The 54,020-nt window shown below is 35.1% G+C and overlaps 7 protein-coding genes, 1 long non-coding RNA gene and 1 pseudogene across 11 annotated transcripts; 2 read left to right on the top strand and 7 right to left on the bottom strand.

The window, feature by feature from the left end:
• Positions 1-1,081: 1,081 nt before the first annotated feature.
• On the bottom strand, positions 1,082-3,192 carry LOC108814583 (transcription factor IIIA). The gene is made up of 6 exons (XM_018587184.2): positions 3,000-3,192; positions 2,773-2,919; positions 2,036-2,360; positions 1,710-1,948; positions 1,476-1,619; positions 1,082-1,384 (listed from the first exon to the last, which is right to left on the bottom strand). Exons 1-6 carry the CDS (start codon positions 3,171-3,173, stop codon positions 1,244-1,246), a joined length of 1,170 nt encoding a protein of 389 aa, XP_018442686.1. The 5' UTR covers positions 3,174-3,192; the 3' UTR covers positions 1,082-1,243.
• A 494-nt stretch (positions 3,193-3,686) lies between these two features.
• LOC108816126 (GCN5-related N-acetyltransferase 10, chloroplastic) lies at positions 3,687-5,149 on the bottom strand. The gene is made up of 4 exons (XM_018588698.2): positions 4,764-5,149; positions 4,410-4,462; positions 4,147-4,317; positions 3,687-4,056 (listed from the first exon to the last, which is right to left on the bottom strand). Exons 1-4 carry the CDS (start codon positions 5,070-5,072, stop codon positions 3,840-3,842), a joined length of 750 nt encoding a protein of 249 aa, XP_018444200.1. The 5' UTR covers positions 5,073-5,149; the 3' UTR covers positions 3,687-3,839.
• Positions 5,150-6,051: 902 nt separating this feature from the next.
• Positions 6,052-7,111, top strand: LOC108816203 (uncharacterized). The gene is made up of 2 exons (XM_018588772.2): positions 6,052-6,194; positions 6,717-7,111. Exons 1-2 carry the CDS (start codon positions 6,122-6,124, stop codon positions 6,938-6,940), a joined length of 297 nt encoding a protein of 98 aa, XP_018444274.1. The 5' UTR covers positions 6,052-6,121; the 3' UTR covers positions 6,941-7,111.
• Positions 7,112-14,221: 7,110 nt separating this feature from the next.
• Positions 14,222-15,091, bottom strand: LOC130497784 (uncharacterized). The gene is made up of 2 exons (XR_008936765.1): positions 14,953-15,091; positions 14,222-14,552 (listed from the first exon to the last, which is right to left on the bottom strand). It is a non-coding gene; the product is annotated as an uncharacterized LOC130497784 (long non-coding RNA).
• Positions 14,511-21,867, top strand: LOC108818299 (ABC transporter G family member 25). The gene is made up of 4 exons (XM_018591232.2): positions 14,511-14,696; positions 15,009-15,837; positions 20,606-20,940; positions 21,037-21,867. The coding sequence occupies exons 1-4, from the start codon at positions 14,589-14,591 to the stop codon at positions 21,715-21,717; spliced, it is 1,953 nt and encodes a 650-aa protein (XP_018446734.1). The 5' UTR covers positions 14,511-14,588; the 3' UTR covers positions 21,718-21,867.
• Positions 21,868-22,436: 569 nt separating this feature from the next.
• Positions 22,437-26,570, bottom strand: LOC108818298 (disease resistance protein TAO1-like; annotated as a pseudogene).
• A 583-nt stretch (positions 26,571-27,153) lies between these two features.
• Positions 27,154-29,360, bottom strand: LOC130494422 (uncharacterized membrane protein At4g09580-like). Its single transcript, XM_018586903.2, has 4 exons — positions 28,817-29,360; positions 27,853-28,123; positions 27,597-27,767; positions 27,154-27,518 (listed from the first exon to the last, which is right to left on the bottom strand). Exons 1-4 carry the CDS (start codon positions 29,080-29,082, stop codon positions 27,387-27,389), a joined length of 840 nt encoding a protein of 279 aa, XP_018442405.1. The 5' UTR covers positions 29,083-29,360; the 3' UTR covers positions 27,154-27,386.
• A 639-nt stretch (positions 29,361-29,999) lies between these two features.
• LOC108833109 (uncharacterized) lies at positions 30,000-30,889 on the bottom strand. Its single transcript, XM_018606549.2, has one exon. It carries the CDS (start codon positions 30,642-30,644, stop codon positions 30,147-30,149), a length of 498 nt encoding a protein of 165 aa, XP_018462051.1. The 5' UTR covers positions 30,645-30,889; the 3' UTR covers positions 30,000-30,146.
• A 1,962-nt stretch (positions 30,890-32,851) lies between these two features.
• LOC108833111 (sucrose transport protein SUC1) lies at positions 32,852-41,792 on the bottom strand. Of its 4 annotated transcripts, none has more exons than XM_056990809.1 (6): positions 41,057-41,792; positions 40,309-40,967; positions 40,161-40,224; positions 39,217-39,417; positions 33,241-33,343; positions 32,852-33,120 (listed from the first exon to the last, which is right to left on the bottom strand). In XM_056990809.1, the coding sequence occupies exons 1-5, from the start codon at positions 41,655-41,657 to the stop codon at positions 33,246-33,248; spliced, it is 1,623 nt and encodes a 540-aa protein (XP_056846789.1). In that variant the 5' UTR covers positions 41,658-41,792; the 3' UTR covers positions 32,852-33,120; positions 33,241-33,245. The 4 variants fall into 4 exon arrangements, 3 of the variants coding, with proteins under 3 accessions (XP_056846789.1, XP_056846790.1, XP_018462053.1); XR_008936737.1 differs by lacking the exon at positions 32,852-33,120 and adding an exon at positions 39,904-39,952 and having other exon boundaries at positions 33,268-33,343; XM_056990810.1 differs by lacking the exons at positions 32,852-33,120; positions 33,241-33,343 and adding an exon at positions 34,157-34,349 and having other exon boundaries at positions 39,195-39,417.
• Between the last annotated feature and the right edge of the window lie 12,228 nt (positions 41,793-54,020).

Genomic DNA, 54,020 nt, shown 5'->3' with positions numbered 1-54,020 from the left:
ATAGTTAAACCTATATGATGAGAAAGACTATCCACAATTCATCTTGTCCATTTTAGATTTTGCTCTTCTTAGTTGTCTATAATATTATTTCATAAGTATTGTCATGTTTTTGTCACCATTGTTGTTATATGTATGAGTTATTCTTTTTAATATTTCTGTAGAAGTGAACAAATAAAAGAAATTATAAATTTAATAAAGACAATGATATAAATTGGTTATAATCAGATGTTAACTAAAGTAATAAGCTTGTTGAAGTGATTTGATGAAGTTATCTTTACAAACTTCTTATATAATAAAATTATTTTATAAAATTTCAGTGTAATTTTATATTTACTATATATGATATTTAAATAATTGTTATATAAAATTTTAATGTGATTTTTGTATTATACTTGATATAAAATAAAAACATATAAATTGGTTTACTGCATATATTAAAATACAAGTAGGGCGTTTAAACATTTTGAACCGAATATAAATAGATTGTGTATTTGTGTATGAAACTAACAATTTACAAAGTTCCGACTACCTTCTTTTTTTTTTAGTTCCGACTACCTTTAGAAATATGTACCCATAAATATTTGTACGAATGTGAGTTGTATTGAACAATATATCAATCGACTTCAATTCTCAACTCTATAACATTGACGATGTCGTTAGAACTTAAAATTTAAGGACCTCACTACGAAACTTTGTATATATACATAGGCAAATAACCAAGAAACCTCAATCGCTATCTAGTCTGTGACTGAAAACGTTGGCTGCTTTAAGTGCTGGGACAATCTACATAAGGAGAATCTAGAAGCTAGTGGTGTTGCGCTTCTTTAAAAAGCTTGTATACGTATGGAAGTATCATTTCCTCAGACTATTATTATCACCAAGTGATACTCTCAATGTCACTGAAACTATGGAGAACTACATGCATATGGTAAAACCTCTCTATACTCCTGTAAGCTGTAACTTGTTTTACACACTGGATTTTCATCTCTAAGAAATAGAGAGGAATGCGTGTGCTGTTAAGAGCACTACCTATTATAATGAGAGACATTCTTGTATTTAGTAGTAGCCTTGCCTTCCAAAGTGAAATTTAAACAAGCTCTCCAAGTTGGGTTCATAAAATATTACATTCTTACTATCACTACTGCCGTTATATATTCTCTTCTGCACTAACAAAAACAAACAAACAGACTTTACACATAACACATGGAAGACCATCTGCCTAATGCCTCGGTACTTGTAAAAACTAGCAAGTCTCGTGTTCTTCTGAATCAAACTGAGGAGGCATGACCCTCTTCCTTACAAGCATTTCCGCTGTAACTTGCTTTCTCTTTAGTCCACCTCTAGGTCTCGAGGTGAAATCTTCATCCGCTTCAACAAAATCACCCTGAAACCACCATTCAACTCTTCCATGTGAGATACTATAGTCTCATTAGAGTTTGTAACCAACCAAAACAAGTTGGGGGGATCGAACTTACGCAGGTATATATGTGGCTGCCAGAATTCTCATGGTTGTTTCTGACGTGTTTGTATGCAAATCTCATGCCACAACCTGGAAAGCCACATACAAAGGGTCGGATATCCTCGTGCACTGCTTTCAAGTGTTTCTGAAGATTAGAAGGCTGCAAAATAATAGTAATTATATCATTAGGGGGTGCTTTTATATGTTTGTGGGATAAAAGCTTTGACTAGATCTGGATGTTTCTTTTTACCTTTGAGAATGTGGAAGAGCAACCCTCCACTTCACACTTGAACTCTCCTGGTGATGATGAATCTTCGTCATGAGTCCGTAGATGTCTCTTGATGTTTTTCTTTAAATGCTTAGAACCACATATCTCACAGTTGACGTGCTGATGGCAGGATCTTATGTGTGCCTTGAGACACTCCTCGTTCGTAAAGTACTTCATACAACCAATCTCGGAACAAAAAGCCTCCACAGAGTCCAGTTTCTCTGCCAATGTAAAATCCATAAGTAACTTTTTAGAGACTTGAAAAAATTTGGCAGATATATAATTCAGTAGAGAATGGTGCTACATACCATGAGAATCCTCATGCTTCTGGAGCTGTGAAGGATACTTGAAGGCTTTTCCACAACCAACTTCTTTGCAGACAAGCTTCTTCTGACCAGAAGAAGATTCAGAGGGTTGAGAATCTCCAACAACAGCGTCATCCTTGTTACTATCGGTGTCAGTATGGAACTTCTTGACATGCTTACTGATATTGCCATGTACTGAGAACTCACTCTTGCAAATCTCAACTGGACACTTGAACAGCTTCCCTTTATGGGTCAAAAGATGTCTATTGAGATGATCTTTTCTCCTATAACTCGCAGTACAATCATCCACATAGCAAGCAAAAGGTCTCTGCACAGCGAGAAAACAATTAATTATCAGCAACAATTAATTATCAGCACCATAAGATTCAAAAGCATCGAGCTATATAAAAAAGCTAGTGAACATCATCATAAATCAGACCTTACGCGTGATGGAGGCTTACTTGCAGGAGCTTCTCAGGAGGTCTCCCTGCCTGATACTAGTCCATAACATGTAGCCTCGCATTTTGGAGTTCTCTCTTTATGGGATCCAATGCCTCACGCAAATAACATTAAGTTAAAAGACTCTTTTGTTATTAAAAACAAATAAAGTCCATTCATTTCCTGCAAAGGCATACACTTTTTAGTTCGGAACAAGACCAACAATCAAAACTTAGCAAAACCCACAAAAGCGTCTCTATCTCCCATTAGATAACGAAAGCTACCACAAAAACACACACTACCTCAAGGGAGTGGCTTTGCATATGCTGCTTCAAATGAGCAGGTTTCTTAAACTCAGCACCACACTCTTGGCAAGTGTGTTTTTTACCAGAGATCTCATCTTCATCCTCCTCACAAGCTTCTTCATTTCTTTCCTCTTCGACTTCCATCTAAAACCAAACACGTTTAAGTCTACTACACACCATCATTGGTTTTAGGTAAGAGTCTCAGAGAGAGATTCGGACCAAACCTTATGATGAGATTCGATGTGTGAAGTGATGAGGTACTTTTTCGATCTGCTGATTCCGCAGTACTGGCAGAGGTAGTTTCGTATGTCCTTTGTCTTCGTTTGATTGACGTCAACGTTAGCTGCTTCTGCTCCCGACATCTCTCTTTGCGTGTCTACACAAGGACTAGGGTTCATCACACGCCGCAACGATAGAAGCTCAAATGGTGAGATTGGATAGAAGCAATAGTGGCTATTTATACTTCTAACCTAGAAAAATATGGGTTTGGATTATTAATTTGGATTACAGGCCCATTGGGCCTTCTGGTTAAGAATACAACAATAACATTATGCAACTGTCAAGGCCTTGGAGTTTGTAACATGTTATTCGAACTGATCCGAAAAACCTGAACTCGATCCAAACGGTTAAGTTAGTTGATCGATCCAAACGGTTAAGTTAGTTGAATACTTGACTGCTCGCTCTTACAGACTCTATTAGTTTAGTTATAACCCTTCTGTGTAAAGAAGATTGATGTCTGCATAGTTTTATCAAGGGGAAATTTCAATTCTATCAGTTTTATTTATCAAGTGTTTTTGTTTCTTGCAAATCACTTGGATGGTCGTAAGTTTCAGTTTTCAGTTACTGTCTCTGTATTGATAGTTTTAGTTATAATAACCCTTTTGTGTGTAGAGAAGATTGGTGTCTGGGGATAGTTGTATCAAGTGTTTTCGTTTCTTGCAAATCACTTCGATGGTGTGGAGTTTCAGTTACTGTCTCTGTATTGATCGGTCCAAGTTATTTTGATAAACCCTATAATGCTAAAGCAAATGTACATGAAGAAGTAGATATAAACCAAAAACGCCCTAAGAAATGCGTTTGGTCATAAGAACGCGACGTTTTCTTCCTATCCAAGTAGAGGTCCAAGGTGGATCAGACTCGACCACGGTGTAACCAGCGTTTGAGTAGAGGTTTCTAGCGGCTGCATCGTCTTCGTAAGCTCTAAGAGCAAGAAGCTTGAAACCCCACAAGTAGCATATAACATCACATGCCTTTAACAATGTACTTGCCATCTTCTTCCTTCTGTTCATGTACCAAAACCAAATTCCATGTTAACAACATTAACCAAGAAGATGAAAGAGAAGATATATATATATAGAGAGAGAGAGAGACCTTTGGGCTTTGGAGACGGCTAAGCCTGAGACGTAAAGATATTCTTCAACGCCGGGAAAGTGGCGGAGTACTGCGTTTTCTGTCTGAACTGTGATGTCAACTACTCCAACGACACTTGAGCTTGAACTAGTGTCAGTTTCGCTTGTTTGCTCCGCCACAAGACATGCATATCTGCCGCATTTTAACGTTGCATATATAGTTTTAAGTAAGGACTTAGCAACTAATCTTCTTCTTGAAACAAAGTTTTGGTTCTTTGGTTTTACCTATCAGGAGGTGAATTCTTTAGTTTGTAGAGAAGCCCTGACAAAACTTCTGCCTGCAAAATGTGTATTCATGACATATGTGAATAGGATGGTCCAAACTTTACATTAAAGGTATTGTTATATATATATAAACAAAGAAGCTTAAGATCCAAGAATCCAAATTAATCATAAAGCAAACAGGTGAATTAGTAATAACCTGATCAAATCATGTCTACTCTAGTCAACCGTTCTTCTAAGATTACTGAACTATTTATATGCATTTAACACATGCAAATGGAAAAATATACTGAATATTTCCCAAAGGTTTGAGAGTTTTGCAGTAAATTTTCAAGAATGGTAAAAGAGTAACCAAACCTGGAAAAACAAGAAGAAAAAATCATTGAAAAGAGCGAGAGGGATGTGGAAAGCTTCGGCCTGAACCAGAGACACTCTCCTTATCTCTTCTTCGTCGTCTCTTCTCAACCTCCTCACGCCCCACCCGTGTTGACTCACCATATACTTCAACTCTATCTCCGCCGCATTCTGAGTCAAACTCGTTAAGGACTCGGTCGATGCGCACCGCAGGGTCCCTGGGAAGCGACTCCACTTCGGCTGGGCGGACTTTCCGGCATATGGAAACTTTGGCCTAGCAGCGGAGTAGAGACTATGTGGCAAGTGAGCCATCTTTTATTTTTCTAGCATTTTTCAGAAAATATGAAACGTTCATATTTCTTTCATTTTTATCGAAAATGAAGAGACGAGATAAGCTTACTTCCATCATTCGTTTTTTTGTGTGGTTAAAATTCATTTGAGATTTTTTTTTGTTTTCTTTGATAAGAAAAGATAAATAATTCAGGTCGTTTTATTAGCCACGTTGACAGTTTCTCACGTTGGGATTTGGACGTTGAAGCAGCATCAGAGCATCAGTGACAAATGGTAAGTAATAATTTTTCCAAAAGCTTTACTTAAGTCTCCCGGTTGAGAGGATTCTCTCATTTCTCAACACTTTAATTATTTAATTTTTAAGAGATTCAGATAAGAGTGTCTTGCTAATGTTCTAAGAACTTATCAAAAGACAACAGCAAAAATATTTTGTACATTTGGTCAATCTACTAGCCATTTAAGATAACAAGGAGAAAGCATTAGATCAACCTAAAATTAAATAAATTGTAAAGGATTTATAATTCTTTTGAATTAGAAAAACTTGTACTTGGTTTAGAAACATGAAACCAGAAAATTTATTTGGCAAGTTAACTTCCATACCTTTAGCACCTTATATGCTCTAGTTAACAAAAAAAAAACATTTTGTATCTTATCTGAGGGTGACGACTTTTCAAGGTCTCCACTGGGATTGATGTGAAAACGGGTGGTTTATAATTGGTGAATTGTAATTATGAGAATGCTTTATCAACGTGTATGTGAAGCTACTTGATACAACAGAAGTAACTTCCAGAAACCAATCAACATGAACTGAGAAAAGAAAGAGAAAAACAATATGGATGAGTGCCAATGGTTAGATGTGAATTGTGTGTTCCACTCATGCGTACCACAAAAGTCGCAAGAGTTAATAGCTTAAAACTACTCAAAAAAAAAACTGCTAAAAAAAGCGCAAATATGGGCCGGGCCCAAAATGAAATGTCACCTGCACGTGTGATACTATTTCAGTCTCAGCTTTCCTCCGAAACAAATTCGCCGTAGTCTTATTCTTACCGTTTCTCGATTGATTTCTGATCATGGCGATGAACACAGGAATCCGATATATCTCAAAGATAATAGCTTCATCCGAATCATCAGTCTCCAGATCTGGTTCGTAGCTTTACATTTCTCTGCTTGCTTGGTAGTGTTGTGTTTTTTTTTTGTCTATTTGTATGGGTTTGAGATTTTTATTTTTCTGATTATCCGCGACGCGATTCTTCGTCGGTTGGCTTTACGCGTTGAAGTATACAACATAGTCTCCCTACTTGAATACCTTCAAACATAGTATCTGAACTACCGTACAGACTCGGGTTCGATTTCCGGATGGTGCATTATTTTAAATTCATTCAAAAAAGGAAGAAAAATATTGTATCAGATTTTAAATTTTTAAGAGTTTGATTACTCGATAAAAAAAGATTCACATTACTCTACATGTGTCTTGCAGCAAGGATTCGGGTACTATGATCAGCTTGTTTCGATATGTTTCTTCAAAATCAAAATCTTTAAGATGATCTTTATTTATCAGTTATTTAGCTTCTCGAGCTAGTGCATTGTTTTTTTTTACTTCTTTTTATCATGATTCGTGGATTTCAAAATTTACTAAAAGCTTTCTTTGTTTGTCGTAATCAACAGTGAGCAGAAGCTTCCACTCAACTGGAGCTAAGAAGATGAGCGGAGGAGGAGGGCATGGTCATGACGAGCCATACTACCTCCACGCAAAGCACATGTACAATTTGGACCGCATGAAGTACCAAGGTCTCAAGATGTCTCTCGGTGTCTTTACTGCTTTCAGCATTGGCGTTGGAGTTCCCATCTTTGCTGTTGTCTTCCAGCAGAGGAAGACTGCCTCTGGTTGACTTCACTCTCTCTCTCTCTCTCTTCTTCTCTGCTTCAATAATTTTGTTTTTAATTCGTAGCCACATGTCTGATCGTTATGGTAAAAGTACATTATTCATCCTCCTTTTACTGGCTGTTTGACGCTGGAATAATGTAACTTTGATTGGAATCCCAAGTTAATTGTTTGAATATTTTTCATTTTGAGCAAGCAATTTGTTTTATTCACCATGTAAATGTGTTCTATCAGGGATACATGAGCGGAGGACATCATGGTTCATATCTTTATTTGTCTTCCGGTAGAGTCAGACCGTATTTGGCTGAGTCTGTCATAGCCCTATTGTTCTCAAACTGAGTTTCTAGATTCCTTTGTGTTTGCTCAGCGTTATTGTAATCCATAGAAAGATCTCCCAGTAGCCAAGAAAGACCAACTTACAATTCATCAAAGGCTAACATGAAATCAACGAAACACACAAACCCCACAGATGATATGAATGACAAATCTGTTCAAGAGCTTAAACCCCTCAAGGATGGCATCATTCAACCGCCAAAAGTATATTAAGTCCTCGTGGCTTATTTAGAAAACAAACAAAACAGTCTCACTTTTTCTTAATTGACCGTCAAATTCGAGATCCATGAACCCAGGGATGGTTGAGAATCTTACTTTTGGTTTTCTCATATTTTGTTCCACATGTGCTAGGAATACAATGACTTATGTACGTAGTTTGTTTTCGGTCAGATGAGATGTAATCATTTGGATCACATTGCTGTGAATTCGTGTCTGGTGGCTCTGGTACAGTGGTACCCTTTTATGCTCATTTTCTTCACAACGTACATTTTTGCGTGTCTCATACGAATCGATTGATATTGTATCTGCTCGTTAGTCTATGACAGCTCCAATTAGGGATGTTAAATGGGTCTCTGTCTATGGGTAGACTTGGTAACTCCTTGTTACACCCATGGAACTAAAACAACACTATGAGATTTAATGTTCATGCTTCTCATTTATACCAATCGTTAGCCCAATACATAAAAGATTTAATGAGATGTCAAAAAGTTGTGATGGTTTTACCTCCTAGCAGGTTTCATAGGTATCTAAGGAGATCTTATTGCCCATAATCAGAGCTGGCTAAACGGGACTGAACGCCACAAATAAAACTTTAAGGCCTTGATGTTTGTAATTTCTTTGTAAAGCCAGTATTACCAAACTGAAGAGAGATGCAAAAGGCGTGCTTGCTGAAATGCTCTGGTCGATTTTACAATTATCTAGAAGCAAAATGAAGGACCATCCGGCGGTACGTATATTAGGATAGAGAGAAATACACCTTGATTATTAAACTTGATGTTTGGGAACAAGATCACATCAAATAAAAGCCTGGTAGCTGAGGTTATCAAACATTTTTTCTTTAAATTCATATTTTTGAATTTTATGTCCAGACAGTTTTGGATACCCTCCTTCATGTAAAATATCCGGAACTTCCAAAAAGCCAACTTACTTAAAAGTGGATCATAGGTTTCCAGCGGTTGACCGAACTAGGGAGGTGACCAAAGTTTTGGCTTTCGGCCCTCCTACAACCACTGCACCACCATTGCTAAGTTCTTGTCAAATATATATATATATATTGGTTATCCTGTCAAATATATATTTGTAACAAATTTCTTTATTTTAGGATTTTTTTTCCAATACAATTATGATGTTGAATCTTTACTTTATGGTTGGTGCTATGTGACTGCTGGATTCTCACAGATGCAACACACTGACGTTCAGGATAACATGTTTAGACTACTCACATCCTACGTTTAAGCTGGTGAAAATGAGATGTAAGTTTAACATGCTAATTATTAAGTTATGTGATTGTAAAGTAAGCTGGAACAGAATCTATATTTGTCAATCCTAATTACGATTTAAAATGGGTCATCTGTATGAGGAAATGGGCGAGGGTGCACGAGGTTTAATCACAGGACTTCAGCTAAATTAAATTTCACAAAGTATACTCTAATTTAAAATCTTAATTGTCAACTTTTAAACATAACAAGCCCTTTTTCAAAAAAAAAAAAAACTTTTAAACATAACTTTAGTTTATGGAAAAAAAAATTAGTTTATGAGAAAATGGAGGTGGTGTATACGTCGAGGCTTCTTTTTCAAAGAATATTACATTCAGAAATATGGTCTGTATTTAGGAAAGAAAGTAACCATAAGTTAAAAAAAGAAGAATCGAGATTAATTGATACTTCCATGACATAATTGTCATATGACAAAGTCTAAAATGTGGGAAGGGGGATGTTCGTTCGTCCGTCATGACTCTTGGCCATAAGTGGATCATGTGGTCCATATTCTCTTTACGCTACTAAAACAAATAGTTTTTTTTCTATCAACACTAAAACAAATAAATAAATCATCAATTTACCTAGACACGGAGAGTTTCACGGCCCACGCGCCGTCGTGGAAGGTGAACAAGAACAAACCCATCTTCGAAGAAAGGAAAGTCGTATAGGACACACACATACAGTGATGAATGACACAGAAATGGATCTGAGTTGAGAAGGCAATGCTGAGTGCGTCATCACGTGCGAGCAATACACGTCGCCGTCATCAGTTTCACCAGTGGGACCCACCGTTTTAAGTTGGAAATGCGAAGTTCTTACAAACTGATCTAAGCCATTCGTTGTAGTTAGTGTTCATGTGATTGTCTGTGCCCAAGTACTATTATGATCCCGAGAAATCTTATCCTTTTTCTTCTTATGGTGACGTTTGACTTTTGAGACAGTTTTGTTATTACGTACAATTACTTTCCTGGTCAACGCTTGTAAGCCAAACTCAGGATATTTCAATAGCGAAGAATATTGAGAACGGTCTTGAGAAACGGTGTCGTGACGGCTCTGAAACGCACCACCGTACATCCCAGTAAACGCACGTCTTCTTCATGAGATACATGCAAAGAGAGATACATCATGGTCACACGAATAGATAGAACTTACAATTTAGTTTGTGTTACAAAAACAAAGTAATTAGTACTCCTTCTGTTTCATTATAAGTGTCATTTTAGACTTTTGCACACAGATTAATACTCCCTCCGTTTCATATTATTTGTCGTTCTAAGTCTTTCCACACAGATTAAGAAAACATTTAATTTTACATATTTCCAAAATAAAAATATTATTACCAATACACATCAACCAATATAAAAATAGAATAGAGAATATTTTCAATAAATTTTACATTGAAAACCGAAAACGATACTTATTTTGAAACAAAAATTTTGCTCTAGAACGACATATAATTTAAAACGAAGGGAGTAAATCATTTAATTTTGCATATTTTCAATAAAAATCATCATTACCCATATAACTCAACCAATAGAAAAATAAAATAAAGAATAAAACTAATAAATCAACCAATAGAAAAATAAAATAAAGAATAAAATTAATAAATTCTGCATTGAAATGCTAAAACGACACTTATTTTGCAATGAAAAAATTTCTCTACAACGACACTTATTGAGAAACGGAGGGAGTATCAAATTTAGCCACAGCAGAATATTAAGAAAGATTCGGCTATCTCTAAGCTATGGATAAATTTTTTGACTTTTGATTTTTTCGATGTCATTTAAGTTTAACGTGTAATTTCGTGATTCGTTCATATTTGAATATTGTTTCACGTTTAACACATTTTACAAGATATGTTTATATGGTCAAGTGCTATGTTTTTAATCGATCTATAATCTTTGGATTACAGATAGCAAATGAACTTCATTAGGAACATATACATGCTTTGGAGACAAACTTATAACATTTCTTCTTTTTTTTTGAACAACAAACTTATAACATTTCATAACAGACGGCTGATTGATAGCATCTTTCAGACGGCTGATTGATATTTTTCAGACGGCTGATTGATATTTTTCTTTAGACGGCTGATTGATATTTTTCTTGATGAGCCGAAAACGCTCTTTAGTAGATCTTCCTTCAACTGGACTGAGCCAATTCCAGGGGAACGTAAGTCCCATCCCCAACAGTGTTGTCAAAATGACCATGCTGATTTTCTTACTGGTACTGTACATTATCTCCCTTCAATTTTATTTCATCACTAGGGAATTTGTCTTATTTAATTGTTGTTTTTTAAAAGATTTAATTAGATGTTATGAACTGTTGTATTGTATTTTAAGGTGCTAAATCTTGTTTAAAAGGTGTTTCATTTGTTATGTTAGTCATTTGTTTGATGGATGTTTATGTATTAAATAATCGGAATTAGTGACAACATGTGAAGTTCCACTTAGAGCATTTCCAAAAAACTTTCTATTTTAGAGTTTCCAAAACTCTATATTTGAAGTTTCAAGGTGTTTTTCTCCAAAAGCAAAACTTCAAAACTATTTGTATTTTACTCTATAGTCCTTGTATTTATCATAATTAGCATAAATCCATAAAAAATTATAAATAACTAACACATATATAAAGATATTACGGAAATATTAATTAATTAAATTTTACACTAAAAGATAAATTTATAAATAGAGATTTATAATAAAAAAATTAAACTACAAACAAAATATCACATAATTATTATACAATATGGTATTTTGTTTGTAATTTAATATTTGATTATGTGTAATAATTATTTCTTCATGTACCCTATTAAAAAGTTTTTTATTAAGTTTCTTTTGTAATATTATTATTGTCTAATTACAGTTTTAAAATAATATACATTTTATTTTAATTTTTTATTTAATTTATATATAAAATTTGAATTTATAAAAATAAATCTGAAACAATTATGAGATATAAAAAATTTAAGGATAAAAATGATAGAAAAAATAATAATTAAAAATCATAAATGTGATATGTAATTAATTATAAGGATCAAATTGCAAATAAAAAGATGAAACTTCAAATTTGAAGTTTTGAGTAGTGAAACTTCATATTTGAAGTTTCACCTCACAAAACTCTAAATTTGAAATTTTGAAATTTCTTTTTTGGAAAGCCAAAAACTCTATATTTGAAGTTATAAATTTTCTTTTTGAGATGCTCTTATAGAATTAGAATTTTTTTTTTGTTAGTCAGCCGTTAATCGAAGAGATAGTGGAACTTGTCTTTGGTATTTTTGAGTTATTGTCAACTTTTTAAAAAAATTGTTTTTACATATTCGTGTATATGTATGTGTTTGTGTAAGAATAACATATCAACTATATGAGTATGAATTAGGGTTGTATGTTTTTTATTACTTATGAGTTTAGATTTATTTTAATTGGTAATGGAAAAATTGTTGTTATGTTTAATGTAATATTAGGTTATATAATTTTTTTTTAATAAAATTGATATCTAAATATCTATTTAGAACATTAAACCCCTTTTAGTGAAGTTAAATGGATCTGAAGTAGGTCTATTTTATTTATGCAAGAAGTTGTTGGGGTCGTATTCTGTGATAAGTTATTATACCAATTTTAGATTAGATGTTCAGGGTTTTGTATTTCTGTGTTTGCTATCTCATATTTTTAATGAGTTTTAGATTCATATTTTAGTTTATTATGAATGTATATATTGCACTTGTGTGTTCATTTACATTTATCAGGGGCTAGAGTGCACACATGAGAAATTTGAGGCGAAATCGCAAGGTTCTACTTGTAATTTGAAGAGTTTATGGCCGAATTGAGAACTATCAAGAGGCGGGGGACCATTCTACAAATACAGGAGGGCCAGATTTCAACATTTAAAAGTATTGGGTTGATTAGGGAGGATGTTTCTGAAGAATTGAAGGTTCAGGGGTCAAAATGAAAACAATCGAAACTTGGAGGACCATAAGTGAAATAACTGAAGATATCTCCATTGATGGAGAGCACGAGCTCGATTCCGGCGGCTAACATGGCAGATTCCGAGCACGACACGGAGAAGGGATGACTCCGACACGGTATTCTGGTGGCCTAGCCTTGGGATTGGTTGAAGATTGCTCCACCGCGAGGCTTGGTTCGACGATAACGACTCTGGATGACCATGGCGGTGTGGATGAGCACGACGGCGGAGGTGGTCCCGTGTTAGATTCGGGTTAATTATAGGCTTCACACTTAAAACCAATTGGCAATTAGTGGATTGTCCCTAACCTTTTATATAGTAGTAGATTATTTCTTATATTTCCGATGTGGGATATTTTTCATCAATACCCTCCCTCACGCTCAGACATCTAGGTCTGAAACGTGGACAATGTGGGAAACATCGGTGTAGTAGTAGTTGTAGTAAATTAGGTCAAAGGATCTTATCGCTCTGATACCATGTTAGATTCGGGTTAATTATGGGCTTCCAACTTAAAACCAATTGGCGATTAGTGGATTGGCCCTAACCCTTTATATAGTAGTAGAATAATTCTTATATTTCCGATGTGGGATGTTTCTCATCAATACCCTCCCTCACGCTCAGACATCTAGGTCTGAAGCGTGGACAATTGTGGGAATAACATCCACAGAGGGTCCAACACCGGTGTAGTAGTAGTTGTAGTAAATTAGGTCAGAGGATCTTATTGCTCTGATACCATGTTAGATTCGGGTTAATTATAGGCTTCACACTTAAAACCAATTGGCAATTAGTGGATTGTCCCTAACCTTTTATATAGTAGTAGATTATTTCTTATATTTCCGATGTGGGATATTTTTCATCAATATCCCGTGTCTAGGAGAACAAATGAATACGGCGCAAAGCTCCGCAATGGTGAAGACAAAGACGACCGTTGCAGGTTACAGATGAAGAAGACTCAAGGCGAGGAAGGAGGCGTCAAAGCTCAAGTTAGAGGAAGAACGCGGGCTGTAACCGCTGACCACCGGCGGAATAACAACAGAGACTCGAGATTTCAAGGAGAGTACCACGGGTTCACGATGTAGCTTGGACAAGGTTGCGGAAACACGCGCAAGCAAAAAAAAAAGAGCAACGCGTTTTTCGCGTGACATCCACCAACCCAGTCAAGTTGCGACAGGTGTCGTTATTTGCCCATCTCACCAAGATGTCGTGGATAGCCTAAGGAGGCAGATTTCCCAACTTTATTGTATTAGATATATAGATATATATTTAATTGTAATCACAACGTTTATGATTTGATTTTAATATATATTAATTTAGCATTTTCATAATACAATATATTAAATTTAATTTAGTTTACAATTTACTAACGAAAACAACAAGCCAGCCGAGACAAGCATTAACTTGAAAAAAGAAACTAAACATATCCTGATACATGATGAATCGATCGTCATTCAAATGTATCTTTTGCTTTAACTTTTAGAACAGAAAAACATCATGTGATTCTCAAATTTGACAATTAGGAGTGGAAAACACTTGATTAAATTCTGTATTCTGTAAAGTGATAGGTATCATTCGAAATGAAAAGAAATAAACACAATAACAATCCGAAAAAGAAAGGCATGAAAATAAAGAGATTTTAAAGTGTCAATTTAAGGAAAAATAAAACAACTTTTTCCAACGACCTGATTCCTTTCAGCAGTCGCCAGCTGGCATTTATTTTATGCCACGTGTTATTTTCTCAATAACCATCACTTTGCTGACGTCGCTTCCACTAGCCCTTCTCCTCTCCATAAATTGAGCTCAGCATCTCACCCCGAGCTTCAGCCTTCTCGATACACCTCTTTCACATCTCCGCTTAAGTTTGCCATCAGAAAGTAGTAAATAAAAATAATGTCAGGTTTTGACGGCGTTGAAAATCAAATCAACGGTCCAGATTTAGCAGCTGGTCTCCCTCAAGATTCTCGTGAGCCTCGCTCATTATTACCAATCACACTCAAGGTATATATTATTCATTCCGTTTCATATTAAGTGTCGTTCTAGGGAATTTTTTCGTTGCAAAATAAGTGTCGTTTTAAGTTTTCAATGCAAAATTTATTAATTTTATTATGTATTTTATTTTTCTATTGGTTGAGATGTATGGGTAATGATATTTTTGTATAGAAAATATGTAAAATTTAATGATTTCTTAATCCGTGTGTCTAATTCTAAAATGACACTTATTAAGAAACAGATGGAGTATAACACAAACACTTACTGAGTTCATGTCGTTGACTCGCTTTGACTCTGGTCTTAACTCGTACTTTTGTTTAGTTCGTTGATGTATATTACCGAGTGAAACTCCATGGCGACTCAAGTAAGATCAAGAAGTTCTTGGGACTAGAACACAAACCGTCCGACGAGACTAGAACGACAGAGAGGACGATACTTAGCGGAGTCACCGGAATGGTGTCACCCGGAGAGTTTATGGCCGTTCTTGGACCATCGGGAAGCGGTAAATCTACGTTGCTTAACGCGGTCGCAGGGAGACTCCATGGAACAGGCCTCACCGGAAAAATACTCGTGAACGACGCGAAACCAACCAAACACACGTTAAAACGTACCGGATTCGTGGCCCAGGACGATCTACTCTACCCTCACTTAACCGTACGTGAAACCCTAATTTTCGTGGCCTTGCTCCGTCTCCCTCGGAGTCTAACCAGAGACGATAAAATAAAAGCCGCTGACTCGGTGATATCGGAGCTAGGGCTTGAGAAATGTGAGAACACGGTCGTTGGGAACGCTTTCATTAGAGGGGTCTCAGGTGGTGAGAGGAAACGTGTGAGCATCGCTCACGAACTTCTCATCAACCCAAGCCTTTTGGTTCTCGACGAGCCGACGTCAGGGCTTGACGCGACGGCGGCTCTTCGGCTGGTACAGACGCTAGCCGGGATGGCTCATGGGAAAGGGAAGACGGTGGTGACGTCGATTCACCAGCCGTCGAGCCGTGTGTTTCAAATGTTTGATACGGTGCTTCTTCTGAGTGAAGGGAGGTGTTTGTTCTTCGGTAAAGGAAGTGACGCCATGGCTTACTTCGACTCCGTCGGATTCTCGCCGGCGTTTCCGATGAATCCGGCTGACTTCCTTCTTGATCTTGCTAACGGTACGTTTTCATTTAAAGTTCCGTTTTTAATTCAGCTTTTAATTATTTAACATCATGACTTTCACGTATATAGTGTAACACTAACACGCATTATTACTTAATCAACATATATCAATGAATGTTATGATTAGAGATATAGGTATGTATATTTTAGTTTTTGTATATAATCTTACATGAATTGACTGATGATGAAAAGGCAAAAAGAACTTTTAAATACGAAATCGTCCTTTGGAGTTTTTGGGTGGTCTTATACGTGTATGTAATACGTATATGGATCCTTGATTCTTCGTAACCATGCATTGATATTCATGTGAGGTCAGTGAGGAGGTTAGATATTTGTATAGAAAAAAATTATACATATTTGAGGAGGTTAGATATGTGAGGAGGTCATGCATTGATTTGATACTCATGTGATAATAAATGCCATATTTACTGGTCGTTATCGCCGACGTACGATGAGAAATATACTACAAGTCTAAGCTACATTATTTCTCTCGTTGACTCTTACGTGATAGCTTTATATGAATTACTTGGTAATAGTAATACTAATAGCTTTGTTATTTGAAGCTTAAACAAAACGCTAATCTACTAGTATTACATTAGTCTAAACATACCCTGTTCTTAGGATTTATCTAGCAATTTTTCTAATAATTTTTTATTCTAAAGTTTTACCAATTTTTAAAGTAAAGTTGATAATTGAAGGGTAGCTTTTTGATGCTATGGGCAATTGGGACACGTGTCTTTCTTTTCTCTTTTCGTGTATGCCACAGATTTTTGGTTTCAACTTTGGCATATTATAACATCTGAATAAATGTTATTCCTTACTTTTATAGAAAAACCTTATCGCATTGCACATTTACATTACAAAAACGGTGCTTTTTCTTTATTTTTTCGGGAACATGCTTTATTTAAAAAACGGGTTAGTACAAAGATATTTCAAACCCTTGCTATTGCGTTTTACGTTTCCACTTTATCCAACTTTTCAAAACATTATTTATTTCTTTTGTACAGAGATAAAATTTTCATTTGTTTTTATATATATATATAATAAAAAGTACAGTGAGGGGATGAACCCGGATATGTGGGTTCTTACAAACTCTTTTAAACCAAATGTGCCACTTTCAACAATGATGTACTGCTAACAATTACTTTCTATAGCGTATTTGTGGTGTCAAGTGACACCATAATCAGCAATATGGGTCTGCCCCTATTATATATATATATATATATATAATATTATATATATTAAAACATATTCTTTTCATTTCAAAATAGTCCATGTTTAACTTTTCTTTTTGTTTCAAATAATTTTTATATATTTTCAGTGCATTTGTTTTTAGGTAATAATGAAAAATTGATTTTTTTTTAAAAAAAAAATCTTCATTAAAGTATGATTGTATAGAAGTTATGTGAAATAGTTAAATACCAAATATTGTCTTTATATCAAAATTTAAAAATATTTTCTAATATATGTGAAAATTTTAATAATACATTTTTCAAACAGATGGAATATTAAACTTATACAATAAATACAATATTTTGCGTTGTCTTTTTTTTGAACAAAGGCTTTCAAATATATTTTGCGTTGTCATATTTTAATAAAAATAAATTAACACTAATTTAATAAACTTAGTTAATTTTGAAATATCTAAATTTTCAAAATTATTAAAAATAAAATTATCTTTGGAACTTAAAAGAAAGTGTTTTGTAGTCACTAATTTTATTTTTTTTCAAGACAACTAATAAAGTTCCCTTCTTGTTCAGTGTTTCAATCAAAGTAGCCTTCTTGCTCTCTTTAATTTTCTGTGGCTTTTTGAAGCGCGTGGTTTTGAATTGTCTGCAGTTCTTATTTCCATGCATCCTTGATTTATGAAACTTTTGCTTTAATGGTTAACCGCCTAAAAGAACCCAATCATACTCTCGCGTCCAGCTCGTGGTTTTCACTTTCTCAATCCTCATCGAAGCACTAAATTAAATACAGTTCCTTGAGAATTGGATATTCTAATTCTTAACTCACTTTCAATGTTTTTTGAGCCATAACGTGATTACAGAATTCGTCATGGACTCATGGGTATGTAGTATGTACTACTCCCTCCGTTTCTTAAAGAGTGTCGTTGTGACATTTTTCACACAGATTAAGAAATTTGTTGAAATATATGTAAGTTGTAATTAATTATACCTTTTTGATCAATAGTATTTTAGATAAATAAAATTATTTATAAAATCAATGTAGTTTGCAATTAATTTTCAGCTGAAAGTTAGTATAATTTATATTGGAATTGTAAAGTAACACTCCTTGTGTAACAAGAAAATGAACTCAGAATGACAATTATTATGAAACAGAGAGAGTATGCAGCTTACGTTCCCTTTCGCATAGGAAAATGAAATCACAATCATTAACCTAAAGAAACATATCCATATGTCAACACTATTTTATCCCAATTTGTGCTAGCATTATCGGAAACAAGGAAGTCCCAAAAAATAATAATGTTTCTTTTTTCGTTTTAGGCAATAGCATATCAAAAATTTGGACCAAATTAGGTTCGTTTAATAATTCAGCAATTTGATAATCGTGACAATTATTCAAAAAAATATATCTCACAAGGCTGTATTAATGATGACAATTTGCACATGGTATGTATAATGTATATTCTGATGACACAATAGGTAGGGTAAGAAGGCAATAACGATGGGGGATAAAAAAATGGCACATATACATAGTTTGTACTGAACAAAAAAAGGTTTGTGGTGCACGATGGCATATATCTAGCATTAGATCTAAGTTTTGAACTTTGTGGATATTAAGTTTATTTGTCTCCACTAACCACATGCTTCACATTCAATCTTTTTTTGTACTGTTAGCTTTGTCAAAAGTCCCATATTACTGAGCCAACCATATCCACATGACCATTTAATCGGTTCCATGAATACATATATAAAAGTATATATTTATATGCGTGTCAGTGTGCATGTATGTGATTTTCCATGGCTGGAAAATTGATAATTACTAAGCAAGAATATTGTTTGACTAGCTTTTCGCTATTGAAAGTATTTGCTACATTTTCATCAGAAAATGTTAGATGTTGTTTTCTACGTCAAAGTACAACCAGCGGCGAATCCAAACTGATTTCTGACCGGGGTGCACACAATATAATTAGCAAGCAGAACTTCGGCGGAAAAAAATAGCTAAGGCGCAGAAAATTAATTAAATTATGGAATAATTTAAAATTTACAGAATGATGTAATTACATATTAAATTGATCAAAATATTTTATTGGTATTCATTTTGTTATAAGTAAAAATGTGAAAATAGATAAAATTTATTAAAAATACTATTTATCACTAAAAAATTATTACTATTTATTTAATAATATTACAAAATATTTTATATTACAACTTTATTTATGACGTAACTATTTATCACTACAAAAATTATTATTATATATTTAAAAATTTAAAATGTTATTAGCATATAATTTAATAATATAAAATATTAATTTTGTAAAAAAAATTCATGCTAATCTATTAAAACTCATTTTTCCACTCAATGAAATTCTCTTTATATTTTTGTTAGTAAAACGTAAATCTGCATTTTTTTATTTTTTTATTACATGCATAACTTTTGTTGATTGGTAAATATTTTCGGAATCGTGTTTGAAATACAGTTCTGACATTCCACAAAATTACCAATTAAAGCTTATGTGTGCATGAAATTAGATTGAGAAACATATACTATTTAAAAAGAATATTATGGGTACACATGAGCACACATTTTTTCCTTACTAGCTTCGCCCCAGTACAACACAGTAAACTCCACTTGCCCTAACTTATTGATCAATTTGAAAGAAAAGAACAACATAAATTAAATTTTCTGTTCCAACATCATTTCTTTTCCAAAAGCTGGCTTGTGACATTTGATGATTACACTTGTCGAGTACTTAATTAGCTCGACTAGGCATTGTTCATTTGTTTTCTCTGACTTTTCTTCCCCCAGATTCAATTTATCTCTTGTTAATTCTGTTGATAAGTAATAAAAGTAAAGCTTAACACGTGTTAGGAATTAAAATCTATTTGGCTTATTTTGCAATATAAGCTTATCGTATCTAAAGTTAAATTCAAATACTATATTACTTGATTCTCAAGCTTTTTCATATTCTAAGAAGTGTAATCAATGAAGAAGGTAACATTAAGAACCGTAGTGGCCACCTTATGCTTTTCTTGGGTGGACTCTTTCGCCTCTCCACCTTGGCTGGGTCAGCTTTTCTGCAAATCAGATCTCCATTACTTATTAATTAGTTGATTTATTTGTATAAAGATATTTACTTTAATTTTGTTAGATTAAATAAAGGGGTCCAATATGTGAAACCCTGTTTAAATATATTTGTTTGGTCGGTCCAAAGAAGAGGATTGGTTGATTCGCACCTCACCTCTATTCGGTTCAATGCCACATTGAATTGTCTTCTCCTTTTTATGTTTAGGATATTTAGTTAATCATTCCTTTGGCCAATTAACTTTCCCCCATTTGAATGATAACTTGAGTAGTCCAATTTCATTAAATATAGTTTAAGCGATAAAAGTTAGATATTGATTGGGTGAATAATTAATTAACCATCCAGAATCTTTTGAATTATTAACTTATTATCTGACTAGCGAATCAGATATCTGCTATGCACTAGTGGGTTGGTTAGACACGAAACTATCCAGAAATTATTGATTATTATATTCGATTTACCTAAGCTGATTGGGATTTTATGACTTGCATGTTCAGGTGTTTGTCAGATTGACGGTGTAACGGAACGGGAAAAACCAAACGTGAAACAAACGTTGGCAGTTGCCTACGATACATTGCTAGCCCCAAACGTTAAAACCTACATGGACGCGACGCCCTCTCGAGAGAACGTGCGTTATGTGAAAACGGAGACAAACGTTCGTGGAATAATGACTGGCTTTACAACATGGTTCAGCCAACTTTGCATTCTCCTCCACAGATTTATAAAAGAACGACGCCATGAATCCTTCGACGCACTTCGCGTTTTCCAAGTCGTCGCGGCTTCACTACTGGCGGGTCTCATGTGGTGGCATTCCGATTTTCGAGACGTACATGTAAGTATATAAACATTATTAACCCGACATAACAACGAAAACAAACATTGTTGTTTAGTTTGGCGTTTTTTGTAACGATAATATTGTTATTACCAGGACCGATTAGGACTACTCTTCTTCATTTCAATTTTCTGGGGGGTACTTCCGTCATTTAACGCGGTTTTCACGTTTCCACAAGAACGAGCGATTTTCACTCGAGAACGTGCGTCCGGTATGTACACACTCTCATCCTACTTCATGGCTCATGTTATCGGATCCCTCTCCATGGAACTCGTTCTCCCGGCAGCGTTCTTGACACTTACTTACTGGATGGTCGGTCTACGTCCAGGGCTAGTCCCTTTCCTCCTCACCCTCTCCGTGCTATTGCTATACGTTTTAGCTTCCCAAGGACTCGGACTTGCCTTGGGCGCAGCCATAATGGATGCTAAAAAAGCGTCCACGATCGTGACGGTGACGATGTTAGCGTTTGTTTTAACCGGCGGTTTCTACGTGAACAAAGTGCCGTCCGGAATGGTGTGGATGAAATATGTTTCCACGACGTTTTATTGTTACCGTCTAATGATCGCGATCCAGTATGGAAATGGTGAGGAGATATTGGGGATGTATGGATGTGAGCTAAAGGGGACGCAAGGAGCGGCTAGGACTGATGGCTGCCGATTTATGGCGGAGGAAGTGGTCGGAGATATTGAACTATGGACTAGCGTTACCGTTTTGTTTTTCATGTTTGTTGGTTATAGAATGTTAGCGTACTTGGCTTTAAGGCGTATTAAACTTTAAAATAAGCTGAGAGGGAAAAAGTTAAATAAACAAATAACCAGGGGGTTTAGTTTGTTGGATTTTCCAGTTTTTTTTTTGTTTTTAAAATGTGAAACTAAAGTGACAAAAAGTCTTTTAGTTGATTTATAATGAAATGTATATTTCCATCAATTACATGGTTTTCACTGGTTGTGTATATTATCAAAGAAATGGAATAAATGTTTACAGTGAAGAAGCTGCAATGAAGCTCTGGTTTACAGCTGCAAGGAAGCTCACACAATACACATGACCAAATCGCCAAGATATCCAGTATGTTTTCTTTTCTTTTCATACTTGTCCAATACTTGTAACTTAGAAAGCTTTTGAATTGATAAATGCACAAGAAGAATCTCAGCCTCTCTAACAAGATAGTTACCAATTTTCTATTTTTCTTGCTATGTTTTATCTCATATGATTTTTTTTTCTGGGTGTTGTAGGACAACCAAGTTGTACTTGACCTAAGTCTGACTGTGTATCCAACTTCTGCTGATCTTAATCTGGTGATTTACAGAGAGTAGCTTCTTGTTGTACTGCTCTGGCTATGAAAACTAGTATATCTAACTAAAATAATGTTGTCAGTTGTTGAGCATCCAGTTGATTCGATATATTGTTCTAAGAGAGGTTTTATTTTCTAGTTCATGTTTCATAATCCATATGCATTTACTCTTGACGAAAAGATATATCAAGAACTGATAATAATCTGGAATCAAAATTGCATCAGTAAGATTGACTCTCTATCTTGTGAAAATGGGCAACAAAAATGTATTTGATTCTGTAGTATCTCTCTCAATTACACTCACTTTAAAATGCTCGAAACTTCTCTATTTCGGTCAAGGCGAGTCGTTAACTTTGGTAGTGCATATTGTGTAAACGTTCATAATCTTCACCGCCATCATCATCACGAACAAGCTCAGTGTTTGAAGGTTCAAAATCTTCATAGACATCTCTGAACTAAGTCTGAGCTGTGGGATCGATACCAGCTTCTTCATTCCACTTAGTACAAGTCGATGTAGACAAGACACTCTCTCGATCCATGGATCAAGAAGCTCTCCAATGTCTGTGGAACTCTCAGGATAACTTTTTAACACAGAGCCATCCGAGACATGTTCTCCTAGCTTCTTTAATCCGCTTGGTACAAGTCTACGTAGACGAGATATTCTTCCGATACGTGGATCAGGCTCTTGAATGTCTCTTTTCAACAAAGAGCAATATGAGAGATCAAGTTCTCCCAGTGATTCCAAATTAATGTTGGCCAGATTTAACCTCTAACTTTGAGCATTCTTTTAATTCCAATTTCCACAGTCTACCAAGGTTTCTCATAGAAGAAAGGGAGCTCCATCAGATTTGAACAATAACTGAGATCCAATTCCTGGAGATTAGTTGCACTCCCAATAGAGGAAGGGAGTTTCACCAGTCTTGAGCAATATATAGCTGAGTTTCAATTTTCTGAGATTAATTGCCTTCTCTATTGAAGGGAGTTCCACCAGACTTGAGCAACCATTGAGATCCAATTTTTTAAAATTAACTATATTCCAAATAGACCAAGGACGCTCCACCAGACTTGAGCAACCATTGAGATTCACTTTTTTCAAGTTAACAATATTCCAAATAGAGGAAGGGAGCTTCACCAGATTTGAGCAACCCTTGAGATTCACTTTTTTTGAGATGAAATGCATTCCCAATGGTGGAAGGGAGCTTCAACAGCCTTGAACAATCACTAAGATTCAATATTTGGAGATTAGATGCATTCCCAATAGAAGATGAGAGCTTTACTAGACTCGAGCAAGCATGGAGATTCAATTCTTGAAGATTAGTGGCAGTTGAGAGATCAGGAAGCTCTTTCAATCTTTGAGACATACTCAAATCCATCAGCTTTAGATTGTTGAGCGGCTGTAAAGATAAATGGAGGAGGAAGCACATTAGAACAACAAGTTGACACGATTAGTATTAAACACAAAAGAAAATTGCTAAAGATAGCCCAACTTGAGCAGTTATTTTCAAAATTGAAGATATTACTTACTTTATTTTCTTTCCACAATTTCTTCAGACCGCTAAACCTCATGTCTACTTGGACTAGAAACTCTGGATTAAAACTTGAAGGAAAACATGACATCTGGAAATTCGGCCAAATTAATACTCTGAGTTTTCGAGATATGTATTTCATACTTTCCGGATTAACGCCTCTGCCAAGGATTCTTAAGAATTGAAGATTAGCGAATCTTTCAAAGGCTCTTTCACTTGTCCATTCTAATTCATCATTAAGCTCAAGACTTATTCCTATGACACTACTATTATCCTGTAAAGCAACCCAATGAAACATAAATTGAGGATAGTTAGTTATTAAATAATCTCTCATTTGTAGAGAACATTGCAATGAAAATAGCAATCTCAAAACTTACCGCTTTATCATCCCTAAGTACTTCGCCAATATCTTTAGCATCATTCAAAAATTGGCGTTTTCCAGGTTCATTAATAGATTCTTCTCTCACAATTTGTCTTCCTAGTTGGAGTAGCAACGTAGACATCGTTATCAATCCTGATTCGCTATATATGAGAGATTTTTCAGATAAGATGGCGAAGCCCTTGTCTCACATCCTCAAAACATTTTTCTAGACATCTTTCCACCATATCAACTGGTTCACCCCTGAAAAAGCAGGCTATATGAAGAAATAATCTTTTATCTTCATCATCTAAAGCATCATAACTAAACTTAAAAATACTCGCAAATTCTCCTTTTCGGTCAAGGTGGATCTTTAACTTTGCTAGTGCCTCTGTCCAATCTTGCTTGGACATTCCCCGAAAATAGGAGCCCATAACCCTCAGCCCCAACGGAAGTTCACCTACAAGACTCATAACTTCCAAAGCAAGATCCCTGAAACCATTCCTAGGGTCTTTATGACCAAAAGCATAAATGCAGAAAATTTGAAGAGCCTCATCATATGATGGTAAATTCATCATGTGTATATGCTCGATTTCACTTGCTTTTAAAACAGTTTCATCTTGTGTTGTGATGATTATCCTACTCCCAGGACCAAACCAACTAGTATCTTTCGCCATGGCTTCTAGTTGTACTGACCAATCCACATCATCAAGGACCACAAGAACTTTCTTGTCTTTCAACCTGTCTTTGGCAATTCCCAAATGTGGAATCTTGATATCCTTGTCTTTGGTTAGTTGAGACATAAGCTGCTCTTGTAAATAGAGCATCACACTGTACTCATCAGAACAAGCTGGTCTTGCATACTTACTTTTGATATTGTCCATAAAAAGACTCAGTTGAAAATTTTGGGAGTGTCGGTTGAATAGAGATCTAGCAATGGTGGTCTTACCAATCCCAGAAGGACCCAAGATCCCTACTTTTCTCACCTCATCGGAGTCTAGCTGTAATAATGGTCCCATTCTTGTCATCTGAGATTCCATCCCAACTAAGGTGTTGAAATCACTGCATGGTACGGAAAAGTTCAATTTGTTCGACACATCAGTGGCAATATTTTCAATCATCTCTGCCTCAGTCTTCCTGAAAAAGGGGATGATTAATAGTCAAGAAAAAATCACAAATACTCGAATATTCTTTATACTTAATGAAGAACAGAAAAAGAAAGCAACACTCATTCAGGATATAGATTTTAAGTGACTTATGAAGAGTTTAAGTGAAGAGATTGAGAAACTTGAGAGAGATTCATGAGATAGAGAGTGGCAAGATTGGAGAGAATAATGTGAGAAAGATAAAAATAATTTCCTTAAATCTTATTACAATGACATTAATATATAGAAATTTAAGAGAGAGATTGATGAGATGAGAATAGGTTCCTTTAGGATGCAAATCTATTCATGTGTTCACATATTCTTCCCAATGGCTACCTCAGAGACTATATTATCTAAACGATAAGATAGTATAGTCCCATCTTGACCAAATGTTATCTTCATACTACTGTCTATTAGTATTATATGATACGACTTTCTCAAATATTTTTCCTCTTTTTTTTTTTTTTATGTCATATACTCATTACTTACTTGTCAATACATGATGGTTGTTGTTTAAAAGCTACAAAAAATATGAGAGGTTGGTGTTGTAGAAAGATTGAAGAGAAAGTGGGAATCAAGAGAACGAACCAGTTTGCTGAATGGTAACCTTCGATTTGGGCCACTACCGTCAAAGCATGTTTCCATCTTTGGATCTCTTCCTTTCTTTTTCCTCTACAAGTTTTTCTGAAAACCTTCCCAAAATAGCTCTTCTGCTTCTTTATATCACTGGGATTGACTTGATAGAAAATGGGTATCACCGTGTGACCAAACTCTTCTCGGTAATTGATGATCTCGAAAAGCTCGTTCAAGCACCATGTAGACGAAGCATAGTTCTTCGAGAGCAAGACAATTGCAATCCTCGATCCTCTAATAGCCTCTATGAGCGCAGGACCGATTGACTTACTTCTCTGTATATCACTGTCAATGAATAGGTCGATTCCTTTGCTCGTGAAATCCTTGAGAACGTGGCTGAGAAAGTTTGTGCGGACATCTCCCCCGTGGAAGCTTGGGAAGACCTGATGTATCCGATTTCGAGGCAAAGAAGACGGAGGAGCCAACATGAACAGAGGATCCGTGTTGATCAAGATCGCAGAGGCTTTTAGCAACATGAAGACCTGATGTATCCATTAGTACGATGAACAGAGGATCAAGATCGCAGAGGCTTTTAGCAACACGGAACTAATAAACAAACAAACATAGAGGCTCTTTGAATATACTAACACAAACCCATTTGACTGCAGTAAGCAAGAAAGATAGCTTCGTGGAAACAGAGGTATCACTTATCCACGCAAAATTTGTGGCCAACAAAGTCAGAGAGTCTACCTAACATGCAGGTGGGCCAAAATTCTATAAAGATGTTTGGAAACTTTTGTTTGTTTTTTTCCCAATAGATACATGTTTAAATATGCATACTGATTATTGTATCACAATTTTCATCGTTCCCCCTGTTATGCATGCATGCAATAGTGTTACTAGATGATATTCCAATAGAATCATAGTGTCATGAAAGCACAAATTTTTATACACTTCAGAAAAGCACTTTCTTTTCTTTTTCCTTTTCTCATATGACTTTTTTTCTTGGGTGTTGCAACAACTAGGTGTGATTCAAGAGACCTACCAGTTGCACAAACCTGTTGGTGGTGGTTTCAAGTTGACCTGAGTTGGACTTAGTGTATCCAACTTCTGCTGAACTTAATCTGGCGTTTCACAGAGAGTAGCTTGTTGTTGTATTGCTTTGGCTTTGAGAACTAGTATCTAACTAAAATAATGTGGTGAGTTGTTGAGCATCCAGTTGCTTCAATTTATTGTTCTAAGAGAAGTTTTATTTTCTAGTTCATGTTTCATATGCATTTTTACTCTGACGAAAAAGTATAGCAAGAACTGGTAGTAATCTGGAATCAAAATTGTATCAGTAAGATTGACTCTCTATCTTGTGAAATGGGCAACAAAAATATATTGATTCTGTAGTATCTCTCTCAATTATAATCACCAAAAAGAAACTATAAACAAATCAACATTGTGTCCTGTAATTAGTTAAGAAATGTACTCTTGTCCTCTGCAAGGGCTTTTATGGCATCCAAAAGTTAATCCAAGCCTGTGTATTGTAAAGACACTTCCCCTTGGGTTTATTCATATATCTTCTTTCTTTTCAGTATTGTTGGAAGTATGGAGATAAAACCGATGAGGAAAAGCACTGACAACGTCTTGAAATCATACAGATCCTTCACCGATTTGAGATCTCCAATAGCAAGGCCAGCCTGCAATAATAAGACCAAAAATTCAAGCTACATACTAAGATATACCAAAAGGAAAGCCAAGGAACAAAAGAGCTTTACCCTGACGGTTATATAAGCTGCAGGAATGAGACCGACCAATGTCGCCAAAAAGAAGACATGGAAAGGAACATCGACTATCGGAGAAGCCAGATTGATAAAGAGATTCGGCAGTGTTGGTGTTATCCTCAGAAACAACATATAGTTCAGAAGCTTATCTCTACGCTTACCAATCTGTACAACACACACACACAAGTAAATCATCACAACCCTCCACAAATGAAGAGTTTTCTCATAAAAGGTTATCGTAGTTCTCTACCTCAGCCTGAAAGAATCTCAACTTGTCAGGCCACAGCCAAGTGATCAACGGCCTGCCGATCAACTTAGAGAGAAAGAAACAGCAAGTAGCTCCTGCGGTTGCGTTGAAAACAACCAAGACAACACCTTTGACGACCCCAAAGAGAGCTCCAGCTAAAAGTGACATGAAGATGGTACCAGGAATCATGAAGGTCTGCATGAAAATGTAGGTGGCACAGTACCCTAAAACGAACTGCGCCGGGTACTCATTCGCGTAGTCTGCTAGATTGTCTCTGAAACCCAAAAAAAAAAAGATTACAACTTTATCAATACCCTCAACAAGTTTCGACATTGACACTATCAAGAAACTCAAAATTCATCAAAATATCGATTATCCTATAATAAAGTCTGAGCCTTTATCAATACCCTTATCAAGTTTCGACGTTGGCACTATCAAGAAGCTCAAGATTCATCAAAATATTGATTTCCCTATAATAAAGTCTGAGTCTTTATCAATACGCTCAACAAGTTTCAACATTGACACTATCAAGAAGCTCAAGATTCATCAAAATATTGATTATCCTCTATAATAAAGTCTGAGTCTTTATCAATACCCTCAACAAGTTTTGACATTGGCACTATCAAGAAGCTCAAGATTCATCGAAATATCGATTATCCTATAATAAAGTCCGAGTCTTTATCAATACCCTTATCAAGTTTTGACATTGGCACTATCAAGAAGCTCAAGATTCATCGAAATATCGATTATCCTATAATAAAGTCCGAGTCTTTATCAATACCCTACAAGTTTTGACATTGACACTATCAAGAAGCTCAAGATTCATCAAACTATCGATTATCCTATAATAAAGTCTGAGTCTTTATCAATACCCTACAAGTTTTGACATTGACACTATGAATAAAGCTCGACATAGATCAAAATATATATTATCTAATGATAAAGTTTGAGTCTTTTTAACAGTTACTTGAGGGAGCGGAGATCAGAGATGGTTCTTGGGAGCTTGAGCTTGCCGAACTCTGCAGCGGGCATGGTGATGTAGATGCAGAAGAGACCCGAGGAGAAGACGAGGAAGACGCCGAGAGAGACGGCGAGTTCCCATCGGCTGAGAGGGAACCGATCGAGCTTTGATCGTTTTCCGGAGGGCGAATCGTCGTCGTCGTCTGATAATATCGCTCCGAGCTCTTCGTCTCTGATTAGGTTCCGTGTCGGAGCCATCACCGAATGCAACATCGGAAAGTTTCACGGCGGGGATTAATCCATTGCAACGATCTGAGAGATTCGGTTTTGAGGATTATTATTCAGAGAGGGTTAGATTCAGATTTCGAAAGGAATCAATTTTTTTTTTGTTCTTCAGATTGACGTAGAGTCGTGGATAGACAATGGCTCTTTAGACCTTCTGCATGATTAAGAGGGTTCTGACTACTTTGGAATCGAGACCTCTGTATCTGGAAGAGGGTACGGGGAAACGGTCGATCTTATTTTTTTTTGAGTTTCAATGAGTTGTAAGAAAATGAGGAAGTTAAAACTTTTTAAAAGACAAGCCATGAGAGCATTAGTGTGTTCAGGCTTTCCAGTAGAAACTCGGACATAACCTTGAAGCTCTTGATTGTTGTAACTTGTAATGGCGCACCATCACACCCATTTTAGTGCCTGTTGTAATGGCGCACCATGACATAAATTGGTTTGGAGAAAGCGTTTTGGAAAGACTGATATCTAATCATATAACCCTCTCGCCTTTTTCAGCTTCTTTGCATCCATTCCAGATGTAACCTCACAAATGAACCGGGCTTTCTAGCTCAGTTGGTAAAGGGTTCACAGCTGTGAGTTCCGCCACCTGGGTTCGAATCCCGGTCACTGGGGAATTAACATTTCGGCATCGCCAGGGACAGAGGATCGGCATGTGGCAACACGTGACTAGTCTGGACCACTTTTGTGGGGCCAGGATACCTCTGTATAATTCAAAAAAAAAAAAAAAAAAAAAAACCTCACAAATGGAATGTTCCAAAGTTTTACGGCGGTAAAATGATTAAAAAAAAAACTATTTCGCTCTCCTGTTCTAACCATCTTCCTTTTTTCACCAAATAAATTCATACATACTCAGATCAAAACCCCTCTCAAGAAGCATAAGAAACAAGACGAAAATACTCCAAAATCAAATTAATGTTCGTCTCGAAAATTAATTGTTGTGAATCACCCAAACTACAAATGTAAGTTTTTTTTTTGTTTCTCAACAAAAGCCCCGTTATTTATGAATTGTACACAAAACCGCTCAATTTAAAGTTATCACAGTGAGATCACCGTGTATGAGTTTTCGCCGGTGATCTCTGAGACGAACTCCGCATAACAAGAATCCTCTTTAAAACCCTCATCAACTCCAACACGTTCGTACCGATCTTCTTCTTCTTACTCTGAGGTGTCTTCTTTGCTAACTTCATACCGCACACCACGGCGGAGCTCTCTTCGGGAAACAAAGACGATTTCTTCTCTCCGCCGAGCTCGATCCTAAGACTCTGGCTTCTCGGTGGCAGTTCTTCATTGAGATATTCCCACAACATATCCATTTTCTCCTCTGCATCAACGTTCCAAAGACTTCTCCTTTCCACATAAGAGAAGCTCTTCCTCTGATCGTCATCATCGTAACTTCCAAAACATCTGTCATGATCTACCCCGTGTATATTCTCCGGCGAGTGTTTCCACAGTGGAGGTGAATCGATGCCTGAAATTTGAGAAGAATCTTGGGAAGCAAGCAATGGAAAACTAAATTCTTCCGCAGACACACTGTTCATAGCCATTTTATAGGATCAATAAGACAAGAAGACCCACCGTTTGTGTTTTTGTTGGTGATGTTGGATTCGTTGCTCTGTTTTTTTTCCCTCTGTTCCTTTTGTAGTTCAACTGCTACAACAAGTCAACGGTAAGTTTCCAGTTTAAACAATTTTAACTCTCAATCAGGCAACTGTATTTTCCAGTCTACATAGTTTATATCTCTAGTTCTCCGCTACCATTAGTAACTGCAAATTGTTTATAATATTCTCGTAATTTGTAATAGCATAATTATCCATCTTTAAAATATTTGCACTTCGGTTTACATATATATAAATGTGAAAGCTGAAAAAGTTTTACATTGATTTATTTTCTATTTACAGATTATAAAAATATTAAATAAATGACTGCAACCGACAATTATATGTATTATGAAGATTTATATCTAACATTTTTACTTTCACCATTTAGAACCGTTTAATGAAAATTCTACTTACACTATGCTAAAATTTTCATTTTTTTTTATTTTCTTTATTAATTCGACATCATTTTTTATTGGGCTCGAAATCCAGTCTTTATGATCTGATTGCGCCATGTTCGCATTTTTCTGTCAAGGTAGTTCATACTTTATATTCCTCCATTTGTAATTGCTAATCGGATTACAACTTACATAAATTTAAAAGTGTTAAAATCTAGAGATTGTTATGCTGTTATATAGTTATAATAAATTAAATTTGGTAGTTAACTCTATAAGTTATGAAACGTATAAAAAGAGTTATGAGAGGGACCTAACGCAGTTTCATCTCATCAGCCAGCGGAGTGATTGACTGAGGAAAATATGAACATAAAGCGTGGTCTCTATCTATTATCATCAATGTTATAACTCCACCTCATGAAAATAGTATTTCTTCAACAATTGACTAAACATGTGCTTTATAACTAGAAAAAATTGCCAAAACGGAGTAAAAACTCAACTACGTTGTCCCTTTGCCATAAATATTATTTTGGTCAGATTTGGACTTAGGTACCCCTGATTAACTTTAAAAATACATATCAATTATTTTAAGAATCAGAAAAATATGTAAAAATATACAAAATGTAAAAAAATAAGAGACCATCATATGAAAAATATTTATCTTGACTAAATATTAGTAAAACACAATTTCATATTTTGATCTAGGGTGGCAGAAAACATGATCTACTGTCTACGAGCTTGTAGATTCTATATTCGTTTAACTATATTAATATCTACCGCTGGCAGAACCTATAACCTACGAGTGGTTATAATTCTACCTTAGTAGAATGAACCGGCTGCCATTTACTTAATCTCTGAATTATGATAGATTTCATTAACTACTATTTTCTAATATATCTACGAATACGAAATTAAAAAATCTACCAAAATACTTTTTCCTACGACAGTGAGGTTGTATAATCTACCATCTTATCCATATTCTACTGAGGTAGAATATATCTTCTACCAACGTCGAAATATATATTTTTGATATGTCTTGATTTTAATGAGCTTTAGATTCATATTTTAGCTTATTATGATCATTCTAGGTAGCATTTGCATACTCATTTGCATATCATAGGGGTTGGAATGCACAATTGAAAGTTCTGGGTCAAATCGCTAAGTTATTTCTGCAATTCACAAAGTCTTAGGCCATTTTGTAAAGTCCCAGAAGTCCAAGGACCTGTCTTGCAAATATTTAGAACTCCACCATTGGAGTGAATCGAAGCTTTCTCTTGCGACTGAAGCGCCTTGATTCTGACGATGGTGATGGTTGAGACCACGAGTTGGATTTGAATCCGTGAAGAGGAAGGCTTGAGCTCGAGATGACTTGGACTAGGGATCCCGCAGCGGAGAAGCCGATGACGAGACGCGATGAAGAAGCTTTGCGTTGGAGTTTGTGGTCGCGGCTGGGGGATGACGATGGCTGCGGCTTGGAGACGGTGGCGCAGACTTGGGGATGACGATGACTGCAGCTTAGGGTTCATATGTTTTTTAATTAATTCATTTATTAAAAAAAATTAATTATGAAACAAATTAAATAAAATATAGGATTGTGTTTATATTAGGGATTTAATGGGAATTACAGAAAAAATTATGGTAAAAGAACAATTTGGTGTTCATTATATGGCATAGGGACAATGTACTTATTCTTTTGTCCCATATCAGAGTCTCTATCTTCCAATTTTTTTTTCAAATGGTGTTAACCAACAAAGGAGAAAATACTGTAGAAGGCTAAAATAAATAAAAACATCGGAGATGCAAATCATGAATTGAAACCTTCAGTTATATGCTTGTAAGAAGACAAGTTTAAGCAAAAGCCATCTATGTCTATAAAATATTAAGAGGCCACACAAGGTTTATGCGTGGGTGTGTGCTAATGCCTTATGTTTGATGAAATCAACATCATATGTACCAAGAAGAAGATGACCTAGAACTGAGATTTCGTCATCTTTGCGCGATTTTTACTTTCCTTGATCTTGTAAAACCATCTGCATTGGTAAGTACAGAAGAACCATGGTTCCATGTTCTTAGTAGATCGAGACAAGGGAAAAAACGTCAAGGATCTCTGGCTTGCAGTTGTTAGAGTAGGCAAGAAAACAAATCAATACCGCTTTTATATATGGAGACCTCGTCTAAGTGGAATGCCTTCTGATTCAAACCCATCCTCATTTGTGTGCTTGCTTATACGCAATGGTAATATTACCGATGAACCTGCAATAACATAGCCATAACAATCAGTTTCAAACTATCAGAAACCCCAGAGGGATCGATGCAGACACTTGGTATAAGAATATATGTACACAACAGATAGCAATCATGAATAGCTCGGTTCCTGAAGTTCCTGCTAGTATATATTATATACATCTATATACATTATGCATATCATCGTTCCTCGTAGGTGAGAGATAACAGCACTGATATCTATATACATTAACATTATGCATATCATTTTCAACAGTTGGCTTTACTCCTTTTTCGGTGTGTATATACTGTATATATATGGTTGTATCTATAAGCTATACTGCATTGGATTTATACTCGACCCAAAAAATAGAATTTGTGTAGAATATGGTGTACACGCATACGCTTGAGTGCCAGCAATATTTTTCTTTTGTATCTTGTGGTATTGTCAATGTTAGGTGAACATGAAATAGACAAAACATGTCATGGTAGACTAGTTTGTTGATAACAATATTTAAGGTTTAAGGTTTATTATTTAATACTATTGCATATTTTCAGTGTATTTGACGTACTTTTTCATGAGAAGAGTATTAATAATATTTTGATAAATATTATAAAAGCATTAATTAGTTTTACTTTATGGTTAAAAAAAACCAGGACGACACATAATAACCAGTTACAATACATAGATCATGAAAAATAGTCCAAGCGCAGTCAACTCTTTTTCATGTATTAAACGATTGTCACAAATTGTCAGAAGGATTCATTTTAATTTCGAAGATTTTCAGAAGTTGTATCTTTCTTTTATCAAAGTCACAGGCACAATAGTTCTTGACGGCCAAAAAAAAAATCTATTTCAAATATATAATCGGTAACAAAAACAACAAACTAAAGCAAAGGGTGAGATACAGACAACCCAAGGTTATTAGATTTTAATATTTTATCACTTTCACCATTCTTTTTGGTTATAAAGGTTTGCAGATTTGAACAACAGTACTGTATTTGATGAGTTTTACAAAATATTAAACATAGAGTGTATTAGCAAGGCCCAGAAGCCCATTACGAAGTTCATCACGCAGCCCACCAAGCAGTCTTCAAGTCATCTGCAACAAGACAAAGAGGCGTTAGTTGCAGTCAAAAGCAGAGCACAACGTTGCAGTGCTCAGAGTACGGTAAAGCAGATTACACAGCTAGCAAACAGATACACGCTCCTATCCGTTGTGTGACAAGACAGCTGTAAAGGATCTCGATCCTTCTTTCTTTCTCTATATATGTAACAAGCAATGTGTAATGAAAGTTTAAGCTCAAAAGTAATAAGAAAGTTATTTTCTCTGTTTTCTCTGTGAAACCTTCATGGTATCAGAGCTCAGCGAGTAGATCATGGAAGCTAATCCTGATCCTATTTCCGCGTCTAATCTTACCATCACGCAGTGTGTCACCTTGAAACTCAAGGATGACAACTATCTCATCTGGAAACTCCAGTTTGAGCAGTTTCTTTCTTCTCAGTTGCTTCTCGGTTACGTCACCGGCCTCACTCCTCGTCCGACTCAAACCATCACCGTTCGCGATGGAGACCAAGTCAACGAAGCAGCAAACCCTGAGTTCCAGCGCTGGATGCAGAAAGATCAGCTCATCATGGCTTGGATCTACGGAACCCTCTCAGAAAGTGCTCTTCGCTCCGTCTACGGTCTACACACTTCTCAAGAAGTCTGGACTGCTCTAGGTCAGAAGTATAACCGAGTCTCCGCTACCAGAAAGCTTGCTCTGCAGAGAAAGATTCAAACTTTAACGAAAGGTAACAAGACTATGGCTGTTTATCTCTCTGAAATCAAAACTCTCTGCGACCAGCTTGACTCGATTGGTGCTGCTATCCCGGAGAGTGAGAAGATCTTCGGGATGCTAAATGGGTTAGGAAAAGACTATGAAGCGATCTCTGCAGTAATTGAAAACTCCATGGACTCTCTTACCGCTCCCACCCTTGATGATGTCATGTCCAAGCTCATCTCTTTTGATGACAAGCTACAAACTTACGCTGCATCCTCTGACGTTACTCCTCATCAGGCTTACTACACAAACAGAGGTGGATACTCTGGTCGTGGCCGTGGTTCGTACAGAGGAAGCTCACGAGGACGTGGTTACACTACTCAAGGAAGGGGCTTTCATCAGCAGTTTGGTCCAAGCAGTGGTCGTGGTCAGCAGCAAAACTCAACAGCTCCCACATGTCAGATCTGCGGCAAGTTTGGTCATGCAGCATACAAGTGCTACAAACGCTTTGATACAGACTACCAACCTCCACCTCCGCAAGCTAACACTGTCATGAGAACATCAGCAGAAGCAGATTATGATGGCAATGAGTGGTACCCTGATACTGCAGCAACTCATCACATCACCAACTCCCCTCACCATCTACAGTCAGCTCAACCATACTCGGGAACAGACTCAGTGATTGTCGGAAACGGAGACTTCCTTCCGATAACTCACGTTGGCTCCATTGCTATTCCATCTTTATCAGGTACCTTACCGCTTAAAGATGTTCTAGTATGTCCGCAAATCACTAAGTCACTTCTGTCTGTCTCCAAGCTAACTGATGATTATCCTTGTGAATGCACGTTTGACTCTCATCATGTGCTGATTAAGGACAAAAAGACCAAGCAGCTTCTCACCAAAGGAAGCAAGCGTAAGGGTCTATATCGTCTCGAGAATCCTCAGTTTCTTGCGTTCTACTCATCAAGGCAACATAGTACGAGTGATGGGATATGGCACAGGAGATTGGGGCATCCTCATCATCAGATACTTCAGTACCTGTCTTCAACAAATGCTATTTCAGTCAATAAAGTCAGTAAGACTATGTGTGAGTCTTGTCAGCTAGGAAAAGTTTGCAAACTTCCGTTTTCTAGTTCAAGTTTTAAGTCTGAGAGACCTCTAGAGAGGATACACTGTGATGTTTGGGGTCCTGCTCCTGTAACCTCTGTTCAAGGCTTCAGATATTACATCATTTTTATCGATAATTTCTCGAGATTTAGTTGGCTTTATCCTTTAAAACAGAAATCTGAAGCATTTGCAACATTCAAATCGTTTCAAAATCTGGTGGAAAATCAGTTCTCTAAGAAAATACAAATCTTTCAAAGTGATGGAGGAGGAGAGTTTGTAAATAAACAGTTTGCAGAGCATCTTGCAGTCTGCGGAATCAAGCATCTTCTGTCTTGTCCGCATACACCAGAGCAGAACGGCTTGGCTGAAAGAAAACATCGTCATCTTGTGGAGCTTGGGCTGTCAATGATGTTTGAAGCCAAGATACCTCAAACTCTCTGGGTTGAAGCTCTGTTCACTGCCAATTTTCTTTCAAACCTTCTACCAAACACCTTTCTCAACAAGACGACCAGTGCTTATGAGAAGCTGAATAATGCTGCTCCACTATACTCAGCCTTACGTGTGTTCGGATGTGGCTGCTATCCCTATCTTCGTCCCTACTCCCAAAACAAATTTGATCCTAAAAGTCTTCTTTGTGTGTTCTTGGGATACACGGAAACGCAGAAAGGTTATCGCTGTCTTCATCCTCCAACAGGCAGAGTATATATCAGTCGTCACGTCTTGTTTGACGAAGCAAGGTTCCCATACTCCGATGTCTATCAATCCTTCTTACCTCCAGCTCCCACACCGCTTCTTGATGCTTGGTACAGAGGGTTGAAGATACAACCTCAACCGAATAATGACAGTGTATTAGAACAAATAGCTGATCCAGTCACTGCAGGAAAGAGACGCCAAGCTCAAACACCTGCAACTGATAATTTTCAACTAGTGGAGGAAGACTTCCCACCCTTATCTCCACCAGCTCCGGTTGTTGTCACTCCTCCTCAATCTCCTGTTATAGTCAACCCTCCACAAGAACAAATACAAGCTCCTGCAGCCACTCAAGAAGACAATGTTCATAATATGGTCACTAGAGGGAAAGCTGGCGTTCGTAAGCCTAATCCTCGCTATGTGTTCCACACAGCCAAAAGTGAAATCACCAAACCGAAGAACCTTGCGGAAGCACTACGACATCCTGGTTGGACAGCAGCTATGGGTGACGAGGTAGGCACATGTAAAGAAACAAATACATGGAGTCTAGTCCCTTATCCAGCAGATGCACATGTTATTGGTTGCGGTTGGGTTCACAGAATTAAATATCATGGCGATGGAACCTTTGACAAACTCAGATCAAGACTTGTGGCGAGAGGTAACGAACAAGAAGAAGGAGTAGATTTTTTGGAAACTTACAGTCCTGTAGTCAGAACGGCTACAGTTCGAATGGTCTTGCATTATGCAACAGTCAATCACTGGGACATCAAGCAGCTTGATGTCAAGAACGCGTTCTTGCACGGCGATCTGAACGAGGTAGTCTACATGAAGCAGCCTCCGGGGTTTGAAGATCCTGCTCATCCAGATTATGTGTGTCTTCTCCACAAAGCCATCTATGGCCTCAAACAGGCCCCTCGCGCCTGGTTTGACAAGTTCAGTACTTTTCTTCTCAACTTTGGCTTCGTCTGCAGTGTAAAAGATCCTTCACTTTTCTTCTATCTTCATGATGGTGTAGTGATCTTCTTACTTCTGTATGTCGACGACATGGTTCTTACTGGCAATAGCTCCTCTGTCATAGAGAAACTTCTGAAAGCTCTAAGCTCTGAGTTCAGAATGAAGGACATGGGTCCTCTGAGTTATTTCCTTGGCATACAGGTCACCTATACTCCGACAGGTCTGTTCTTGAACCAAGAGAAGTACGCGACTGAGTTGCTTCAAACTGCTGGAATGATTGATTGTGCACCGATGCCCACACCTCTCCCTCTTCAGCTTGATCGCGTACCTCACCAAGATGAACTTTTCACCGAGCCCTCTTACTTCAGAAGCATTGCAGGCAAGCTGCAATATCTCACACTTACACGGCCTGATTTGCAATTTGCTGTGAATCTAGTTTGTCAAAGAATGCACAAACCGACAGTGGCAGACTTTCACTTGCTCAAGCGTGTGCTTCGTTATGTCAAAGGGACCATAACGATGGGTCTCCACCTCTACTCGAACTCCAACTCTTCACTCAAGGCATTTTGTGACAGTGACTGGGCAGGTTGCAATGAAACAAGAAGATCAACCGGAGGTTTCTGCACACTCCTTGGCTCCAACCTCATTTCTTGGTCAGCTAAGAAACAGGATTCAGTGTCTCGCTCATCAACTGAAGCAGAGTATCGCTGTCTTTCTGATACTGCAGCAGAACTGTCCTGGATATCTGATGTTCTCACTGAACTTGGATTCCCTGAGAAGAAGCCAGCAGAAGCGTATTGTGACAACCTGTCTGCGGTTCATCTCACTGCAAACCCAGTCTTGCACAAGAAGTCCAAACATTTTGCGACTCATTATCATTATGCTCGAGAACGTGTAGCCAAAGGAGCTCTGGTTGTTCGTCATGTTTCTGCAGCATCTCAGATAGCAGATATCTTTACCAAGTCATTACCTCAAGCAGCCTTCTATTCTCTCAGGTCCAAACTCGGTGTTGTGTGTCGACCCACCACGAGTTTGCACGGGGGTATTAGCAAGGCCCAGAAGCCCATTACGAAGTTCATCACGCAGCCCACCAAGCAGTCTTCAAGTCATCTGCAACAAGACAAAGAGGCGTTAGTTGCAGTCAAAAGCAGAGCACAACGTTGCAGTGCTCAGAGTACGGTAAAGCAGATTACACAGCTAGCAAACAGATACACGCTCCTATCCGTTGTGTGACAAGACAGCTGTAAAGGATCTCGATCCTTCTTTCTTTCTCTATATATGTAACAAGCAATGTGTAATGAAAGTTTAAGCTCAAAAGTAATAAGAAAGTTATTTTCTCTGTTTTCTCTGTGAAACCTTCAGAGTGCACTAATGGAAGCCCATGGCACCTGACTTCAAAGCAGGTGCATCTGGTGGTGGTGAAGGTAAAACGGTTAACGCTAATACTCCACTAATGGCCGCTGCGATTGCTCCGACCACAAATACTGGTAGGTTTCCACCACCGAAGAGGGCGTCAAAAGATCCTCCTCCAAGTGATATTATCATTTGTGGTATCACAATCGCCAAATTTAAAACTCCGATAGAAAGTCCTGTAAACAAAAGAAAAAGAATATAACACATTAAAAAATCGAATTTAAATATTTATGTTATAAAGTGAAACCATTTGGTGTAGTAAACTGGATAAAATGAAACCTACGACGAATTATTAAAAAAATCTCATCCAACTACTGCTATGGATAAACTTAAGATTTTGAAAAAGTAACAATGGAGAGATTTACTCCTTTTTCTTTCTTGACAAAAAAGGAATTTTTTTTTTTTTTTTTTTTTTTTTTTTTTTTTTTTTAACAGGGATGTTCCGCAACCCTTAGACCCGTAGACACTTCCGTAGTTTTCCGCAACCCATAGGCCCGTAGTCACTTCCGTAGCTTTCCGCAATCTTTAGGCCCGTAGTCACCCCTGGCCCGAAACCAGCCGTTGCTAATACCCATTACCCAAGGGCCCAGCACCAACGCCGCGCTTAAATTTAAACTTGGGGTGGGCGTAAAGCATTTCGTGGCCACAAGGGGTATTCGAACCTGGGTCCGTATCGGCGTTGGAACTGCCTCAAGACCACTAGCCCACCACCTTGTGGTTCAAAAAAGGAAAATTATCTTTAACTAGATATGAATTTAACTGGAAAGAAATCTCTCTCACTCATTAATGTATTCAAACCAAACATTTGAACTTATCACATGGTAATTTAATTGGTCCCAAATTGTCAGACGATTAGATTTCTCAATTAACAGGAGAAGATAATAGATTATATAAATAAATTAAATTAGACAAAATTTACCTTGGCCGGCGCCGGAGCTATTTGAAAATATGGAGGCTAGTGCAAATGGAATACTGAAAGTAATCTGTAAAAAAAATATTTATTATATTTTGCTAAAAATATAAAAATGTAGTAAACTCAAAAGAAGACAAAAATCTGAAATACTTACAGCTAATGGAATACCAAGAACAGCAAAGAGACTCAACGCTCCAGCTCTCACACCAGACGACGGCCCGGCAAGCTCACCGGCGGTTTTCCGGTGTTCCGCCGCCAGCTTAGAAACTAGAACCGTCATGGCCAAACCTATGGCAAGGATGAAGTTCACAATCCCCCAAAGCCGCTTAGCTCCTCCCACTTTCCGACCAATCCACTCTACACCAAGTGACATAAACAAAAGAACTATCGACTGAAGCATCAATCCCAATGCACCAGCGTGTACTCCTTTGTTGTATTGTTTCACCATTCCAGCGTCTCCTCCTGAATCTCCACCGTACACTTCACGACCCATCCAGTCAGTATCGAACAAAAGAAACGGGAACCATGCGATCCAGTTTAGTGCCGTGACCATAAGAAGCATCCACATGGGACGTTGCATGACTTTAAAAGCTCCAAAGATTTCTCCAAAGAATGGAACTTTCGATGCCTTCTCGTCGCCGGAGTTTACCGCCGGAGACCATTGTTTGTCTTTAACGTACCAGAGGGACGAGACGGTGACGATGAGGAGGAGTGTGATGGACAAGAAGAAACAAGACTTGAGATTGGCGCAGTAGATATCACAAGCTTTGGTCATTGCGAACGGGAACATCTTGTGGAGGTTACTGTAAGAACCTGCCACGAAAGAATATTATAATATTTTCAAATTATTCTTTCATACGAAATTAAAAAAAAAATTTGAATTGAATAAATTTAATATAAACCTGCGGCGTATCCCAAAACGTTCCCAACCGCCATAAAGAAGGAGAAAAACCCGTTTGCGACTCGAGTTCTTTTAGCGTCTCCGGCGGATAGGTCGGCGAGGAAAGCGCGGCACGGTCCTTGGAGGGTGTTGTTAGCCACGTCGAGGATCCAGAACCCGAAGGCGAAGATCCCGATGGCTCGGACCCTCGCGGTATCCTGCTCGAGTTTGTCCCCCATTTTATGGCCGAAATCCGCGGCGTATCCGATCAAGAACACGGCGACGGCGACCAGGGCGGCTCCGGCGGCGATGAAGGGACGACGGCGACCGAATCTCGAGGTGCATCTGTCGCTGTGGTAACCGACGATGGGTTGAACAATCATGCCGGAGACGGGGCCACATAGCCAGATGAGAGAGGACCATTTGTGAGGGATACCGAGAAGCTGGACGTAAGGAGTTAGGAGAGAGAGCTGTAGGGCCCACCCGAACTGTAAACCGGCGGCGATGGAAGCGACGGAGATGATTTTGCGGAGGGGAGATGGCTGGTTCAGATCTTCCTCTGGTGACTGTGTCTCTACAACGGCCGCATCTTTTGCGGGTTTTTCTGTTTCAAAAGCTCCCATTCTCTAAATAAACACGAATAAAAAAGAACAGAAAATTCGTTTGTATTTCTTTTTTTTTTTCCTGTCTTTTTCTATTTTCCTGTGATGTAAGAGACGAGAGAATGGTGCTGTATTTATAGTGAAATAGGAAGAAGGAGTGTGACTTTTATATTTTAATTCTAATTACTTTAAATTTGGAGATGATAATTTTTTGGATAAGACAAGAGTAAGAAATATAATTATGGTGAGTGTCTGGTAAGGTGGAGCCACGGGGTCACTTATTAAATAATTTTTCTGTTTCACGGGAGTTGATTGTTTTCAACTACAAGTGACTTGGACGTGATTCAGTATCAACAATTTCATTTGACTAAAATTGCGTTTATGTTGTATATGCAGTTTTGAACAGGGTAGTGTAAAATTATCTGAAATAAAACAATGTAGTTAAGTATTTTCTTAACAATATAGTCAATTGTTTGAATAAATATTAAGTTGAAGAAGATTTTTTTTGGTCAAAGCAGATATTTAATTAATTTTGAATTACAAATCACTTTAACATTTAACCAAAAATCTTAAAATATAATATGTGGTTTATTTATAAATATAAACGTTGACCAAAACAAGATTTTAAAAGAATGTTATATTTGTTTGGAAACAAATACATGACTGTTTTGACCAAAAAAAACAAACATATTAATCTTATTATTATATATTCACAACATAATACTGAACTATTGAAAATACGAGTAAAAATATATTTACTTTAACAAGCTAAACATTATTGTTAATCTAGATGAACTTTCAGCCTAAAATTAATTGGTGACAAATAGATTGACCCATATATTTTATATATTGTAAAAAATTTCTTCTAACTTCTGATGTGAGATATTTTGTGTATAATTTTCATCGTTAGGTCTGGGCACGGATCAAATATCCGGGGTTTTTAAGGTATTTGTGATTTGCTTCGAATGTTACGGATATTTAAATTTCCGATTTGCTTTACTTCGAAAAATATGAATATTCAGAAAAAATGGAAATCCAGAAAATAAATAGATATTTGCGGATGCTTACAGATATCTAATTTATTTTGATTAATACAAATAATCTTAAAAGTTTGATACAAATTTGTTTTGTAAATTTTTTTTTCATTATATAAAAGATAAAAATTAAAGAGAAGTAGTGAATCTACATATTTTGTAAATTTTTAAATTTAGTTAACAATTATAATAAAACAAAACTTAAGAAAAAAATATAATTGTCATAAATGTTTTCTCTTCCTTTTATGTAATACTTTTATATAAGTAATAATGTGAATGGAATCTGTCAAATCATATGTTAAAATAATAATTATATAATTTTATACATTTAATACTTTAAATATAATTAAAATATACATGTATTTATATATTGACGGATCAGATCGGATATTCGCTTGTGATCTACTTCGATTTTAACGGATATTGAATTTTAGTATTTGCTTTGCTTCGAAAGCTTACGGATATCCGAAATTTTCGGCTCGAATAGCAACAAATAACGAATCGAATCAAATTTAACGGATAAAATGCTCAGCCCTACTCATCATATATGCCAACTTTAGACCTGAAAATGGTTCAAGGCGAATTTCACTTATGGCCCTTTTGGATCGCCAAGACATATTCGAATTCACATCGTCCACCATAAAGGCTTGTCTTATGTAATATCGTGGATCAAGCCTTAACATTTGGCTCCAATAACGGTTATAGAAGAAGCATTGCCGAATATATCTCAGCTGAATCCATTCTTATTCCAGAAATTTTCATACTTGGGATCAAATCTAACTATAAGATTCAATCAGCCAAACATTTTCCAAATCTGATACACTCAAAACAACGCTGGCATTCGCCCAAGACATTAGACCGAACGCTTATTTTCCGTTTTGTAAACATGTCTTAATATCCAGTCACTGATTAGTTTTTACCTTAGACTTGTTTGTAACCCCAATTCATAAAATTTAGCATGAAAATATTTCACATCAAATGTTTTTTTTTTCACATCAAATGTTGAGAAGTTCAAGTAATGTTGAATGAAAAAAAAATTGAACATATGAGCTACTCGCCCTAAAAGTTTGTATTGTAGTCACAATTAAGATCTCAGCACTCAAAGCTTTGGTTTTACTTTTCCAAATTTGACTTTTCCTAAGAACGGAGAAGTCAATATAGTTTTCCTTACTTATCAACCGGACATGCAACTTGAAGAAAGCATATAAACATACTCAAAGCATATATTTGTTGAACTATTGGATTCTAGTTGTCTGCGAACTAGTCTCAAATAGACGCACTTGGCACTTATGTTTGTAGACTTGGATCACATATTTGTCAAACTCCTTACGCTGTCTTTCTACCCTTACAGGTTCCAAGTTCCAGTCTCCACTCTTACATAAGTTAGATTTGTTGCTAATCTTAGCTGTTATGTCATCAATTTTGGAGTGCATATATCGTCAGTCTTGCGACATTATTTAGCAAACATCATCATCAGTTCTATGTTATATGACCTTAAAAACAACGTTCAAAACATGCATAGGCTTATATTGGTGAAAAGTGTTTTTAATTATTCATGAGTTATGACTCATGAGTAATCAAAATTACATCCACTAAATGAAATCAAATCTAGTAAATGTCTCCCGCAAAAACAAGGTGGACACTAGATCAATGCAATTCAGTTGAATTTTATGGACATGAAAAAAACTATAAGGAAATGTTGAATAACCACTTAACTCAAAAGTTTTTTTTTTTAAATGCGAATAATTTGTTCCCCCCTAAATCATTTAGGGTCGGGAATCGGGACCCCAAAAGAAGCTTATAATTTGTTAGCTACTAAAACAATCGTGGTTCGCTCCATCATTATGCACTCGTAGTTGAATGTGACTAGGCAATGAGTGTCTATTGCTTAATTTTCTTTAAAACTCAACTGTTTATTACATTATTCTATACGAATAGTCAACATATTAATCACGGGGAGATCCAGTATCAATAATATAGATCATTATAAACTGTAAAAGAGGGCCATAACTAACGAAACTATTCCCAGAGAGGGAAAATAATAGTCGTCAGGCAAATTTGCTGATCTGATTGTTTTTCAATGTCAGATTTGAAGTTTAAAAACATTGGAGTATATGATTAACACACATATACATATAGGTTCCTTCAAAATACTAGGTTACATCCATTTTCCACCGCTGCAGTATTCATCAACTATAGTTGAATAAAAGTTCCAAATGTCACTCAAAAAGAGTATTGATGCTAAGACAACTCTATAACAAACTATATATATGATAAGTTTAAAAAAAACTATATATGATTTATAATCTTTAGACTACACAACTCTAGCAATAGATCACAATATTTCAAAATTGTCATCGTCGCACAACTATTGGGTACATCACTCTGCAATGCCGTTAGATCTCGTTGAATAAGTCTAATCAATATCTATGTTTTGCCTAGCTTAAAATAAAATGTTTAGTGTTCAACAATTTTAAAAGAGAAAAATAAAAATCTTTTATGGCGTCCACTTCACCTGGAATCAATGAAAGGCGCTAACAAAATTATTGTAAGAATATTTGTCCACACATAAATGGAATTTACCAAAACCAGCACCTACATCTGAGAGTAATTTTGTAAAGTTTCTTATTTTCAATGAATGCTACAAAAGCCTACCAAAATAGTCACAAAATAATAATAGAAAGTTGAATTTGGCGTGGCGTAATCAGAATCTCGATCGAAATTGGACATCACTGTTAGTCTAGAGAGAGAGAGAGAGAGAGAGAGAGAGAGAGAGAGAGAGAGAGAGAGAGAGAGAGAACGCATTGCCAAAAAGCTAACGAGGGATGTTTTTTTGTAGATGTTATACATCCAACCAACTATAATGTTCAATCAATAACTAATGTACGTACTGATTAACTTTAAACACCGATCATCTTTTTCACTTTACAATTTTGTTAGATAGCCGAGATACATCCCACAAGGCCACAACATTAACATAAACACAGTTTAGGAACAAAAAGGTCCTTTACAATGAGAAAATAATTTCTCTTAGCATTTTTCCAACAAATATTTTTTACAGAGTATTTTCCTATTAGAAAGGGAAAAACAAGAGAACAAACAAGAGATGGCTTTTATTTTATAAAACATTATTTTTTACTAGTTTTATAAAAACTTATTTTATATCATTTTTCATTTTTCATTTTTAATTGGTCAATTCTTTTTTTCACATTGAAATAGTAATATTATAATTTTAAAGAAACACTAGATCTTGACCCACCCGACCGGACATATATTTATTTTATGTTTTTAGTTTTCATTTGTTTATATTAAATGATATATTTATAATATTTAAATATAAATTTTATATTGAAAATTAATCTTTACAGTTATAATAAAAATTTAAACTAAAAAGTTTAATAAAATATTCTGATATAAATTTTTAAATTTTCTAATTAAAATAATATAAAAGTGGGTCATAATTCTTTCAAATTCTAAAATTTTAGCATCTCTTAAAAACAAAGAAAATAAATCTATAAATACGTAAACTATATAAATATATTTGAAACTATGATTTCTATTAAATAAATTTATTAAATAAAAATAATCTTATGTGTGATTATTTATTACTAATAAATATTAAAATATTTAATATGTTAATACGAAATATATTAGGAAATATATTTTGGTTAAGATTTGATCAAGAAAATCTATTATTTAAATTAGAAAATATTAAATATTAAAATCTATTATTTAAATTAGGAAAAGACACGTATACTTAAATATAGGTTCAATAAATATTGTAATGACATTTAATGTAAATAAATAATAAAACTAAAATGTATTTCTATTTTTTATTTTTATTTTAATAATATAGATAAAAGCGCCTCTCATATTGACATATCGATGCTATATAGATTGTATTGTAGTAGTTTTAACAAAATACAAAATCAAAACGTTTTAACAATATGTAGAAACTGTGTCCAATTTTTTTTCAAAATATAGAAATATCAAATATGAGTCATATAGTTATACAAAATGGAATGAATAACCCGCTAACGGTCAAAATTTCTTAATGATAAAACTATTCAAAATTCCGGACCACAATAACATAAATAGAAAAGGAAGAAACAGAAAAGTTGTATCCAAAAATGATTTCTTACAAAATTGTGTGGTACAGATAATTCCAATTAAAATTTTAAAATACATAGAACAAAATAACCAGTATGCGGTTAAAATTGCTTTATGTTAACCATTCACAATCTTGAACAGTAATAACAGGAATATAAAAGGAAGCAACAGAAACATTGTTTGTAATACTTGTACAAAAAAAACATTGTTTTTATTAACAAACATTGTCTGTTTTAAATATTTATTAATTCAAAATTATAATAATAATAAAGTTATTATTTATGTTATCAAAATTAAATTAAATTAAACTAAACATCAAATATTTATGTATGATAAAAAAAATCATAAAAATATTGATATTTATTATTGTGTTGGAATTTTAAAAACACTCAAATATTTGAAATTTTTAGAAAATAAATTTATACAAATTTTTTTGATTGAACAATATCTAATTGTAACTTTTTATATTTTAATTTGAATTTTTATAATTTTAAAAATATTATTTTCAGATAACAACACAGTATATAAGAGTTATCTTTTTGACAATATTAATTTATAATCTATTATAACATATAAATAAAATATTATTAATTTAAATAAAAAAATTTCAGATACCAACTTAATATATGTAAGAATTATCTTTTATTTTTGACAATATTAATTTATAATCTAATATAACATATAAATATAATATTATTAATTTAAAATTCGTTTTTAACTTTATTTTTTTAAATATTACTTTCAGATAACAACACAATATATATATAAGAATTATCTTTGTATTTTGACAATAATAATTTATAATCTAATATAACATATAAATATAATATTATTAATGTAAATTTCGTTTTTAATTATATAGTAGATTATATATAAAATCATTAAAGATAACAATGAATTTAACCGTTCTAACTTTTAACGTGAGAGCTCCGTTGCGAAAAATCACTTCGCAAATAATAGTATATATATATATATATATATAGATTTTATGATAAATATCTGATATAAAATATCATTAATTCATCTTATGAATAGAACGACTTAGTTTGCGCACAACTATATTTAGTGTATATTTACCATTCAAATATTTTAAAAGGTACAAAATAGTAAAGTTAATTATAGGAAAAAACAAAAGTAGGAAAAGACTTGTAGCTTACAATTAATTGGAGCTGTAGCGAACAGTTAGTTCCAAAATACCTATTTGATTTTTAATATCTAGTCATTAAAATATCGCCAACATAATTGGAGTTGAATCTGTATTCATACGCGTCTAATATTTTGATGTCTTCACTTATATGTTGACAGTTTGACATATCTCTTGGACTTGAGTTGTGTTTTCTGTTGTTTTCCTCTTGTTCTTTACTTCTACTTCAACTCTTAGTCTAAGATTCCCATATCTTTAGCCTTTTGCTGATATAATCAAAATAATATTCCGTTGATTTCCTAACATTATTATCTGTTTTAAACAAACATCATTGATAACGTAAGTTAATATTATTGGCAAAGAACGTGAGACCATTCTTGCTTAGGGTTTACAGACGGCACAAAAAAATAAACAGCAAATATAGTATTCTTTTATATATGCAACTATAGCAATTTAAATTGGGGAGTGGCTAATAAGTTTTAGCATTTATATTAAAAAAAAAGTTGTAGCATTTATTGGTTGGCTCATATTATTGGTTCGTTTACTCTGAAGAAATGTACCAGTTATGAACTGTACTTCTTTGGCTTAACGTGAAAATGCCAATTCACAAAAAATAAATTATAATATCCATTTAAAACTTTATTTACCTTTAACTTTAAGTATTTATTAATTTTACTTTGAATATGTTATATAAAATTATTAATTTATGCATATGATAAACTTCCAGCATGTGTATGTATTATCCAATATATATATATATATATATATATCCAAAGCAAAGTGATTGTTCACAATTAATATATTTTTTTTACTATTTTTAGTTTGTTTCTTTTCTAACCTTTTTGTAACAAGTTTGTTTCATTTTTAAAAAATATTGTTTTTGATATATGGTTTGCGTTATGATTTAATTAAGATAATATTTTTTGTATCCGATTTTTTCGCATTAATCAGAACGTACAGCAAATTAACCTAGCTATTACATATATTTTTCCCACCGAAGTAACCGCACTAATTTTTTTTGTTTTAATTTTATTTTGTCTCAACTCTTTCTGATGTTTTGATATATGAATTTCTTCTTCCATCAAAATAGCGATTCACCATTGTTACATGCAAATAATGGAATGATCAGTAAGGAGAAAAAAAAAAAGTTTAATGAGAAGAAAACAAAAGAGGAAACACCGTCCACATGATTATCTTGGAGGCAACTTGCAATTGGAGATCAGACATGAGTAGAAACCAAGGAAAACGGTAGGTGATAGCCGACTGAAGGACCTACGTTGCTCTAGTTTATTGATATTGTCTTAATTTTCTATGATTTTGTAAATACCAAGTTATTAATATTTTCAAGATATTATCACTTGAAATATTTGCTTTTTCCATTGAATTCATGTATGGTATAGATTTTTGCTTTTATTATCATAACTATAAAATATAACGAGGTTGTCTTTTTCTGATATTATTATTTTATTTACCAAAATGAAAATATGGGACCAAGGGGAGACTTGGTTGACTTTATATAGGAAGAAGGACAACGAAAGAGACAAAGCATCACTCCATCACTCCATCACTCCATCACTCCATCAATGTCTATGAGAAGTTTTGTGTCTGAATCTGAAATAGCCAACTTGTTGTGTGGATTCGTCTTAGTTATTCCGCCGGACACTTTACCCATCTTTCCTTCCTCATCTCTGACTTTTCTTCTTCCCGTCTCATTTTGCTTTTTACAAATTCACACAGTGTCATATAAACATACCCCATTTGTATATGGAATAGTCAAGACCCTTGTTAATTTCTATTTATTATCATTGCCCCCTTGGTTGTTTTACGACGGATGCATGACATACTAATTCGCAAATCCAATTTATAATATGTAACTATATATTTTTGTAACATTCCGATTTTTGTGTTATGGTGATATATATATATATAAATGTTCAAGAGAATGAATTTAACTACTTATGTTGTTGTTATATATGTACTTTCAGTCATTTTTTTGAAAATTTAGAATTATGCTAATTCTCGTTGGAGTAATTTAAAATAAATAAATATTTTTAAATTAAAAGAAACATAGCGATTACAGAAAGACTGATATTGTTCAAATTACTCTAGAGCAATTCTTGCAAATAAGAGATTAATTGCATCACTTTGGATTCAGATTCACAGAAAGTGTTAATCACAAAATAGACTATAGATTTAAAGATTAGACACTCAATATTAAAAGCAATAAATAAAACAATAAATTGGTTGTATGATAAATAGTTTAAATAAAAACCGTCTGTGAACTCGAATTTAACATTTGAGATATTCATCTCGCTCAATTCTAATCAAATGTCTTGATTGGACAAACCATTCAAGACAAGTAAGTATTAAGATTCAATTAGATATGTTCACTAAGTTTTCTAAACCAATTCTTTTTTTTGTATTTATCAACCAAGTTCAAAAAGATTAGATTTAGGAATCGAACCACTCTAGCGGTTGTCGATTATCCTATGATCATGTTTCTAGTTAGTTATTCTAAAATATAAACAATAAGATCAATCCAGTGAAGGATTCAATATGATCACTCTAGCAGTTTTATATTTTACAAGTTCATTAAAACCCTAAAAAAATCTAAATCTAACAAGTAAACTACTCAAACATAATTAAGAAAGACATAGAAATAAAATGAATGAATTGCATTAAAAAATTAGAGATGTAAATTCTGGAGTTCCAACTAAATCTCTGAAGAAGTCTTGTGATCTTCTCTCCAATAACCTTTCTGAGAATAATAAAAGTTTAACCTAAATAATGGCTGTAATTTGTAAGAAATTTTGGGCAAAATTAATTATGAAAATAAAGTTGGTCCATGTATCCGTATCGGTGTCGACCAACACCAAGGAGGTGTCGATCGACACTCCTTCAAAATCTCGGCTCTAACTTATGTTTCCTGCAGAATTACGAGTTTCTTCATCTTTAGGCTCCAAATAGCTCCATAATCTCTACAATACTCCAAAACGTATATAAATCTGAAATGACCTTAACATAAACTTAAAACACTATATAAATACTCTAAATATGACTTAATACATCTAAAAGCTGGTAAAACCATAGTATATCAAAGACGATCATAGAATTATCGACAAATCAAAAGCAAATGTGAAAACCTACATATGGTGATGATCAAAGTCTTACTGTTAAATTTAGATTTACTATGAGCTTCCAACTTAAAATTAATTAGCATAAATGAATTATTTATGTATTAGTTAACTATTTCTACAATATGTAACTTTACTTATTAACACTTGTTTCACGTTTAAGCGTAAGCAACTGATATAAAATGAATTTAGCCAGTTTTCAGCCATGGTATATAGTTGTTTTAGAGTCTATTCATTATGCACTGGAGTCATTTTTAGGGTCTTTACATGTTTATGCATGTTTTGGAGCAATGCGTGGTGGTTATAGAGCATTTTGGAGATAAATATAGAAGAAATTCATAGGTGTTTATCGAACCAGCCAGAGTCGGCATTCAGAGACAATAATCGATCGAAAAATACATATTTTCGTCGATCGACATTGAAGCAACAAAGGCTCGACTTGGTTCCCAGCCGACTTAAGCTCAAATCCCACATAATTACAAGACTGCCTCTGAACGAGTTTTAACCTAATATTTAAATGATCTGCCATTGTATTAGGCAACACACGCTTTCTTATTTTCATTCATAGCAAAAAAATAATGGTTTTTATTAGTTTGGGAGAGAAGATTCATGACTCCTTCAGATATTATATTGAAATTCCAGTTTTTCTTACCTTATTCTTATTTATGCATTCTATTCAGTTTATCATCATGTTTTGCTTGATCATGTCTGAGTAAATCCACCTTATTAGATTTAAGGTTAATTAGGATTATGAAGGATTAGTCAAAACAATAGAATTGCTAAGGTGCTAATTAGATATCATCATTATAATTGATCTTACTGTTTGTGTTCTAGAGTAACTAACTAGAATCCTGATATTAGAATGTGACAACTGATGTGGTAGGTTATGAACCAAAATAGATTCTATTGAGCTAGGATTGGTAGAAACAAGCGACAGATGATTTAGTTAAAACTAGTGAACACATCGATCAGATCGCTAACACTTGCCTAAGGCATCATCTATCAACTCGCTAACGCTTGCCTAAGGCAACATCGATTGACGCTAACTCAATAGCATCGATCGACACTCAATCTATACCAACAAGCGACATCTGAGATATTGGACTTAGTCAAAAGATTTGATTCGCAGCGGAAGCTGGACATCTTGTGCATTACATATTGAATTCTAGGATTGTCATCCTCATACCTGAAGTGTTATATATCTCTATAATCCTGATTGCATGAACCCAAGATCTAACTATTTATTCTTATTGTTTACAACCTCAATCAACGACCTGAACAACTATTTTATTTATTATGTTTTACTTTATTATTGCTTTAAAACTGCCAGCCTAGCTTAATCTAGATTTCAATGAGTATTGTGTGTCCACGCTTCCAGTGGATTCGATCTCTAGAGGATTTGATCCCTAAGTACTACAATTGAACATTTTATTTGAGAGAGTAAAGTCACTTCTTATGGTTGAGTGACATCAACAACTGTGGGAACAACATTTCATGGAGTGTTCTAAATCAGATGGGTCTGTGACATGTTAAATTCTAACTTATCATGAGCTTTCAGCTTAAAATAAACTGACGATAAATGGATTAACCATAACTTTCTATATATTAGTGTTAGTCCTTTTGATATTTCGGTGTGGGATCCTAACAAGCTCCGTTAAAATGATGGTTCTTATTTGTCTATCCCGAAACAAATCTCGTTTAGAAATGTGATAAACTCTCTATAAGCAACCCATTTTGAGTTAATAAATGAGGTTTTGATACCATGTTAAGTTCGAATTTATTATGAATTTCTAACTTAAAATCAATTTGTAGGCATGGGCATTCGGGGTCCCAATCGGGTTTCGGTTTTATCCAATCGGGTTTTGGTTTTTCGGGTTTATCAAAATCAGTCTCATTCGAATTATTTGAAAGTTCGGTTCGGTACCGGTTCGGGTTCTATCGGGTTCAGGTCGGGGTTAGTAAATCTTCAAAGAACCGGTACAACCCAATGTACCTTCGGGTTCGGATCCCAATCGGTTTTTCGGTTTAAAAATATCTGATTTGTACCTATTTTGTAACCAAAACCTAAGTAAAATTGGTTTCTTTTGGTTTCAAATATCTAATTTGTACCTCTTTGTAACTAAAACATAAGTAAAATCGATTTAAAATTAAGAAACGAACATCAACCATGATCATTCAAAATTAAACGAAAGGAAAACATATTTATTGATAAAAGAAAACTAAATAAATAAAATCATAAAATGAAAACCACGACCTCATGAAATGAGAAACATTGTTTAATGAAAACAAAATCTAAATCTAAATATCTCAAAATTTAACAGCCACCTTTAACCATCAACCTTCATATAATAGAACCACCAACATTTATGTAATACATAAATATTTTAGATGTTCAATATATCTTAATGTATTTTGAACACATATTAGGAACTGAGATCATATTTGGTATAAGACCTTTCTAGGGTTTTGAATGTTTCGGGTTCTATCGGATATCCATTTAAATTCGGGTTCGGTTCGGATAATACCCATAACCCGAAATACCAAAAAACAAGATCCATTCAGTATTTATATCGGGTTCGGATCGGTTCGGATTCATTTTTATCGGATCGGATTCGGTTCGGATTTTCGGGTTCGGTTTATTTGCCCAGCCCTATCAATTTGTAATAAGTGAATTGGTCATATTCTTTTATGTATATCTATCTATATTATTAAAGTTGAAGTACACTTTGGAGATGTTTGGAAACAAGGATAGTAAAATAAATGAGATATGTATGGAAACATGAATACTAGAATAAATGAGATATGTTTGGAAACATGGATAGTAGAGATGTGTACTTTCTTTTATTTACACATTTAGCCATTATATTTTCAATAAATTAATAACAAATGAGAATTGTTTAGAAACATGAATAACATATTTGATACTTCTTTTTATTTAAACATTTAGCCATTGTTTTTACAA

The sequence above is a fragment of the Raphanus sativus genome, chromosome 7 (genome assembly GCF_000801105.2).
Source record: "Raphanus sativus cultivar WK10039 chromosome 7, ASM80110v3, whole genome shotgun sequence".
Taxonomy (NCBI): Eukaryota; Viridiplantae; Streptophyta; class Magnoliopsida; order Brassicales; family Brassicaceae; genus Raphanus; species Raphanus sativus.
Note: the sequence above shows the minus strand (reverse complement) of the source record. Positions and strands in the feature narration are given on the sequence as shown.

Coding starts and splice junctions, on each gene's coding strand:
- LOC108814583 (XM_018587184.2), bottom strand. CDS start 3,173: ATGAACCCTAGTCCTTGTGTAGACACGCAAAGAGAGATGTCGGGAGCA. Junction 1,620..1,709: donor GCTCTTCCACATTCTCAAAG/GTAAAAAGAAAC, acceptor ATTATTTTGCAG/CCTTCTAATCTTCAGAAACA. Junction 1,385..1,475: donor GCAGCCACATATATACCTGC/GTAAGTTCGATC, acceptor TGGTGGTTTCAG/GGTGATTTTGTTGAAGCGGA.
- LOC108816126 (XM_018588698.2), bottom strand. CDS start 5,072: ATGGCTCACTTGCCACATAGTCTCTACTCCGCTGCTAGGCCAAAGTTT. Junction 4,463..4,763: donor TTTTCTTCTTGTTTTTCCAG/GTTTGGTTACTC, acceptor CACATTTTGCAG/GCAGAAGTTTTGTCAGGGCT. Junction 4,318..4,409: donor AAGAATTCACCTCCTGATAG/GTAAAACCAAAG, acceptor AAAATGCGGCAG/ATATGCATGTCTTGTGGCGG.
- LOC108816203 (XM_018588772.2), top strand. CDS start 6,122: ATGGCGATGAACACAGGAATCCGATATATCTCAAAGATAATAGCTTCA. Junction 6,195..6,716: donor ATCATCAGTCTCCAGATCTG/GTTCGTAGCTTT, acceptor CGTAATCAACAG/TGAGCAGAAGCTTCCACTCA.
- LOC108818299 (XM_018591232.2), top strand. CDS start 14,589: ATGTCAGGTTTTGACGGCGTTGAAAATCAAATCAACGGTCCAGATTTA. Junction 14,697..15,008: donor TATTACCAATCACACTCAAG/GTATATATTATT, acceptor ACTTTTGTTTAG/TTCGTTGATGTATATTACCG. Junction 20,941..21,036: donor CCGATTTTCGAGACGTACAT/GTAAGTATATAA, acceptor TGTTATTACCAG/GACCGATTAGGACTACTCTT.
- LOC130494422 (XM_018586903.2), bottom strand. CDS start 29,082: ATGTTGCATTCGGTGATGGCTCCGACACGGAACCTAATCAGAGACGAA. Junction 28,124..28,816: donor TCTGATCTCCGCTCCCTCAA/GTAACTGTTAAA, acceptor TTTGGGTTTCAG/AGACAATCTAGCAGACTACG. Junction 27,519..27,596: donor CAGCTTATATAACCGTCAGG/GTAAAGCTCTTT, acceptor TTATTATTGCAG/GCTGGCCTTGCTATTGGAGA.
- LOC108833109 (XM_018606549.2), bottom strand. CDS start 30,644: ATGGCTATGAACAGTGTGTCTGCGGAAGAATTTAGTTTTCCATTGCTT.
- LOC108833111 (XM_056990809.1), bottom strand. CDS start 41,657: ATGGGAGCTTTTGAAACAGAAAAACCCGCAAAAGATGCGGCCGTTGTA. Junction 39,418..40,160: donor TAGCTCCGGCGCCGGCCAAG/GTAAATTTTGTC, acceptor TTTTGTTTACAG/GACTTTCTATCGGAGTTTTA. Junction 33,344..39,216: donor TGCACCTGCTTTGAAGTCAG/GTGCCATGGGCT, acceptor ATGTTATTGCAG/GTTCATCGGTAATATTACCA.